Source organism: Bos javanicus, chromosome 4 (assembly GCF_032452875.1).
Source record: "Bos javanicus breed banteng chromosome 4, ARS-OSU_banteng_1.0, whole genome shotgun sequence".
NCBI lineage: Eukaryota > Metazoa > Chordata > Mammalia > Artiodactyla > Bovidae > Bos > Bos javanicus.
In genome coordinates, this window is record NC_083871.1 from 50,998,461 (window position 1) to 51,070,549 (window position 72,089).

Sequence of the window (72,089 nt, forward strand, 5' to 3'; positions counted from 1 at the left end):
AATACCTTGAGTGGAACCCAGGCATCCAAATTTAAAGACTCTAGAGACCAATCAGTGTATGCGTGCTCAGTCATGTCCAACTCTGTGACCCCATGGATTGTAACTTGCCAGGCTGTCTGTCCATGGGATTTTCCTGGCAAGAACACTGGAGTGGGTTGCCATTTTCTCCTCCAGGGGATCTTCCCAACCCAGGGATCAAACTCACATCTTCTGCATCAGCAGGCGAATTCTTTACCAGTAAGCCACATAATGGAGGGTCTATACGTCAATAGTCATGTAGGAAAGACAGAAAAGCCAGAAAACCAACCATAAGTTAGAGGAATCAGAGAGGAAGCAGTAGTAGAGAGTGTGAGTGAGAGACTCAGATGACTCAAAAATGGAATTAACCATGGAATGAATATTTCGGGTAGACTAACCAGCATGTATGAAGGTCTTGAGACTGGAGAAAACTTGATCATTTAAGGGATTAGGAAAGAGCTAGCAGGGGTTTGGATCATAGTAAGTGAATGGTAGAATTGTCAAGTTGTAGTTGCAAAAGTAAACAGTAATATAGAGACTTGCAAGTCAAAACCAAGCTTTTAGGGAGACCAAGAAGCCATTGCCTATTCCAATTTGCATTTGAAAGATCATGCTAGCTACTGAAAATAGATTGAAAGGGCATGAGAGGGAAAAGGGAGACTAATTAGGACCTTAAGAGAGTTCATCAAACACAAGGTGATGCTGGCCTGGATGGAGTGGCAATAGAGATGGAGAACTGGTAGATTTTAATTTATGTTAGAGACAGAATTAATAGAACTTGCTAACAAACAGTAGGTGGAGTGTGAGAGACAAAATAAGCAGAATGATTCACGGGTTTCTTGCTTTGGCAGGTGATAAAATGGTGATACCATTTATTAAATGAGAATGGGATAGATTTTAGGGGGGAAATCAGAATTTCTCTTTTAACATATTAAATATGTTTCCTGAGTGATAAAGAAAAGGTCAGTTTTCATTCCAATCCCAAAGAAAGGCAATGCCAATGAATGCTCAAACTACCGCACAATTGCACTCATCTCACAAGCTAGCAAAGTAATGCTCAAAATTCTCCAAGCCAGGCTTCAACAGTACAGGAACCGTGAACTTCCAGATATTCAAGCTCGATTTAGAAAAGGCAGAGGAACCAGAGATCAAACTGCTAAGATCCGTTGGATCATCAAAAAAGTAAGAGAGTTCCAGAAAATATCTACTATGCCAAATCTTTTGACTGTGTGGATCACAATAGACTGTGGAAAATTCTTAGAGATGTGAATACCAGACCACCTTACATGCCTCCTGAGAAATCTGTATGCAGGTCAAGAAGCAACATTTAGAACTGAACATGGAACAACATACTGGTTCTGAATTGGGAAAATAGTACATCAAGGCTGTATATTGTCACCCTGCTCATTTAACTTATATGCAGAGTACATCATGAGAAACACTGGGCTGGAAGAAGCACAAGCTGGAATCAAGATTGTGGGGAGGAATATCAATAACCTCAGATATGCAGATGACACCACCCTTATGGCAGAAAGTGAAGAAGAACTAAAGAGCCTCTTGATGAAAGTGAAAGAGGAGAGTGAAAAAGTTGGCTTAAAACTCAACATTCAGAAAACAAACATCATGGCATCTGGTCCCATCACTTTATGGTAAATAGATGGGAAAACAATGGAAACAGTGACAGACTTTATTTTCTTGGGTTCCAAAGGTAGGGCAGATGGTGACTGCAGCCATGAAATTAAAAGACACTTACTCCTTGGAAGAAAAGTTATGACCAACCTAGACAGCATATTAAAAAGCAGAGACATTACTTTGCCAACAAAGGTCCATCTAGTCAAAGCTATGGTTTTTCCAGTAGTCGTGTATGGATGGGAGAGTTGGACTATAAAGAAAGCTGAGTGCTGAAAAATTGACACTTTTGACCTGTGGTGTTGAAGACTCTTGAGTGTCCCTTGGACTGCAAGGAGATCCAACCAGTCCATCCTAAAGGAAATCAGTCCTGAATATTCATTGGAAGGACTGATCCTGAAGCTGAAACCCCAATACTTTGGCCACCTGATGTGAAGAACTGACTCCTTGGAAAAGACCCTGATGCTGGGAAAGATTGAAGGCAGGAGGAGAAAGAGACAACAGAGGATGAGATGGTTGGATGTCATCACTGACTCGACAAACATGAGTTTGAGCAAGCTCCAAGAGTTGGTGATGGACAGGTAAGCCTGGCATGCTGTAGTCCATGGGGTCGCAAAGAGTCAGACACAACTGAGCGACTGAACTGAGAACTTTCTACCTCTGGGAACTGTCCCCCTTATTTTTCCCATCTGTGCTTTGTACTACTCCACTCTACTGGCATGATAAATGCTCCTTTCAGATCTGCAGTCAAGACCTAACTTTGATCCCAGTTGTATTCAGTTGCTTGACCCTTAAGAAATAAAACTCCACAGATGGCTCCAGTACTCACAGAGCTTTATCACATCCTCACACAAATCCCGTATCCCTGCTATAGTGAAACACTTGCTGTTTTCTTTTTTTTTTTTTTCACTTGCTGTTTTCTAAACATAAATGGAGGTGGACATGAAAGGGATTCCTCCCCACCTCCCCATCCTGCTCCCTGCCACCTCCTAAGATCACTCTCATTTGTCCTTGAGACAAATTCTCTTGGTAGCCTTCCCTTGTCCTCTTACACTCCTTTCAAGTACAGATTCTCCTTTGTACTTCTCTAATATCTTAGCATGTCTATGGCAGCATTTCTTCCACTCTTATAATATTATTTCCCATATCTTCTATTAGACTGTGTACTCTGTGAAAGGATGTACTATGGATTGTCCATGTTTTTACATATGTACTTCCTGGTATATAATCTATATGCAAATATTAAAATAAGAACCATGAATTAAATAGTCAATAATGAAAATTAATGTGGATGTTATGAGACCAAGCTACATAAAATTTTATAATAGGTTTATCATTGAAAGAAAACTTTTCAGTATGTTCTTAGACTAGAATTAACTGCTCAGATACTATAAGTAATTAGTATTGTTCTCCAAGAAAATAAAGGATATAGTTTTATTGAAAACAGATGCCTAGCATGTACAGATAACAAATGTCTTCAGCAGACCCTTCTTGTCTTACAGGTAAAGATCTCAGTGAGACAATCGATGACACTTAAAATCTGTTTCTTACCTGTTTCTCTCAAGAGGCAGGTCAGGTGGTCTGGTATTCCCATCTTTTTCAGAATTTTCCACAGTCTATTGTGATCCACACAGTCAAAAGATTTGGCATAGTCAATAAAGCACAAGTAGATGTTTTTCTGGAACTCTCTTACTTTTTTGATGATCCAACGGATCTTAGCAGTTTGATCTCTGGTTCCTCTGCCTTTTCTAAATCGAGCTTGAATATCTGGAAGTTCACGGTTCCTGTACTGTTGAAGCCTGGCTTGGAGAATTTTGAGCATTACTTTGCTAGCTTGTGAGATGAGTGCAATTGTGCGGTAGTTTGAGCATTCATTGGCATTGCCTTTCTTTGGGATTGGAATGAAAACTGACCTTTTCCAGTCCTGTGGCCACTGTTCAGTTTTCCAAATTTTCTGCCATATTGAGTGCAGCACTTCCACAGCATCATCTTTTAGGATTTGAAATAGCTCAACTGGAATTCCATCACCTCCACTAGCTTTGTTTGTAGTGATGCTTTCTAAGGCCCACTTGACTTCACATTCCAGGATGTCTGGCTCTAGGTGAGTGATCATACCATCGTGATTATCTGGGTGAAGATCTTTTTTGTACAGTGCTTCTGCGTATTCTTGCCATGTCTTAATATCTTCTGCTTCTGTTAGGTCCATACCATTTTGGTCCTTTATTGTGCCCATCTTTGTATGAAATGTTCCCTTGGTATCTCTAATTTTCTTGAAGAGATCTCTAGTCTTTCCCATTCTATTTTCTTATATTTCTTTGCACTGATCACTGAGGAAGGCTTTCTTATTTCACCTTGCTATTCTTTGGAATTCTGCATTCAAATGGGTATACCTTTCCTTTTCTCCTTTGCCTTTAGCTTCTCTTCTATTCACAGCTATTTGTAAGGCCTCCTCAGACAGCCATTTTGCTTTTTTGCATTTCTTTTTCTTGGGGATGGTCTTGATCCCTGTCTCCTATACAATGTCATGAACCTCCATCCATAGTTCTTCAGGCACTCTGTCTATTAGATCTGATCCCTTGAATCTATCTGTCACTTCCACTATATAATCATAAGGGATTTGATTTAGCTCAGTGGCCTAGTGGTTTTGCCTACTTTCTTCAGTTTAAGTCTGAACTTGGCATTAAGAAGTTCATGATCTGAGCCACAGTCAGTTCCTGGACTGGACATTAAACAACAGACTGGTTCCAAATAGGAAAAGGAGTACGTCAAGGCTGTATACTGTCACCCTGCTTTTTTAACTTATATGCAGAGTACATCATGAGAAATGCTGGGTTGGATGAAGCACAAGCTGGAATCAAGATTGTGGGGAGAAGTACCAATAACCTCAGATATGCAGATGACACCACCCTTATGGGAGAAAGTGAAGAGGAACTAAAGAGCCTCTTGATGAAAGTGAAAGAGGAGAGTAAAAAGTTGGCTTGAAGCTCAATATTCAGAAAACGAAGATCATGGCATTTGGTCCCATCACTTCATGCTAAATAGATGGTGAAACAATGGAAACAGTGATAGACTTTATTTTGGGAGGTTCCAAAATCAGTGCAGATGGTGATTGCATCCATGAAATTAAAAGACGCTTACTCCTTGGAAGGAAAGTTATGACCAACCTAAACAGCATATTGAAAAGCAGAGACATTACTTTGCCAACAAAGGTCCATCTAGTCAAAGCTATGGTTTTTCCAGTAGTCATGTATTGATGTGAGAGTTGGACTATAAAGAAAGCTGAGCACTGAAAAATTGATGCTTTTAAACTGTGGTGTTGAAGAGGACTCTTGAGAGTACCTTGGACTGCAAGGAGATCCAACCAGTCCATCCTAAAGGAAATCAGTCCTGAATATTCATTGGAAGGACTGATGCTGAAGCTGATGCTCCAATACTTTGTCTACCTGATGTGAAGAACTGACTCCTTGGAAAAGGCCCTGAATCTGGGAAAGATTGAAAGCGGGAGGAGAAGGGACGACAGAGGATGAGATGGTTGGATGGCATCACCGACTCAATGGACATGAGTTTGAGTAAACTCCAGGAGTTTGTGATGGACAGGGTGGCCTGGCATGCTGTAGTCTGTGGGGTTGCAAAAAGTTGGAAACAACTGAGCGACTGAACTGAACTGAACCTATTTCTCTACTATTTTTCTTGTTACTCTTTCATTTCTTCTGCCTGGACAGCTCTTTCTTCATTCAATTAACACCTGTTTATCCTTCAAGTCCGTGTAGGCATCAACCCTCCCCAGAGATCTTCCTGGGCAACCTGAACTTTGTGATCCCTCTCTGTGCTGTTTGTGAGCTATGCTCATACCCCTACCATAACCCTTATCACAGGGGCCCCCAACTTCTGGGCTGCGGACCAGTACCTCGAGGTGGCATTAGATTAGAAATAAAGTGCACGATAAATGTTATGCACTTGAATCATCCCAAAGCCATCCCCTCTACCCTGGTCCATGGAAAAATTGTCTTCCATGAAACTTGTTCCTTGTGCCAAAAATGTTGGGGAATGCTGCCTTAGCAGACTTGCAATATTAAACCCAATGATAACTCTCAGAGCCAATTTTAGTAATTGTGCTGAAGGAAACATGTAAACTTGATTTCCTAAGCAAAACAGAATATAAGCTATTTTTGTAAGCCTTGTTTCCATGGAAATAACCATCAACATGGCAGGAGGGATTCATTATGACTATATTTGATATAGTTCAACAAACTTGTATTTCTCTCCCATTTCTTTCTCTAAAAAGATTCAGGGTTTACTTAGCAATTGACTCCTTACATGATAATTGATAGAATTATTACTTGAAGTTGATGGAACTAGAAACTATTACTGCCAGTGAATACAATAGCTTTTATTTTCTGCCATGACTCCTAGGCACAACTGCTATTTACTTCAGAGTATAATTTAAGAAAAAATAATTGTAATGTTAATAATGAGGCTCTAATTAGATATTACTTCAATCCCTGCTGCTTAGAACAAAAGAATGTCTTAGATCAGAAAAGGGATGTTTAAGTCTTGTTCCTATTTCCTAATATAAATTGATGCGCTTCATGTCAATAAATCCTCTTGACATTTTGCAGCCATGGCACTAAATCACCAATGCATCCGTGTCAAATGAAAAAGCTGCTGAAAGTAATGCTATTAAATGATGATTTTTAGGTCCTGTCACCAACTTTGAAATGTACTCTTGATAAGGCATTGGATTTATATGTTAATGGGTGTATTTCACCAATCCCACCTAATATATCTGCTACAGCCTATACCATAAATTTATTAAACCTCCAAGGACCCTTTGACTCAGAGAAGTTTTGAAATAAATCAATGAAAATGAGCACAGCCTATTTTCTGAGCATGGCACATCATGGCTGTTTGACAGAATGAGCACAGCGTTTGCTTGTTTTTAATCCAATAATATCCTTTAATTTTTCTTGCACGTTGTGGAAAGCACTCTGATAGACTACAGGAAATCTACTCAGCTATTTCATACACAAAATGAGGCCCAAAGTGCTGAAAGGGGATGAGGAGCATCTTCACGAATAAGTTGTCCTCCTTTCTAGAAAATGAGGCTTCCTTTTTCCTTTTAACACCAAATCTAGATTTCTCCAAGGAGTTTTATGTAACCCCAGTGCCAATTAGTCTAATGTGGCTGTCCTTATATGTATTTGTTCTGTATTATTATTATTATTATTTAACTCATAAATCAAAAAAAGTTTTCAAGGATGAGCATGAATAAGCAGTTACATTTTGTCCCAGTAACTCTGAAGGACTTCTAAAGAATACTAGTAATCCTTTTTTTAAATTTGTTTTTATTTATTTTCAATTGGAGGATAGTTGCTTTAAAGTGTTTTATTGGTTTCTGCTCTACAACAACATGAATCAGACATGTGTCCCCTTCCTCTGGACCCTCCCCCCAGCCTCTCCCTCCCATTACACCCTTCCAGGTTCCAGGTTGTGACAGCCCAGGATGAGTGCCCTGTGTTATATAGCAGCTTCCCACTAGCTGTCTATTTCACACATGATTGTGTATATATGTTAGTGCTACTCTCTCAGTTTGCAATTCTTTATGAAGATACACAATACTGAGACCTAGCTGCGCTAGTGATAAAGAACCTGTCTGCCAATACAGGAGACCTAAGAGACATGGCTTCTATCCTTGGGTCAGGAAGATCTCCTGGAGAAGGGCATGGCAACCCACTCCAGGATTCTTGCCTGGAGAATTCCATGGACAAAGGAGCCTGGCAGGCTACAGTCTACAGGATCACCAAGAGTTGGACACAACTGAAGCGGCTTAGCACACACACAAAGATAGCTGGAGCTGAGTCACCTCCTCTTATGCGCCCACCCCCACCAAGATTGCCCTGCTTGCTCTACTCTTTGCTCCATATCTCTGCTTCAGGAGAGGACAGATTGACCTGGCCTATGACACAACTTCCTCAGCCTCTTGAGAATTATTTTGACATTGAAATGCTTTGTAAAGTCTAAAAGGAAGGGTTTTGAAGTGGGTTTTTTTTCCTGTAGACATTTTAGTGCAAGGTGCAATATACATATTATATATATTGGGACTATCTGTGTGGTTCTTTGCCTGAGAAAGAAAGGGCCTAAACACAAGTGCAGTTTTGTTGTTGTTGCGGTTTTTGACAGGTCTAATGGTACACTTAGACTGTTAGAATTGGACATGGAACAATTCAATGGACATGAGTATGAACAAAGTCCAGGAGTTGGTGATGAACAGGGAGGCCTGGCGTGCTGCAGTCCATGGGGTCACAAAGAGTTGGACACGACTGAGCAACTGAACTGAATTGAATGGTACAACTGGTAAAAATTTTGTAGTTTTTGCTTATTTACCCAGAGACATCCTGCTAGAAGCTCACAGTCTCATCATCATCTGTAAGTCACCTCAAAATGGACAGCAATGTTCCCTTTGATGTCAAGAAGGAGCCCTTCCCCAGATGAGGGGATTATTGTAAACTCAGGGTCAGGATATCCTCACACACAGTAACTCAACTAAACTAATTATTCTTATTCCCCATGGCATGACAGAAAATATACTTAAGTCTTTGCTTACAGTTTACATTGCCCAAGTTCAAAGAATTTCAATGCCATAGGTCAATTTTCAGTTCAAAAGTTGTTTACCCAAGGGTCAGGTATTAAGACATGAAAGAAACCAGTTTAGTAAAAGCATGAACATGATTTGAGGCATAGTTCATGAAAGCAGCTTTGCTGGAGAGCTCTGTTGGGTGTGGGCAGGAGCTGGATACCTGTAAACACGTGGCTGGAAGTTTCCATGGATGATCAATGGATCAGCCAGTGATCACAGTAGGGATAGCCAGTCTGGAAAGGAGGGTGAGCAGCCTCAAGAAGAATGAGGTTTTTCAGGGGAGCCCCAAGTAAAGGCAGGACTCATCAAGCTGTGAAGGAGATTATTTTAAGGGCAAGCAAGACTTGGTTATCTGGAAACAGGCAAAGCCTCTTCAGACTGAAAAGACTGTTACTGTTAAGTCGCTTCAGTCGTGTCTGACTCTGTGCGACCCCATAGACGGCAGCCCACCAGGCTCCCCTGTCCCTGGGATTCTCCAGGCAAGAACACTGGAGTGGGTTGCCATTCCCTTCTCCAATGCATGAAAGTGAAAAGTGAAAGGGAAGTTGCTCAGTTGTGTCCAATTCTTAGCGACCCCATGGACTGCAGCCTAGCAGGCTCCTCTGTCCATGGGATTTTCCAGGCAACAGTACTGGAGGCTTGAGACATCTGTTGCTGGCCCAGGGACATAGCTGTAGCCTCCATCCCGGAAGGTGGAACCTGGTAAGGGTGGGGGCTTTCAGGAGCAATGGTAGGTTGCTGGAGTTCCCTCACCTGGAGTTTCGCAGTCCTCAAGCTCTGAGTTCTAATGTAAAGACTCTAGTTTAGACAGAGAGCAACATGTGAATAAACTCCTGCTAGTAGGTATGACCTGGGGGTCCTGGAGATGACTAGGAAGTCAGGCATCAGGGCCATGCTGTGAGGAGATCCTAAATTCAAAGATAGGGGTTAGGCCCCCCTATGTGGGGTTGATGGATAAAATACAAGACACCCAGTTATATTTGAATTTTAGAGAAACAATAACTTTTAAGTATACATATGCCCCATATATTGGACAGAATATACTTATATCCCTTCAAAGTCCATTGCTTAAAATACAAATTTAATTGGGGTCCTGTACATAATTTTATTAGTGAAATCTGGTAACCGTATCTATATTCCATACTAAGGGAATGGATTTACCTTCACCTGGTAGTGAAGCATTCAGTTCAGTTCAGTTCAGTCGCTCAGTCGTGTCCGACTCTTTGCGACCCCATGAGTTGCAGCACACCAGGCCTCCCTGTCCATCACCAACTCCCGGAGTTTACCCAAACTCATGTCCATCGAGTCAGTGATGCCATCCAGCCATTTCATCCTCTGTCGTCCCCTTCTCCTCCTCCGCACAATCCCTCCCAGCATCGGAGTCTTTTCCAATGAGTCAACTCTTCACATGAGGTGGCCAGAGTATTAGAGTTTCAGCTTTAGCATCATTCCTTCCAAAGAAAACCCAGGGCTGATCTCCTTTAGAATGGACTGGTTGGATCTCCTTGCAGTCCAAGGGACTCTCAAGAGTCTTCTCCAACACCACAGTTCAAAAGAATCAATTCTTCAGCGCTCAGCTTTCTTCACAGTCCAACTCTCACATCCATACATGACTACTGGAAAAACCATAGCCTTGACTAGACGGACCTTTGTTGGCAAAGTAATGTCTCTGCTTTTGAATATGCTATCTAGGTTGGTCATAACTTTCCTTCCAAGGAGTAAGTGTCTTTTAATTTCATGGCTGCAATCACCATCTGCAGTGATTTTGGAGCCCAGAAAAATAAAGTCTGCCACTGTTTCCATTGTTTTCCCATCTATTTCCCATGAAGTGATGGGACCAGATGTCATGATCTTAATCTTCTGCATGTTGAGCTTTAAGCCAACTTTTTTTCTCTCCTCTTTCACTTTCATCAAGAGGCTTTTTAGTTCCTCTTCACTTTCTGCCATAAGGGTGGTGTCATCTGCATATCTGAGATTATCGATATTTCTCCTAGCAATCTTGATTCCTTGTGCATCTTCCAGCCCAGCGTTTCTCATGATGTATTCTGCATATAAGTTAAATAGTGGATCTTAAACATGGGGATGTCATGATGAAATCTGTATCATATCAAAACTGTCTGTCACCAGGGTGGAAGGTGGACATATGTAAATAGAGAGGATCTCGGAGCTGGGGAGAAATCGTGAAGGACTCTGTTACAAAGACGTAAACTAAAACATATGCCATTTTGGGTCAGACCAGTCATCTCTTCAGTCCAACATTCTGTCTGTCAGTAGCACCAGCAATGACAGTTTGTAAAATAGAATGACATGATAAGAAAAGCATCAGTCTCAAGTCCTGAGACCTAACTCTCGGTCTTTATGAAGGCCACTTGAACTTGTACAAATTACTTAACCTCCAAACATGTGAGAAGCCTCAACACATAAAAGCTTCTATCTACAGGTCTGTGTTGTGTTCTCAGTTATTAGGAACATTTCCCCAAAGCCCCTAACACATTAAGCTTTTGTAGCCTAAGTGCACAAATGCTATAAAGCTAGAAAAACGTTATTTGTCTTCACCCTCAGAATCCTCTTTGTCTCTCAAATCAGATCGCTCCTTCTCTCTTCTTTCCTTTTGTTCTGACTCTGCACCCAGTGTCTGTGTCTCCTCCTCTCCCTCTCTGCTTCGTAGCTGATTCCCTCCTCCTTGCTCCTGTCTGTGCAGTCCATTTTCTCTTTACTTCTTATAACTTAAGACTCTGCGTATGCTTTTTCCCTACTGAAATGCCATTTTACTCCAGCCTCTCCAGTAAGGCTGCTTAGTCTCTTTGTCCTGCTTAAAGCTCAGTTTTGCAGGAAGTGTGTTTTCAGCTTTCGCACCTGGTTGTGATACTGATCTGTTCACATACTGCTCTCAGAGTGTGAAGCCCCTTACCCAGCATTTAACTGTGGCTCCCTCTAGGTGGCTGTATTCTTTAGCCGTTATTATTTGTGTCTTTCTATATCTTTGTCTCTTATAGACCAAATGCTCCTCCTCTCAGCCGCAAGGTGTAATTTTAATTTCAAATTCAAGGAATTAAACAAACAAATGATGTTAGTATACTTTTTAAAGTGATACATTTAGATTTTTTTCTCTGGCCCTGAATAATATATCTGGATGAAAGGAGAAAAAAAGTCACTACATTGTTTGGGTTTTTCTGAATATCCAGAATGTCTGCTGTGATCCAGTCAGGAAGACAGAAACCACTTTGAATATTTAGAATGTGTGCTTAGTCACTCAGTGGTGTCTGACCCTGCGACCACATGGATTGTAGCCTGCCAGTCTCCTCTGTCCATGGAGATTCACCAGAATATTTAGAATAGATGAAATTAAATACAGGGAATCAGTTACAGAGGATAAGACTGAAAGGGACCGGTGAGGCAACCCAGAGGTTAATGACCTCAGGAAGGGACTGTCACCCTTAGGCTGAAGAGACAAAGGGAAATCAAGGTGTTAGCAGAGCTCAGGGGCTGGCGCCACCCACAGGACGCTGGAGCCATGGGGGTAGGGGAGGCACCTGTCCAGTGGGAACCGGAGCCATGAAACCCAAATGGCCTCGGTCTGGCCTGTACTCCAAGCAGAGTGGGATGGGTAGGAAAGTGCTCTGGCCTCTTCCTTCCTCTTGCCCTCCAGCCTCTGTCAGATTCTGCCATTGCCCTCACCCAGCTGTAAATCAGAGGACACAGAAGCCTAACTAGTGTGCACATATCTGGGACACAGTGCTGAGCAGGAAATGCTGGAAACTGATCTGAGAACAAGCAGGTCTTGAACTGACTACAGATTTCTTGTGTAGATAGTCTCTCTTGATTCATGACTACTTGTTTATTTATTTACTTGATTTCTCATTTCTCAGGGGATTAGAGACAGAATCATCAACTATTACTTTTCCCCTATTTCCATGTGGCATCACAGAGACATGCCTTAAAATCATAAAAGGGAATAAAGAAAAAGAAATACAGTCATTTATAGGTAAAGCACAATGACCTTGAAGGCAACGCTTTCTCTGCATAAAGGAAGCTTCAGCATGTGTTAGCTTGAGTATAGGTACTCACTTCCATTTGAAGATATACCTGTAGATACTTTATCCTCCAGCTGTTTCTATATAGAATGTTTAATTTCTCTGAGTTTGTGTGATTGCATATATGTCAGGAGAGGGGCATTGGGGGGTGGCAATGCATCTGGCTTTCAAGAACAATGGAAAAATGAACTTCTGGGGAGAGATGAGCAGTCTGATATGTGTGCCTTTGTTGATGATAAGATTTTTTTATGTTGTTTTCATTAACCAGTAAAACGTGAAGCCCCCAGGGAAAACCCGCTGCTGCTGCTGCTAAGTCACTTCAGTCGTGTCCGACTCTGTGCGACCCCATAGATGGCAGCCCACCAGGCTTCCCCATCCCTGGGATTCCCATTTCCTTCTCCAATGCATGAAAGTGAAAAGTGAAAGTGAAGTCGCTCAGTCGTGTCCGACTCTGGTGACCCCATGGACTGCAGCCTACCAGGCTCCTCCGTCCATGGGATTTTCCAGGCAAGAGTACTGGAGTGGAGTGCCATTGCCTTCTCTGAGAGAAAACCTAGTTAGGTACATTTCCACTTTACACCAGAGAATAACAAGCCTATTGTGTGTCAGACTTGAGACTTCACATAAGAGAGGCAGCCTCTGTTACTAGGGCATACAAAGATCTGTTCACATTGTGGTTTATAATGGTACCTTTAACTGTCCTGCACAGATTATTAGAAAAAGTCATTTTTCCAAATGTGGATGCGGTATTGAGCAGGAAACCTCTCTAAGTGCCACGGGAGTTGATTCCCAGTGTCCAAGACTAGCATACAGTGGGGAGGAGAGAGAACAGAGCAGGAGCTAAAGCCAAATTTTAATCACTTGTTGGACCCATTTTTGAGATAAATTCCACATTTAAAATATTCATTTATTCCTAAGATGTAAAAGTGGACACTACTGGTGAAAAATATTCTGCAAGAACTAAAACATTTTTTAATGCACAGTAGCTACTCAACAAATGGGTGCTGATTAATATTGCAGAGGGAGATCAGGAATAATAAGAACGAATAGTATAGCACTAAATGTATTGATGAGGACACCAAACATTTCACCAGTGTGGGTAGGGAGGAGGAACAGGCTGCAATCTAAGATTTCAAGGAGGGAACAGATGGTAAGATGATAGACAGCTACTGGAGGCCATTTGTTCTAAAACAGATAGAACACTTGTAGGTAAGGAAGGAGAAAACAGAACAATAGTTAAATGCTAGCAGCAGGATCAGGAGATGTTTTTATTTTCCTTTTAGCCTGGGAAACCAGTGCATATTTGAAGGCAGAGCTTAAAGATCCTATAGGAAAAGGGAGGATGAGAGAGTGAATAACTGAGAGATCAAAACCTTGGGTAAGCTAAAAGAGGGGGGATCAGAGAGGATTAAAGACATAGGTTTCAAGGATTCTTAGAGCTAGGCTTGGAAAGATGTGAAAGCACTTTTTTTTTCTTTCGATAGTGATGAAAAGGAAAAAGAAATGAGCTTATAGCAGATACTGTTTCAGAACAGAGCTCATCACTTTGGTGAGACTTGTCCTCATCAAGAGATTGGAGATTAGACATAATGATCAGGGGATGGCAGGACTGTGGGTCAGAACTAGGTACAGATAGAGAGATGAAATCTACACAGGACAGGAGAGCATGGTACCCATCAGCATGACAAGAAGCTGATGGTCTAGCTACTTCTACATGGCTACTATAAGGGATGTAGCAAGGGAGAGAAGATTGGAATTCACATATAAAGAGAACACTAGAAGAGAGTCTGGGGGCAGGTACTTGCAGCACTGGGGCTTCTAGTCAAGGTTTTAGCAATGGGATGGTGGTTTAGACAGAACTTTAATAATCAAGACTAGTAGGGAGAAGTGATTTCTGAGTAAGATGGTGTCCACCGTGAACAAGAGAACAAAGCAGAAGCTCCATTAGTAACACTAGCCATAGAGTCAGAGTGGAATCAACAAACAGCACATTCACTTATCTTGGTACAATGTTGCTTGAGCTATTGCTCTAACTTGAAGCAAGATCTATTCTGAAGTCTCAGATAGTGAGCTGGGATCATGTGACTCTTCATGAACATACTGGGGGAAGCAGAGTCAGAAGAAGCAAGAGTTGAAGGCTTTCCTCTGGTCAGAAGAGCCAAGAGTAAGTGCTGGTTGTCAAGACCTGGAGAAGTAGAGATTCAGGTTTGAGACCAGGGAAAATTGTTCTTTTGGCCAGAAAGCACAGTCTTCAAGAGAGGCTTGAAAGGATTGTCAAATAGCAGAGACAGCCTAGTTGACATAAGATGCATGAATTCATAGTGGGCCAAATTCACCCTCCTTTCATGTAAGAAAACAAAGATTTCATTCTCATAAAGCTTCCTCTCATAATATTTTTAAGAAATTTATCAGCTTCACTTTAAACCCTTTAGTTAGCTTTGCATCTACTTTGATTCAATATTAAGAAGTATTTCAGTCCTTGAATGATTCTTCTAATATTCTTGGAACAATGCATTATATTACTGAACAACAGAAACTGAACCGTTGAGATTTTCATTTTGTATACAAGTGAAATGTATCCTTATTTCCAAGTATTCAGTTTTTCAACCTAAAATAGGCTTTCTTTTTTTCTTTCAAAAACTAAATTTCATTTGGGAAAGGGCAAGAGCATGATGCCTAAAAAACAAAGCATAAAGAACAATGTGCTGACTTCGAAACTGAGCGGAAACAAATTAGTGAGAAAGAAATCAGATGTTAAATAAAAGAATGCTGAGTCCTCACAGCCTCACAGTTTGAGATAGTTGGCTGGAGAGTGTCTTCTAACTGATTGATTTGAATGTCACAGGAATGGAATTAAAATATTTGCAGGCTCAATGGCTCATCACTCAGTTGTAGCAAGAAATAAAATTGGTTGGGTATGAATTCCTCTCAAAGTTGTGCCAGTTATTGCAATAGGACATGGTCTTATGATCATTTTCTTTCCAGCAGATGATCGAATTGTGCTCAGCCAGTTTGGTCCTCATAGAAATCAAGCAATGTAATTTGATCTTATTATTTTAGTTAATTGATGACAAAAACTGCTGACTGCTATGTCACTAATTGGGTAATATTTATTAAAAACAAAACTGAAGCAGACAGGAAAATAGCTAAGTCAGTCATGTTGAATGTTATATACATCCATCTTACATCTTAATTTCCTTGTCATTAAATAAGTGAATTGACACTTTGTCAAAACATCAGTGAAGTCCTTTAAAGTCTTTTTATAAAAGCCTATATAAAAATACCAAAAAATATTGTTAGGAGAAACCCACAATTTTGACTCTCATTCGGGGTTTTCAATAACAACACTTTGTACTTAGGTCAAAATTTTCTTTTATGGGAATTGAAAAGCTAATGAATAACAATTTGCCTATTTCACAGAGCACATGAAATTACTTCTAATTTCTCCCATCAACCCAATTAATTAAATTTATTGTTTGAGAAATAACTCAAGGGAATATTAAGAATAAAGATCATTATTAAATTGAATTTAGGCTCTCATTCTGTGGTAGATGTCAGCAAGTCCCTTTAAGGGATATCAACAGACAGATAATAGAAGCCAGTATGTCACCAAAGGCCATTTTGTCCCGCTCATTAAATGCTCTAAAGATATGTATTTTCCAGGTTTCAAGTTTTAGTGGTTAATATGTTTATACTAAAATAGGTCTATTTTGATGCAGAAATAATTTATTGTATACATTACAGAAAGACTGAATATGTGAGTAGGAAACATTAACTTGAATATAATTCTGACAGTTTTAAGTTGGTTTTGGTATTGCTCCCATCTCTGGCATCTCTGAAAGGAAACTGTATTCTATTTTTTTTTTTTCATGTGGTATGAACATTCTGTTTCAGTACTTAAATACCTCTATGGTTTCCTCTTACCAATCAGACAAAGGCTAAAAATATTTAACTTCAGATTCTTTGTGGTGTGTCTACTACCTACCAGTTTAGCACAGATTCATACCACTCCCTTCCACAGACAGTGGTTGTTTCCAATACCCATTCTCCCCTTCTCCATTAGAAATAGAACCGTGAGGTCTAGCTGGCACCACCAGTTTTCCAATTATAGTAACTAAACCTGTATCTTAATTAATACAGACATCACATTTTTAAGAGAGAGGAGGAAGTGTACTTGGAGGAAAAAAAAATAAAAAACCCTAAGTCTTTAACCCTGAACTTACCCACACCCTCTTTGCTACATTAACCTAGGATCACATCCTGCTCTTGTTTCTTTTCCATCAAAACTCAAAAAGCCATTAGACTTCTTATTATAAAAATACATGGACAGTACTTCAAAATAAAGTGATTCATGAGTGTAAGCAGTTGCAAGTTAATTCATCTTGAGCTCATACACAATATATGAAGTAACAAAAGCAACAGAACACCAAGAACTTTGACTTTTAGTTGTTGCTGTTCAGTCACTGAGTCGTGTCTGACTCTCTGCGATGCTGTGGACTGTACCAAGCCAAGATACTCTGTCCTCCACAATCTCCCAGAGTTTGCTCAACTTCATGATTGATTCAGTGATGCTGCCTAACCATCTCATCCCCTGCCACCCCCTTCTCCTTTCGCCTTCAATCTTTCCCAGCATCAGGGTCTTTTCCAACAAGTCGGCTCTTCGTATCAGGTAGCCAAAGTATCAGCTTCGGCATCAGTCCTTCCAACGAGTATTCAGGGTTGATTTCTTTTAGGATTGACTGGTTTGATCTCCTTGCAGTCCACGGAACTCTATCAAGAGTGTTCTTCAGCACCAAAATTTGAAAACATCAATTCTTCAGTGTTTAGTCTTCTTTATGGACCAATTCTAACATCTGTACATGACTACTGAAAAACCATAGCTTTGACTATATGGACTTTTGTTAGCAAAGTGATGTCTCTGCTTTTTAATACACTGTCTAGGTTTGTCATTCATAGCTTTCCTTCAAAGGAGCAAGCATCTTTTAATTTCATGACTGCTATCACCATCTACAGTGATTTTGGAGCCCAAGAAAATTAAATCTGTCACTGCTTCCACTTATGCCCCCCCTTTTTATTAATTTTTAAAGTTTTGTTGAAATATAGTTGATTTATAACGTGTTAATTTATGCTGTACAGCAAAGTGATTCAGATACTTACATATAAATATATTATTCTTTTAATATTCTTTTCCACTATGTTCTGTCACAGAATATTGAATATAGTTTGCTGTGCTACACAGCTGTTGTTGTTTAGTTGCTAAGTCATGTCTGACTGTTTGCAATCCCATGGACTGTAGCCCGCTTGGTACCTCTCTCTGTATATGGGGTTCTCCTGGCGTGAATACTGGAATGGGTAGACATTTCCTTCTCCACAATCTCTCCCCTTTTATTTCCCATAAAGTGAGGGGACCAGTGCCATGCTTAATTTTTTTAATGTTGAGTTTCAAGCCAGTATGTTCACTCTTCTCTTTCACCTTCATCAAGAGGCTCTTTAGTTCCTCTCCTCTGTCTGCCATTAGAGTGGTATCATCTGAGTATCTGAATTGTTGATACTTGTCCCAGCATCTTGATTTCAGCTTGTGATTCATCCAGTCCAGCATGTCACATGATGTACTCTGCATGTAAGTTAAATAAGCAGGGAGACAATATACAGCCTTGATGTACTCCTTTCACAATTTTGAATCAGTTCATTGTTCCATGTCTGGTTCTAACTGATGCTTCTTGACCAGCATACAGATTTTTCAGGAGACAGGTAAGGTGGTCTGGTACTCCCATCTCTTTAGGAATTTCCCACAGATTGTTGTGATCCACACAGTCAAAGGCTTCAGTATGGTCAATGAAGGAGAAGTAGATGTTTTCCTAGAATTCCTTTGCTTTCTCTGTGATCCAACATATGTTGGCAATCTGATCTCTGGCTCCTCTGCCTTTTCTAAGTCCAGCTTGTACATCTAGAAGTTCTCAGTTCATGTACTGTTGAAGCCTAGCTTGAAGAATTTTTGCCTAACCGTGCTAGCATGTGAAATGAGCACAACTGTATGGTAGTTTGAACATCCTTTGGCATTAGAATGAAAACTGACCTTTTTAGGCCATGGCTGAGTTTTCCAAATTTGCTGGCGTATTGAATGCAGCACTTTAATAGTATCATCTTTTAGAATTTTAAATAGCTCAGCTGGAATCCTGTCACTTCCATTGCTTTGTTCCTAGTAATTCTTCCTAAGGCCCACTTGTCTTCACACTCCAGAATGTCTAGTTCTAGGGAGTGACCACACCATCATGGTTCTCCATGTCATTGCAACCTTTCTTATATAGTTCTGCTGTATATTTTTGCCATGTTTTCTTAATCTCTTCTGCATCTGTTAGGTCCTTACTCTTTCTGTTCTTTAGCATGCCCATCCTTGCATTACTTTGTTAACAAAGGTCCGTCTAGTCAAGGCTATGGTTTTTCCAGTGGTCATGTATGGATGTGAGAGTTGGACTATAAAGAAAGCTGAGTGAAGAAGAATTGATGCTTTTGAACTGTGGTGTTGGAAAAGACTCTTGAGAGTCCCTTGGACTGCAAGGAGATCCAACCAGTCCATCCTAATGGAGATCAGTCCTGGGTGTTCATTGGAAGGACTGATGTTGGAGCTGAAACTCCAATATTTTGGCCACCTGATGTGAAGAGCTGACTCACCGGAAAAGACCCTGATACTGGGAAAGATCTCCTCCTGAGGGCAGGAGGAGAAGGAGACAACAGAGGATGAGATTGTTGGATGGCATCACCGATTCAATGGACATGGGTTTAGGTGGACTCTGGGAGTCGGTGATGGACAGGGAGGCCTGGCGTGCTGCGGTTCATGCAGTTGCAAAGAGTCAGACATGACTGAGAGACTGAATTGAATTGAATTGAATTGAATCCTTGCATGAAATGTTCCCTTGATATCTCCAAGTTTCTTGAAGGGATCTCTAGTCTTTCCAGTTCTATTTTTTCCTCTATTTCTTTGCATTGTTCATTTAAGGACTTCTTATCTCTCCTTGCTATTCGCTGGAACTCTGCATTCAGTTGGGTGTATATCATTCCCTTTCTCCCTTGCCTTGCACTTCTATTTGTTTCTTAGCTATTTGTACAAACAACCATTTCACCTTCTTTCATTTCCTTTTCTTGAGGATGGTTTTGGTCATTGCCTCCTGTACAGCGTTACAAACCTCTGTCCATAGTTCTTCAGGTACTCTGTCTACCAGATCCAATCCTTTGAATCTATTTGTCATCCCCAGTGTATAATCATAAGAAATTTGATTTAAGTCATACTTGAATGGCCTAGTGGTTTTCCCTACTTTGCTCAATTTAAGCCTGAATCTTGCAATAAGGAGCTCATGATCTGGGTCACAGTCAGCTCCAGGTCTTATTTTTGCTGACTGCATAGAGCTTCTCCATCTTCAGCTGCAAAGAACATAATCAATCTGATTTCGGTTTGACTATCTGGTGATGTCCATGTGTAGAGTCATTTCTTGGGTTGTTGGAAAAGGGTATTTGCTACACGCAACATGTTCTCTTAAAAAAACTGTTAGTCTTCGCCCTGCTTCGTCATTTTGTACTCCAAGGTCAAATTTGCTGGTTATTCCAGGTATTCTTGACTGCCTACTTTTGCATTCCTGTCCCCTATGATGAAAAGGAAAACTTTTTCTTGCTGTTAGTTCTAGAAGGTGTTGGTCTTCCCTGGTGGCTCAAACAGTATAGAATCTGTCTGCATTGCAGAAGATCCAGGTTTGAACCCTGGGTCAGGAAGATCTCCTGGAGAAGGGAATGGCAACCCACTCCAGTATTCTTGCCTAGAGAGTTCTATGGGCAGAGAAGCCTGGCAGGGTACAGTACATGGGGGTCACAAAGAATCAGACATGACTGAGTGGCTTTCACTTTCACTAAAAGATGTTATAGGTTTTCATAGAACAAGTCAACTTCAGTTTCTTTGACATCAGTGGTTGCGGCATAGATGGGTTACTGTGATGTTGAATAATTTGCCTTGGAAATGAAACAAGATCATTCTGTTGTTTTTGAGATGGCACCCAAGTACTGCATTTTGGGCTTTTGTTGACTATGAGGGGCTACTCCATTTCTTCTAAGGGATTCTTGTCCACTTATAATAGATATAATGGTCATCTGAGTTAAATTCGCCCATTCCCATCCATTTTTGTTCACTGATTTCTAAGATGTAAGTGTCCAATCTTGCCATCTCCTAATCATGTCTGATATACCTTGATTCATGGACCTAACATTCCAGGTTCCTATTCAATTTTGTTCCTTAGAGCGTCGGACTTTACTTTCACCATCAGACATATCACTTTGGCCCAGCCTCTTCATTCTTACTGGAGATATTAGTAACTGTCCTCCACTCTACAAATCCTCAGAAACTACAATATCCAGTAATGTGGATCAGCACTACTAAAAAGGAAAGATCAGTGGATACCACAGAATCATCATTACAACTAAAGACTCTGCCAGCTGCTCCTAGCAAAAATTCAGCAATACCATATCTCTATGGGGTTATATTCTAGCTTCTTTTTGCATATTTTTCTGGGTTTTGTACATATGGTTATATTTAAGGTAGACATTTAGAAAAATTTTTATACATCTTAACCAACCTTCTTATATTTATCAAATCTAGAGTTGAAAGACCCATCCCCCTCAAATAGATGCCATTAACAAAATGTATCTGGTAGTCTCCCAAAGCAATAGAAATAAAAACAAAAGTAAACAAATGGACTTAATCAAACGAATAAGCATTTGCATGGCAAAAGAAACCATAAACAATGAAAGACAGCCTACAGAATGGGAGAAAATATTTACAAATGATGTGACTAACAAGGGATTAATTTCCAAACTATATAAATAGCTCATGCAACTTAACAACAAAAAGCTGAACAACCCAATAGAAAAGTGGGCAGAAAACCTAAATAGACTTTTCTCCAAGGAAGACACAATACAGATGACCAATAGGCATATGAAAAGATGTTCCACATCACTAATTATTAGAGAAATGCAAATCAAAACTACAAGGAGGTACCAGCACACACCGGTCAGAATGGCCATCATTAATAAGTCTACAAATTACAAATGCTGGAGAGGATGAGGAGAAATGGGAACCCACCAACACTGTTGGTGAGAGTATAAATTTTTTCAGCCATTATGGAAAATGGTATGGAGATTCCTTTTAAATCTAGAGTAGCCATATGATCAAGCAATCCCACTCCTGGGCATATATCTGAAGAAAACTCCAATTCTAAAAGATACATGCATGCTAGTGTTCATAGCAGCACTATTTACAACAGCCAAAATATGGAAGCGACTTAAATGCCTGACAGATGATTGGATAAAGAAGATGTGGTGTATATACACAATTGAATACTACTCAGCCATAGGGGGAAAAAAATGAAACAATGACATTTGCAGCAGTGTCCATGGACCTAGAGATTATCATACTGAGTGAATAAGCCAGATAGGGAAAGACAAATATCATATGATATCATTTATATGTGGAATATTAAACAATGATAAAAATGAACTTACGTGAAGACAAATATTTAAAAGGTAATGATAGAGCACTTTTCACAATTGAAAACTTACCACCTTTAACTTGTGTAAACCTAATGAGTTCAACATCCAGCAAATAAAAAGAAATTCCATTTCAAAACATATCACAGGGAAATCCAAAGAGAAAATGAAACATGAGCAGAGAGAAAAGACATGCTAGCTAAAAGGAAGGAATAATTAATCTAATGGCCTGCCTTCTCAATGGCAAAAATGGAAGGCAGAAGACAAGAGAATTAGTAGCCTCAATCTTCTGAGAGACAAATAACTCTCAATGTAGAATTGTATACTCAAAATAAACACTCAAAAAGGAGAGTTAAAGAAGCACATCTTTAGAAAAACAAAAATTGAGCATTTACTACCAACAGATTCTGTGTTCAGCAAAAATATAAAGGATAGATCTTATAAAGATAAAAATATTTTACCAAAAAGAAGTTCTCAGATTCAAGTTCTAATAAATAAAATATTTTAAAAGAGAATAAATCAAAACAAATATTGAACAAATAAAAACATTTATTCTCAACATGGAGACTAAAAATAATTGAAAGTTGCAACAAACTATAAGCTAATTAATAAAACAGCATGAAATCTAAAAGTGTGGTAATGTGCGCTATAAAATCCTAGAGGAAAACACAGGAGGAACACTGTGACACAAATCGCAGCGATATCTTTTCTGATTTGTCTCCCAGAATGATGGAAATAAAAACAAAAAAAAGCAAATGGGAATTACTTAAACTCAAAAGCTTTTGCACAGCAAAGGAAAGAGTAAACTAAACGTAAAGACAACCCACAGGGTTTCTCTGGCAGCTCAGTAGTAAAGAATCTTCCTGCCAATGCAGGAGACATGGGTTCTATCCCTGATGTGGGAAGATTCCACATGCCATGGAGCAACTAAGCCCATGTGCCATAACTATTAAGCCTGTGCTCTAGAGCCCAGGATTGGCAACTACTGAAGCCCACCCACCTAGAGCCAGGGCTCCATGACAAGAGAAGCCACCACAATGAGAACCTCGTGCACCACAGCTAGAGAGTAGCCCCCATTCACCACAACTAGAGAGAAAAGCCCGTGCAGCAACGAAGATCCAGAACAGCCAAAAATAAATGAAAAGAACTGATGATAGTAAGTCTACCAGCTTAAAGAATACAAGAGGAAAAGCAGGACAAAGAAAAAGCTCAAATTGCTGGTAGAGATTAACCAAAATATATGCAAGTGAACTGATTCTTCTCCTGTTAAAATACATCGATGTCAGACTGGATTTAAGAAAATAGTCCAGCTCTAGCTGTGTATAACGGAAAAGGCAATGGCACCCCACTCCAGTACTCTTGCCTGGAAAATCCCATGGGCAGAGGAGCCTGGTAGACTGCAGTCCATGGGGTCGCTAAGAGCTGGACACAACTGAGCGACTTTCATGCATTGAAGAAGGAAATGGCAACCCACTCCAGTGTTCTTGCCTGGAGAATCCCAGGGACGGGGAGCCTGGTGGGCTGCCGTCTATGGGGTTGCACAGAGTCGGACACGACTGAAGTGACTTAGCAACTGTGTATAAAAGCCATACTTGAAACATAAAGACACAGACAAGTGGGAAAGGATGAAAAAAAATGATATACCTGAAAAGTGTTAATTAAATGAAAGCTGGTGATGTTAATTTATACTGCACAAATCTAAGTTAAGGCAAAAAGCATTACTAGAAATAGAGTAGGGCCTTCCCAGGTGGCGCTAGTGGTAAAGAATTCACCTGCCAATTCAGGAGACAAGAGACACAGTTTCGATCCCTGCGTGGAGGAGATCTCCTGGAGTAGGAAATGGCAAGCCACTCCAGTATTCTTGACTGGTAAATTCCATGGGCAAACGAGCCTGGTGGGCTACAGTTCCTGGGGCTGCAAAGAGTCAAACACAGCTGAACACACACACATGAATACAGAAGTTCACTGAATAATAATCAAACATACTTTCAGTTCAACAGAAGGATATAACAATCCTAAGCTTTTAGACACTAATAATAACATAACTTGAATTCTGTTATGCTAGTAAAATAATTATACCAATAATAAAATTTTAAAAATAACTTGTCACTGGAAAAAATCAATAGATTAATATCCATATGCAAAGCTGTTCCTTAATGCCGTTTTACAGGTTATTATCTGTTTTGATTCTCAACGCTATTTAGCCTCATCAGGTAGGTTGTGGACTGTTCCCTATTTTTCTATGCCAGGATTAGAATCACCTCCCTCAAATGTTCACCAGAATTTATCTCTAAAACCCTCTGTGCATAGCATCTTCCTTCTATGAAGATTTTTTAAAACTGTTTACTGGTTTTAATACATACAGATTGACTCACAATTTCTATTTTGTCTTGAGTCAATTTCATTTATTATTTTATGAAAAGAACCATTTCTTCAGAGTTTTCAAAAACTGGGGCATCAGAACATTTTAAAAAATCTCTGCTGTAGCTGCAAACTTTCATCCTTTAAAGTGTTGCTTTGAACCTTATCTTTTGTTTTAGTGATCAGACTGTCCAGAATTGTCAATTTTTTGATCTCTTGGAAAACCAGTTTTTAACTTTGATGTCCTTTTCTAGCTCATTATCTTCTGCATTTATTTTCACTTTCTTCTTCTACTTTCTTTGAGTTTATTTGTTCGTTCTTTACCAGCATTTTAAGATAAATACCTAGCTCATTAATCTTTCTCATAAAGTGTTTCACTCTAAAAATTTCCCACTACATAGCATTCACCAACATTTCCAAAGTTTTGAGTTTAAACTTTTTCTTTATTCTGTAATTCTAAGTAATTTTTAGTTTCCAATTTGTTTTTTTCTTTAACTCATGCACTATTAAAATGTTTTTAATTTCCAAAATTATCTTTGTTTTGTTCTGTATGTATATACATGAGTGTGAATTTTATTTTTATTTTTTAATATTAATTCAATTATGGTCAGAGATGGAATTCCATGTGAAATCAATTCTTTGGAAATTACTCTAACTTCCTATATGGCCAAAGCATTGTTGTATTTTGGTTGATGTTCCATGTAACTTGAAAAGAACTGGGTCCAGGGTTTTTATTAATTCATAAGGTCAGTATTTACCAAACTTTCTATATGATAAGAGTCATTTGAGGCTCTTTTTAAAAATACAGCTTCTGAATCTCTCTTCTGGAAATTCTCATTCAATAAGCCAGATCAGAGAAGTTTGGGAAATCCTGCAGTGAGCTAAGCAATTTTGTTGTTCCATTTAGATTTTCCTTATTTGTACTGATCTATGTCAATCTGATTTATCACTTATTGAGATAACTGTGTTCAATTATTTCAGTAAGCACGTAGATTTTTAAATTTTTGCTTTTAATTTTGTCAGCTTTAAATATATGCATTACACACACACACACACACACACACACACACACACACACACACACTCACCCACCTATCCATTTGGTAGGTCTATTAAATTCTCTTCAGCTTCAGTTCAGTTCAGTTCAGTTGCTCAGTCGTGTCCGACTCTTTGCGACCCCATGAACCGCAGCACGCCAGGCCTCCCTGTCCATCATCAACTACCAGAGCCTACCCAAACTCATGTCCATTGAGTCGGTGATGCCATCCAACAATCTCATCCTCTGTCGTTCCCTTCTCTTCCTGCCCTCAATCTTTTCCAGCATCAGGGTCTTTTCCAGTGAGTCAGCTCTTCGCATCAGGTGGCCAAAGTGTTGGAGTTTCAGCTTCAACATCAGTCCTTCCAATGAACACCCAGGACTGATCTCCTTTAGGATGGACTGGTTGGATCTCCTTGCAGTCCAAGGGACTCTCAAGAGTCTTTTCCAACACCACAGTTCAAAAGCATCCATTCTTCTGCATTCAGCTTTCTTTGTAGTCCAACTCTCACATCCATACATGACCACTGGAAAAACCATAGCCTTGACTAGACAGACCTTTGTTGACAAAGTAATGCCTCTGCTTTTTAATATGCTGTCTAGGTTGGTCATAACTTTCCTTCCAACAAGTAAGAGTCTTTTAATTTCATGGCTGCAATCACCAACTACAGTGATTTTGGAGCCCCTCAAAATAAAGTCAGCCACTGTTACCACTGTTTTCCCATCTATTTGCCATGAAGTGATGGGACCGGATACCACGATCTTAGTTTTCTGAATGTTGAACTTTAAGCCAACTTTTCTACTCTCCTCTTTTACTTTCATCAAGAGGCTCTTTAGTTCTTCTTCACTTTCTACCATAATGGTGCTTATATGCCATCAAAATATGGCCAAACCTGGAGGCCTTAATGCCAGTATCAAAACCCTCTACTGGAAAAGACAATCCATAGAGCTGATACATAAAATATTGGTATCATTCAAAGGGATAGAAATGAAGCATCTCCCTTAATTCAGTGGTATATTAATACAAAGAGCATTCAATTCAGTTTAGTCGCTCAGTCATGTCTGACTCTTGGCGACCCCATGAATCGCAGCATGCCAGGCCTCCCTGTCCATCACCAACTCCCAGAGTTCACTCAGACTCACGTCCATCGAGTCAGTGATGCCATCCAGCCATCTCATCCTCTGTCGTCCCCTTCTCCTCCTGCCCCCAATCCCTCCCAGCATCAGAGTCTTTTCCAATGAGTCAACTCTTCGCATGAGGTGGCCAAAGTACTGGAGTTTCAGCTTTAGCATCATTCCTTCCAAAGAAATCCCAGGGCTGATCTCCTTCAGAATGGACTGGTTGGATCTCCTTGCAGTCCAAGGGACTCTCAAGAGTCTTCTCCAACACCACAGTTCAAAAGCATCAATTCTTCAGCGCTCAGCTTTCTTCACAGTCCAACTCTCACATCCATACATGACCACTGGAAAAACCATAACCTTGACAATACAAAGAGAAAGATTAAGCATTTTACAGGATTTATGAGTTTTCTGCTTCCATAGGTATTGTTTCTAGATTCATAGAAGAGTTCTTTGCATTGAAGACTTATTTATGGCTCTGTATTCAGCCAAAATATTGTATAGTAATTAGACTTCATTTAAAATAAATAAATTAAAAAAAAAGAAATGGCTTATTTTCAGAATAGTATCTTGTTTGCACTAATGTGTCTACTTAGAAAGAGGAGGAAAGCTTGTGTGTGTCACTAGGGTCTACATTATTCTGGCAATTTCTCTAAATGTGTTCTTGGAGGACCATGCAGCCTGCTTCTCTTATTCCACATCTGAGATACTCCCCTCTGAAACATCCTGTTGGTGATTATGTAGACCCAGCTGTGGAGAGTGGTTTACTGGAAATGTTTGTAAAACAATTAAAACTTTCATCATGCCTCCTAACCTCCTGTCTTCTTAACATTAAAACCACCCTTTGTAATTTCCTTGTTTTTCTCACATTGACTGGATCTGCAGGGAACATTTATTTATGCCGTAGCAAACACAGTTTAACTGGTAGTTTGGCTGACAGAACAGCTTTGTTTCAATGCTTGTGTAACCCCCACTTCTGACAGCAGAAGTTGAGAAACAAGTCTTCTTAGCAAACTGCCTTTGCAATGCCAGAAGACAGAGCCATCTTGTTATTTCAGGAATATAAAATTGGTGGAGGGTTACTTCATTTTTCATTTATTGACTTAAGGACGAATAACCCAATGTAATATTACTTCAGAAATCAATAGATGTAACACTGTAGTTAACTTTCAAACAATAAAAATAAAGTTAAAAAAACAACAACTGTTCTTTCATCTGGTAGCAGTGGCTTTAGGGCACTATAAATTGTCCTGCAGGACCTTCATAGGGCCCACAAAGACTGAGAAGAGTAATGAGGCATGTCTATCCAGAGAGAGGCTAGATAAACATGGTTTAAGATTAAATTGCTTCCCAGCAAAGCAAGAGTTATTAGATCACCTTTTGCAGAATCAGTCATTTTTATAAATACAGATACAGAACAAGTAAATCATTGGACATTCTTCTTCAACTAGAAACAGGGTGGCTTGCAATTGCTATTGCAGGGGGTCTTGGTTTATAAAAGAAACAAAAAATTAAAACCCAGCAACCAAATGAAAACTGTGAAGGCTCTTCTCCTCTTAGATAATTCTGCTTCAGATACTTCTGGACTTTTAAGGGTAAACAATGTTCTGTTGTGAAAATCCATTTTTGGGCTATTTTTCATCTTGTTTTTAACTCCCTCGTAGCATTGTTCAAACCACTGTCCCCAGAACAAAAGAGATGTAACACCACTTTTTAAATGACACTGTCTTCCTAGTTCCCTGTTAGGCCCTTAGCAATACACATCATTCTCTGTATTCTGTATTTTGAGCAGGAAATTATTAAAAAGGAGTTCATGATCTTTGTACCATCCACTGAATGTAAATCTTAAGTGGCACTTGAAGCCAGTATCAACCCCTTTGGTAGCAGTCATCTTTGTAAGCTGTACCATCCTGGTGAAATGTAGGAGGAAGAGGAAACTGAGAGGAAGCCTCTGGGTCTTTCTAAAGAATGAGTGGACCTTACAGCCAGAGAGCCAAGCTACGGGTTAATTTAGTCCTTCTGTTTCCTACAAGTACACCGCAAGCTTGTTTTTACATTTTTCATGTGCTTGATGAGTATCTGTCTTTATACCAGAGGCCCTTAATAGGTTTCTACAGGAAGACAAGTGACTTAGGAGATGGATTACATTAATTTAGGAGTGTGCAAGCTTGGCCCTGTCCTGCTCTATCCCTGTGTGATCTTGAGCCTTGAGTTCTCCAAAGATAGGGAAACTAATCCTTACCAGCTGCCTTTGGGGAGGGGGAGATCAAAAGTATAAAGTAACTGAGCTCCTCATTAACAAAAATCATCTATCAATGTGTATTACTCATTATGGAAAAGAATTAGCCTGTCCACAATTTGGTTTCATTTTGCTTTTGATTAATTGTATCATGTATTGTCAACCAGGACTCCACAAGGAAATGCAATTAGCATCATCAATGTTAATGATGACTGAGAGTTGACAGGAGCCAGATGTCTATACAGAATTCAGGGGAAATAAACTTATGTTCTAGTTTAAAGGAAGTAGCAATTGCTCAATTTCCCTGAAATGTTAAACTTTAAAGAGCTGACTTATAAAGAAGTCAAAAACAAGAAGTCAAGATGACAAAGAAGTGAAAAAAAAATGTATACACAAAGAAAAATTAAAGAAATAAAGTATTTGAAAGGAAAAATAGAGAACTGAGATTGAAAAGTAATAATGGTTTGCAATCCTATAAGGACTCCATGTTTTGGGGCCAAGTTAAGCAATTCTGGGCTTGTTTTCTCTTGTTTCTCTCTCCCATGTTTACTCTTTTGAACAGGCCCAAGCCACGCCTTTCATTTCTTCATTTATGTACTTCTTTAATATATTTGTATTATCTGCTGTATATAAAATCTATGCCATGTGTGTGAGTGATAGAAAAATACACATGACGTAGTCACCTGTTCTCAAAGGATACAAAGTCTCAGTAAGAAGAAAAAGACATGAACACAAACCACTCCTACTTAAGGAAGTGTGAGAAAAACAAATACAAGAGAGACAGGAAAGGAAAGGAGTTTATTTCCTTTCCAGCCAGACTTCAAAGGAAGTCTTTGAAAAAAGTTGTTTCCATCTGACTCATGCTTATTTCCCATCACTACTGAAAAACTCATTAATTCTTATCCAGATAAATTGAGTAATGTTGAAATTAAGATAAATTGGTATAACAGCACTAAGTTTCAGATTATCTCCATTTCTTCCAAGCAGAAAAAACATTGCGTGCTCTTGGCTGGTCTCTCTTTTGAGAAGTCACTCTTCAGCTCCCCTAGACATGTCCTACTAAACAAGTGTCACTTCTTGTGCACTGGCTTGGGTTGCAATCCTTATAAACCTCGATACTTTAATGACTTCCTGCACTCCATACTGGATCTTGTTTGGGAAATAACACTAAAGATTAATGTTACTTGCCATCTGCATTGATCACTTCTCAAAGTTGTGTTGGAAGCCTAAATGATCAAGTCAGGTTATGCCCATGGTGATATGAGGAACAAAGGAAATTTAGTCACTAAGCCTCTGCATGAGAGCAGGACTTGATAAAACGAAGATACCTCCTCCCAAAAGGATGGGGACATAGACTGCATGTCAAGTATTTAGGGATTACAAATTTTTTCCCTTTCATAAAAGTCTTTCTTACTCCTTTTTGACAGGAAGAAATGGCAAGAGAAATAAATCAGTACAGTTGTTTTTCCAGAATAACAATAACATGCTTTCTTTGGACTTTGTTCATAACCTCACTGAACACTCACATCAATAAACTGAGAGACAAAGTCTTCTCATAGAAAAAATACACAGTGTGCCCAGAAATAAACCCACGCATATGTAGTCAACTAATCTTTGTCAAGAGCACTAAGAATGCACAAAGAAAAGATAATTTCTTCAATAAAGATAGTTTCCTTTTTTCAGCAGGAAAAACTGAATATCCACATGCAAGAGAATGAAATTGAACACTTATCTTACATTATACACAAAAACCAACTCAAAATGGATTAAACCGTAAGTGTAAGACCTGAAGAAAAACATAAGACTCCTAGAAGAAAACATAAGGAAAAATCTGCTTGATAATGATTGTCTTGGCTATGATTTTCTTTTTGGGGGGATATGCAAAAGTACAGAAAACAAAAACAAAAATAAACAAGTGGGACTACATCAAACTAAAAAGCATCTTTACAGCAAGTAAACAATCAGAAAAATGAAAAGATGACCTAGAAAGCAGGAGAAAGTGTCTGCGTACTCTATCTGATAAGGGGGTAATATCTAAATATATAAGAAACTTATATAGCTCAATAGCAAAAAACAAAACAAAACTGATTTTAAAGTGAGAAGAGGACCTAAACAGACATTTTTGCAAAGAAGATAAACAAATGGAAGATATACAAAATATCTATATTTCAATAGATGTATGAAAAGGTGCTCAACATTGCTACTCATCAGGGAAATGCAAACCTAAACCACAGTGATAAATCTCCATATACCTGTTAAGATAGCTGTCATCATAAGATAAGACAAATGCTGGTGATAATGAGGCAGAAAGGAGAAACATGTATGCTGTTGCTGAGAATATAAATTGGTACAGGCATTATGAAAAATAGTCTGAAGACACGGCAAAAAATTAAAAATAGTACTATCACATGATCCAGCAATTTCACTTCTGGGTGTGTGTCTGAAAAAATAAAATCACTGTCCCAAAGGGCTCTCTGCACTCCTACATTCATTGCAGCATTATTCACAATAGCCAAGACACGGTCACAACCTAAATGTCCATCAGCAGAGGAATGGATAAAGAAAATGTGGTATATGTATACAGTGGAATAATACTGAGCCATAACAAAGAAGAAAATCTTGCCATTTGTGACAACATGGATGAACTTGGAGGGTATTATGATAGATGAAACAAACCAGACACAAAAGGGCACATACTGTATTATTTTACTTATATGTGGAGTCTAAGAAGTTGAGCTCATAGGATGAGAAGGTGGTAACCAAGGCTGGGGGTGGGGAAAATAGAGAGAGATTGATCAAAGGGAATAAACTTTCAGTTATAAGATGAATGTGTTCTAAAGATCTAATGTACAGCATGGTGACTATAGTTAATAATCATCAAGTTTTACATCTTAGAGCATATTGTACAACCTAACTATATATAATTTTTATTTGCCAATCATACTTCAATAGAGCTGAAAATAAGAAGAAAAACATACAATGTCATGTGAAAGGTGCTATAAAAAAGCCAGAAAGGCAGAGAAAATCATGAAATAAGGCAAATCATTCTCTTTGGGAGGGTTTTCTTCCATGAAAGAGTCATTCTTCTCCTTTGTGAAGTTGATACTTCTTCTCTTTGAATTAAATAAGAAATTTTTGTGTGTTGAAGCTAAAGCATTATTATTTGTTGAGTGCCTATTTCACGGTAAGCATTTATATGCTTTATTTAATCCTTATATCTACTGTGCAATATTACCCTCATTTCACTGGAGAGAAAATAGAGGTTCCGTGAATATCTTGATTCAGGGTGTCAGATTAGTAAGTGCTGGAGGCACAATACATACTCAGGACTGTCTCACTTGAAATTTGTACATGTTCCTGTAGGTCATAAAGCCACAAGTCATAATGCCTTCAGGATAATGGCTTTACCTTAATCCTTGGGAGTTAGTTGTGGTCACAGTGGAAGGCAATTTAAAAATCGAGGAAAATCATACAGTTCTCCAAAAGTGGACATAAAATGAAGAGGATGGCTTGCTAGCATACAATTAAAATTTGATGCTTATTAATACATCATGCATCAATTTTCTAAACTCTATTGAAAATGTTGAAGTGTGGAGCTCATGTCTTTCTATATTCTTTTCTGGCCTTGTATATTTGTTCTGGAGTGCTTCCAGGAACAGTCACTGAAAGGACTCTGGTGTTTGTGATGTTTCTGAGGAGTTTGGCAAGGCTCAAGTTCATGAGCTGTCTGTATTTTGGCTATCGTTGTTCTGCTGACCTGCTCTCCTTGGCTTTTGACTTTCCTGCCTGGAGTTCCATTCTCTCCATGACATTATACTTGACTTTACACAAATCACTTAACCTTTTACAATTTCTGCTTCAAAAGAAACAGGATGGAAATCATCTTCAGAGTTCCTGTAGCCCTAAAATTTCATAAACTAAAAGTTAACATTCTCTTTTTATTTTTATAGAACAGATTTTTATGGATTAATTTTGGTTGGCTAAACAGTTATTTTTAGAATTTTCAGTGAAATTCCAGCAACCCTGGAACAAGTGTGAAGATTTTCAAGTTGGTTATTCATCTATTGTGAAAAAATAGATTATTCAATGTTTGTAAATTCAGTTTATTAATTTAAAATTAACTTGCATAACCATTAAATATGTAATATCAGGTTAAAAATAAGCCCCTGTTTAAGTCCATAGAGATTTAGTTGAACACAAATCTATTTTTTGAGGATTAAAGAGCACACTCTAAACTGTAATATTATGTAGTCTAAATATAAAACTAAGCAATTAAGATAAGGTGAAAAACTCTTTATGATCTTCAAGTAAGGTTTTATTTCTTTTTTTTTCCCTTTTTAAAAAAATATTTTGCTTGTCCTCACTGAAAAAAATATTAAGAACATCTTACCTGTATAGTCTTTCAGTTCAGTTCAGCTTAGTTGCTCAAAAGTGTCTGACTCTTTGCGACCCCATGAATTACAGCATGCCAGGCCTCCCTGTCCATCACCAGCTCCCGGAGTCCACCCAAACCCATGTCCATTGAGTCGGTGATGCCATCCAATCATCTCATCCTCTGTCGTCCCCTCCTCCTCCTACCCTCAATCTTTCCCAGCATCAGGGTCTTTTCCAGTGAGTCAGCTCTTCACATCAGGTGGCCAAAGTATTGGAGTTTCAGCTTCAACATCAGTCCTTTCAATGAACACCCAGGACTGATCTCCTTTAGGGTGGACTGGTTGGATCTCCTTGCAGTCCAAAGGCATCTCAAGAGTCTTCTCCAACACCACAGTTCAAAAGCATCAATTCTTCAGCACTTGGCTTTCTTTATAGTTCAACTCTGACATCCATACATGACCACTGGAAAAAACCATAGGCTTGACTAGATGGACCTTTGCTGACAAAGTAATGTCTCTGCTTTTGAATATGCTATCTAGGTTGGTCATAACTTTCCTTCCAAGGAGTAAGCGTCTTTTAATTTCATGGCTGCAGTCACCATCTGCAGTGATTTTGGAGCCCAGAAAAATAAAGTCAGCCACTGTTTCCACTCTTTTCTCATCTATTTCCCATGAAGTGATGGAACTGGATGCCATGATCTTCGTTTTCTGAATGTTGAGTTTTAAGCCAACTTTTTCTCTCTCCACTTTCACTTTCATCAAGAGGCTCTTTCATTCTTCTTCACTTTCTGCCATAAGGGTGGTGTCATCTGCATATCTGAGGTTATTGATATTTCTCCCAACAATCTTGATTCCAGCTTGTGCTTCCTCCAGCCCAGCGTTTCTCACAATGTACTCTGCATAAAAGTTAAATAAGCAGGGTGACAATATACAGCCTTGACATACTCCTTTTCCTATTTGGAACCAGTCTGTTGTTCCATGTCCGGTTCTAACTGGTGCTTCCTGACCTGCATACAGGTTTCTCAAGAGGCAGCTCAAGTGGTCTGGTATTCCCATCTCTTTCAGAATTTTCCACAGTTTATGGTGATCCACACAGTCAAAGGCTTTGGCATAGTCAATAAAGCAGAAATAGATGTTTTTCTGGACCTCTCTTGTTTTTTCAATGATCCAGCTGATATTGGCAATTTGATCTCTGGTTCCTCTGCCTTTTCTAAAACCAGCTTGAACATCTGAAAGTTCACAGTTCATGTATTGTTGAAGCCTGGCTTGGAGAATTTTGAGCATTACTTTACTAGTGCGTGAGATGAGTGCAATTGTGTGGTAGTTTGAGCATTCTTTGGCATTGCCTTTCTTTGGGATTGGAATGTATAGTCTTTATGGTTTGCAAAACACTTCCATATGTAGCAGAGCCACATCTTATTGGGAATTATGTCCTAAAGTCATTTCATAAAGTGAAAAATTACATATGGATAAAATTACCCATGAAAATATTAACCCATGAAGGATGGCATGCATGATTTTATACATTTAAAATATATAATACATATGTATGAAGGTAATATCTGAGTATAAATTATGCAGTTAAAAATAGTATACACAATTCATTTCTAAATTGTATAAAAGAGGCACATAGTTACGTATTTTAATTTGTAGGAGAATGCATATTATTTGTAAGCATAAATGTAAAATGATGCCACTCCACTGTATGGATTTCACATCTGTAGCCCATAGGTGAGCTGCTGCTGCTACTGCTAAGTCACTTCAGTCAGGTCCGACTCTGTGTGACCCCATAGACGTCAGCCCACCAGGCTCTCCTGCCCCTGGGATTCTCCAGGCAATAACACTGGAGTGGGTTGCCATTTCTTTCTCCAATGCATGAAAGTGAAAAATGAAAGGGAAGTCATTCAGTCGTGTCTGACTCTTAGTGATCCCATGGACTGCAGCCTACCAGGCTTCTCCATCCATGGGATTTTCCAGGCAAAAGTACTGGAGCGGGGTGCCATTGCCTTCTTCGACAGGTGAGCTGCAGATTACTATATCTACATACCTATGTAAAGAAAAATGTGGCTTGGAGTAGTGTTAAAACTTTTCTAAAGCCTCAAAGCTAGTAAGCTGCAAAGCTACAATTCAGATCTTTAAAACTTCAGGGGCTATTGTCTTTCTACTACCTCATATTTGGCTCTTTATTTATTTCACTTTCTGTTTGAAGTATACAAACTTATTTTTCAACTTCACTGAATTTTTCAGGTTTTTTTTTTTCACTACAATTTTTTTTTCTCAAATAAATTTCTTCTCCATGTCATCCATTTCACTGATAATTCAGAATGAGAAAAGTGCTATTATATTTGATAAGAAAAATCTATTAATTAGAATGAATTTGACTCACCCATGGACTCACATTCTAAATTTCCTATTATGCTACTTTAAATGTGTGAGACATTTTTGGGGAAACTTTTTGATTACTTATAGTTCCACTTCTGAAACAAGAGTAGGTGAAGTAGGTATTTAACTGCAGGTAAAAAAGGTCACTATTTCCTCAAGTCTGGCCCAAAACTAGTTTTAAAATTTCTAAGCAAATGTGGGTCAGTCTATGTGAATAACATCTTGATTCTTATCTATTGATATATCAAGACTCATTTCAAGAGAAACTTTGTGTTTAACCCCACGCAATGCCTTTTGCTTTCTTGGTCATTTGTTTACTTCTATTGTTCTCTTAGAAATAATAGCAGTTTGTATGCTTTGGAGGTGCACATTGTACTTAAAGAGATGGCTTATGAGAAAACCAATTTTGGTCTGCCCCAAGACCAAGACATAGAGTTATAAACCTTGACCACAATTCATATCAATTAAGAGTCTGGATTTACAGACTAGGTAGAATCACACCCTAACCTCCTTAGCCATTATTTTCCCCCTAGGAAGTAGCATAGCAGCAGATTTGAAATGTAGATTAAATAAATAATGCAGTTGTAAATGTATTAAGGTGAAAGTTATAAATATATTAATTGACTAAGTGTTGGAAATCAAGAAATTGTGTTTATGGGATTTTTCTTATTCCAACAGCTTGTATGTTGCTTTTCCAAAGCAGAGCACACATACTATCATTTTAACTCTTTCTCTTTTTATCTTCCTATACATTGAACCACACAGACATTTCTAAACTTAATAACTGTCTCAACCTATTATTTTTCAGAAGAGAAGTTGAGTTCTCCCAGTGGCAAATAATCTCCCTGGAAACATCCAGAGTGGGGCTAGAGTGAAATTTTTATTAATTATTGATTCATGAAGAGGTAATGAGAACCTGCTGTGTGTCAGGAATTTTTGGTCTTTTTTTTTTTTTAACCACATTGCTCCTAGGACAACTGGTATGATTGCAGTTTTATTAGAAATGTGAAATAATAAGTGAATGGTACAAGACTTTGAGGCTTCCTCCATGACTCAGTGGTAAAGAATTTGTCTGCCAATGCAGGAGACACAGAAGATGCAGGTTCAATCCCTGGGTCAGGAAGGTCCCCTGGAGGAGGGCATGGCAACCCACTCCAATATTCTTGCCTAGAAATATTGAACAGAAGAGCTTAGCAAGCTACAGCCCATAGGCTTATAAACATTCAGAAATGACTGAACACACACACACATATGAGAGATTTCAGGTCTTGGTTAATGCGAGAGACTTGCTGATGATAATTCCCGGGAAGAGAATTCCCAGGAGTTGCCTTTCTTGCTGCCAGACTGAAGATAGGCAAGAATAGATGGTAAAAAGGAAATCTGGGGCAAGTAAAACTTTACTCTCTCACTATGTGTTTTCTTTGGAAGAAAAAAACATTCCATGGCCCCAAAAGTTGGCAATTAATGAAAAAAGAGAAAAAACATACAAGGAAGCACAGGAATTGTAGATTGTGTCCTCTTAGGGCCAGCTTCTTGGGCATGAGATCTATACAGCCTCTCAGAACCACATTTAAAAGGTTCCCTGTGCCTAATTTCATGCTGTGCAGGTGCCATCTTGGAATTCTCAATAAATTTTCAACAGGGGGTCCCAGATTTCAACTTTTCACTGGGCCAAAAAAATTAGGTAGCCATCCCTGCTCTTCTCTTTGCAGGGTCTCTTCTGCCTAGCTTGTACACAATTCTGACTTTCCTCACCCTCTCCTGCTCTCTTTGAAGTGGGCCCCACTGCCAGGACCTGCTTCTTTCATCCAAACACATCCTTAAGGTAGATTAGGTTTGCATAATAAATTCTCCTTCTGGAATTCAGCTTTAGATAGACTCATTTGGGAAAATGGAATACTGATTGATATACAACTGGATTTTTCTATTTAGTAATATTTTGACAAGGCTCTCAAGAGTTCCTTGGACTGCAAAGAGATCCAACCAGTCCATTCTAAAGGAAATCCATCCTGAATATTCATTGGAAAGATGCTGAAGCTGAAACTCCAATACTTTGGCTACCTGATGCAAAGAACTGACTCGTTGGAAAAGACCCTGATTCTGGGAAAGATTGAAGGCAAGAGGAGAAGGGGATGACAGAGGATAGGATGGTTGGATGCCATCACTGACTCAATGGACATGAATTTGAGTATACTAGCTCTGGGAATTGGTAATGAACAGGGAAACCTGTCATGCTGCAGTCCATGGGGTCGCAAAGAGTCGGACATGACTGAGTGACTGAACTGAACTGAATATTTTGAAAATCTACTTTTGTAGCAGTGAATATCTGCCTTGTTCTTTTTTAAACCAGTAAAATCCATATATAACCCAGACGATAAGCCCATTGTGAACTCCCTAACTCCTAGAAATCTGGTCAAATTTGGTCCAAACCCCAATTTCAGCATCCTGTGAGAGAAATTTCATGGTTTCCTCTAGGTCCTGTGCATATCTTTAGGATCTTCATTTGGCTATGTCTTTGTGCTGTGTTAGTTCAGGACAAAGGTCTGCCTGCTTCATCAGTTTCACAAAATGTCTGATAATATACATTTTGTGATTTGTGTGTGTATTTTACTAAAGATTTGAGGAGACTAGGGCTGGAGGGAGAAGTTCTTGAAAGGGAATAAACAGTTCTCTGCAATATAGCTGATCTTTGTTCTCCATCTCTCCCATCTCCCTTCTTTCTCCAAAGTAACAAGTGCACATTTGCTCTTGTTTTACAATAAAAATGTTCATCAGTATCAATATTCTACCCAAAGCACTTCCCCCCATCAAACATTGTTTCCATCCTAAGAGAAATGTTTGTTAAAAGCATTTTTATAACAACAGCCCGAATAGTTAGCAGTAGTTTTCCCAGAAAGGTGGAAATGCAGAGACATTTTCCTTATAACTTACTTTTTATGTTTTTTGGAATGTTTATACAAAATTATCATCCAAAGACTTGCCTTTTTCAAACTGGGCTTGAATATGTATTTCAGATATTACTGCAGTGTATTTTTGTTGAATTATAGTTGCTTTACAATGTTGTGTTAGTTTCTGCTGTACAGCGAAGTGAATTAACCATATGTATACATATATCTCCTCTTCCTTGGGTTTCCTTCCCATTTAGGTCACTGCAGAGCATTGAGTAGAATTCCCTGTACTATACAGTAGGTTCTCATCAGTTGTCTATTTTATACATAGTAACGTATTTATGACAATCCCAATCTCCCAGTCCATCTCACCCTTCTCTTCCCCACTTGGTATCCATACATTTGTTCTCTACATCTGCGTCTCTGTTTCTGCTTTGCAAAGAAGCTCATCCATACCATTTTTCTAGATTCCACATATATATATTAATATACAGTATTTGTTTTTATGACTTCAGTCTGTATGACAGTCTCGAGGTCCATCCATGTCTCTGCTAATGGCATAATTTCATCCTTCTTTATGTCTGAGTAATATTCCACACATATATATATATATGTATACACACCATCTTCCCTGGTGGCTCAGACGGTAAAGCGTCTGCCTACAATGCGGGAGACCTGGGTTCAATCCCTGGGTCAGGAAGATCTCCTGGAGGAGGAAATGGCAACCCACTCCAGTATTCTTGCCTGAAACATCCCATGGACGGAGGAACCTGGTTAGGCTATAGTCCATGGGGTCACAAAGAGTCCGACACGACTGAACGACTTCACTCATATACACACCATATCTTCTTTATCCATTCCTCTCTTGATGTATATTTAGACTGCTTCCATGTCTTGGCTATTGCAAATAGTGCTGCAACGAATATTGGGGTGCATTTATCTTTTCGAATTATAGTTTTATCTGGGTATATTCCTAGGGATGGGATTTGGGGCCATATGATAACTCTATTTTTAGTTTTTTAAGGAGCCCCGTACTGTTCTCCACAGTGTCTGTATCACTCTACATTCCCACCAACAGTTTAAAAGGGTTCCCTTTTCTCCACACCCTCTCCAGTTTTTATTGTTTATAGATTTTTTGATGATGGCCATTCTGACTGGTATGAGGTAATACTTCATTGTGGTTTTGATTTGCATTTCTCTAATAATTAGTGATGTTGAGCATCTTTTCATGTGTTTGTTGGTCATCTCTATGTCTTTGGAGAAATGTCTATTTACTAATAGACTTTCTTCCCATTTTTTGATTGGTTTGTTTTTTGATATTGAGCTATATGAGCTGTTTGTATATTTTGGAGATTAATCCCTTGTCAGTTGCTTCATTTGCAAATATTTTCTCCCATTGTGAAGGTTTTCATCTTATTTATTATTACTGCCTTATTCTGAAGTTCTTTGTAATCTTTTTTTTCTTTCTCTTCTAAAAATATTTGTTTGTTATGAAAGAAGCTGCTTTTCTGTGGGTCACAGAGAAACTTATTTTTTATTTCATCTTAAGAAAAGAGTGAATGAATTTCTGCACCTTTCAATTGTAGAAGTTTTGTGGGAAAATATATTATAGTGAAAGCAATATTAGAAAACCCTTAAACCATCAGTTCCCACTACAATGTGTACTCATTTAATATTTTTCATAAATATCGTATTTTGAAGGGATGCTTACATGAGCTGGTGATGTATTTTCAATTCATTGATCACCTTTGTACTGATTTATTTCGACTCCATTGATATGTGCTACTTAATTACAAATATGCATAGAATAATGTATGGGTTTCATCTCGTTATACAAATAACTTTCCCAAAGAGCATTGTTTATGAGAGTCAAGCACTCTGTTTAGAGTCAGAAAGAGTGATTTATATACTGTTCTGCACTAACCAGTACTTCATGCATGGATGGTCATTTCTCTCTCTTAATTGAAAACTAGCCAATTAGCCTACATATAATTAGTTTGCACATCAAGCAGATGAGCTATTGAAGAAAAACAGCATCTAATGTAGTATCAATTAAGGGTCAATCTGCTGAAGTAAACAAGCTCATACAGGCTTCTCTGCTCCAAAGAAAAAGGAGAAATAGTTTTTAAAATACAGTTACAAATTCATAATAACCTTATACCATATCTAAAAACTAACTTAAATCATAGGCTTAAAATTACCAAGCTTAAAAAAAAATAAGAGAAAAATCTTTGTGAACATAAGTGAGTCAAAAAATTTTAGAGATACAACACCAAACATAATCCATAAATGAATATATTAAAAAATTGGGATTTGTCAAAAATTTTAAAACTCTTCTCTTTGAATGACATTAAGACAATGAAAAGATAAGTCATAGGTTAGGAGAAAATATTTGCAAATCATGTAGTTAATTGTAGCATCTAGAATGTATAAAGAATCTAAAATCCCAACAATAAGGAAACAATAACCCAAATTTTAAATAATGGGCAGAATATTTGAGCAGATACTTCACCAAAAAAAAAATTTAAAAAAGCATATGGAATGCAAATAAGCATATGAAAAGATGTTCAGCCTCCTGAGTCACTGTCATCGCAGTCGCATCTAAATCTGCAACCCTGTGGACTTTGCAAACCCACAGACTAACCCGCCAGGTCCCTCTGTCCATGGGATTCTCCAGGCAAGAATATTGGAGTTCCTTGCTACTTCCTCCTCCAAGGGGTTTTTCCCAGCCCAGGGATCTAACCAAGTCTCCTGTGTCTCCTGCATTAGCAGGCAGATTCTTTATCATTGAGCCACTAGGGAATTCTTCCTGAGTCATTGCTGCTGCTGCTGCTAAGTCGCTTCAGTTGTGTCCGACTCTGTGCGACCCCATGGACTTCAGCCCACCAGGCTCCTCCGTCCACGGGATTTTTCAGGCAAGAGTACTGGAGTAGGTTGCCATTGCCTTCTCCGCCTGAGTCATTCAGTTCAGTCGCTCAGTCGTGTCCTACTCTTTGCGACCCCATGAGTCGCAGCATGCCAGGCCACCCTGTCCATCACCAACTCCCGGAGTTCACTCAGACTCATGTCCATCGAGTCAGTGATGCCATCCAGCCATCTCATCTTCTGTCATCCCCTTCTCCTCCTGCCCCCAATCCCTCCCAGCATCAGAGTCTTTTCCAACCAGTCAACTCTTCGCCTGAGGTGGCCAAAGTACTAGAGTTTCAGCTTCAGCATCATTCCCTCCAAAGGAATCCCAGGGTTGATCTCCTTCAGAATAGACTGGTTGGATCTCCTTGCAGTCCAAGGGACTCTCAAGAGTCTTCTCCAACACCACAGTTCAAAAGCATCAATTCTTCGGCGCTCAGCCTTCTTCGCAGCCCAACTCTCACATCCATACATGACCACAGGAAAAACCATAGCCTTGACTAGACAGATCTTTGTTGGCAAAGTAATGTCTCTGCTTTTGAATATGCTATCTAGGTTGGTCATAACTTTCCTTTCAAGGCGTAAGCATCTTTTAATTTCATGGCTGCAGTCACCATCTGCAGTGATTTTGGAGCCCCCCAAAATAAAGTCTGACACTGTTTCCACTGTTTCCCCATCTATTTCCCATGAAGTGATGGGACCATAATCTTCTTTTTCTGAATGTTGAGCTTCAACAAGGAGATGTAAATAAAACCACAAAGAGCTACTACTATACACTATAAGAATGGCTATGTCTCTTATCTATGGTCAAAGCAAAAATTATCAAGATAATTATAACTGGTGCTATACTACAAGGAGAAACATCTGAAATTTTTCTACCCACATTAAATAAAGCCTGCAAACCTCTAACCGAGAGTTTTTAACTAGAAATCTAAGTACCTCTAGAGGCTGAATGACTGGACTTTCAGAGGCCTATAAAATTCCTTAAGTTAGAAATAAAATTGTATGTGCGTGCCTATATATGCATTTTGAGGGTAAAGGAAACAAAGATATCATTGTTTTCAGTGAGGTCATTTAAACAAAAACAGCAACCAACAACCAAAAAGTTTAAGAACTCACCCTAACTGATAGCCTCATTGACCCAAACAACAGAGGAAGCTGAATGAGGCAACCGTGAAACTGCTGAAGAGGAAGAGACATTGATAAAAGTAAGGTCCTTTGGAAGATAAACTCACAATTGAAAATTATAAATCACACCAAAAAAATCCTTGCCATGTCAAAAGATTCATACCTTGGAAAGATTCACAAGTGCTAAAATTTAAGATAGCATTCTGCATTTTAAGTATGTTCAGATTTCTCAGAGAGATATAGAAGTGAATAACATCCTGGAAATAAGACTATAAAATTAACAAATCAGAGCACAAATATATGAAAAGAGACCAAGTGTAAATAATAGAAATGAAAAAAATGGTTCTTAAACATAAAATAGGACCTTAGATAAAATAAAGAGTAAGCTAGACATAGGAAAATAAAAGTAGTCCCTAGAACAACTCATTCAAAATACAATATAGGAGTAGAAGGAGGTGGAGAATATGAAAGTGCCATGAAAGAAAACAAAGGATAGATTGAGAAGTTCCAAAATATAAGAAATAATTCAAGAGTAGAGATAATGGAATGAGAAAATATTTGCAAAAATGGTATCTGAAATTTTTTCAAGAATTGAGGAAAGACATGAATCCTCAGATTCAGAAAAATCTTGCCAACTGAACAAGGTAAATAAATAAAAAAGAAATATACTACTAGACATATAATGGTGAAATGTCAAACTATCAAGTATAAAATGCAAATATGAAAAGCTACTAGAGAGAAATTATAGATTACCTATAAAGCAATGACACTAGATTGAACATGGGCTTCCTCTTAGCAAAAACAAATAAATGTCCAAAGATAATTAAATAATATATTCAAAGTGCTAAGGGAGACTAATTCTTGTTCAAGACAAAGTGCAAAACAAATACATTTTCAGGCACATAAAGACTAAGACTTCTCACTACAAGATTTAGTAGCAAAACTGCCAACAACAGCAAAAAAATTCAAAAAGAAAATACAGGGGCAACAGTGGACAAAGAAATTGTTTAAAGATGTAAATTCATAAGTATTGACCAGGAAAAAATATCCTGACAATAATTTATGGGGGCTGAAAATGGGCCTGAACTACAATTCATGCCAGCTGTAAGGAGGCAGTTTTATTGTTTTGGAGAAGGGTAAAAATACCTATTCAATTTTAACTATTATCTTGTTTTAATAAAACAAGGGAGTAGCTCACATTACACTCAGGTATTTTGTGAAGAAGATTTCTTGTACAATCATTTCTAAAAATGCCTTAATTTTTTCCTTTAGAAATTAGTAATCTCTTTCCAAGTGAAAGAAACAGTTGATCTATGGAAAATGAGATATTAATTGAGAACATATCATTTTAACTATCTTCTGGATTTTCCAAGAACACAGGATGGTATGAATTTCAATATTTATTAAATGAACTGTCTCCTAGCATTAAATAATTACTTAATCAGAATACATATGGATTAATCACAAAACTGCTAATAAAAATAATTTCCAAATTAAAAAAATTAGTTATAATGGCATATTTACATAAGTAGGAAGCAGTAAATAATTCTGCATGGAAGGAAGTTCTGCATTGTAAAGTATCACCACGACCTAAGGTCAGACTTGCTAGCTATATAAAGAATGCTATGTCAGCATAGCCCTGGAGGACAGGATTGGGGATATTCCTGGATCTGAGGACATCTGAATCTGATGTTAAACCATAAAAGAAAGCAGAAGCCAGGCCTGGAGAAAGGGAAGCTGTTTTGGGAAAGAGGAAAAGCATATCACAATAGGCTTAAGTGGAAACTCCCAGGGCATTACTGAGGAGAGGCAACAACTGTCTTCCATCGTTTTACTCTTAATTGAAGAGAATGTATTTTTAGAACTTGCATGTTGGGAAAGTATTACTAATCTTTTACTTTTAACTTCACTTTGTTCCAAATGGCTTCCTGCTCTCCTACCCTTACCCCTACCTAAAGCAACTTGTAATTTATAACTGACATCTCACAATTTGCCTGTTATATGTAGAGCATTGGATTAATTAACTCATTAGGGGAAGAAAGAAAAAAATAAAATCACAACTGCAATCCCTAGTATAATTTCTAGAAAAGAAAAACAAACAACAAAAAAACAAAGCTATCTGCCATTGTTTTGTATTGATTATCTATCAGAGATTGTTTGACCAGAGTTTAGAATTGTATATCTGAGAACTTTGTACCTTTTATACCATATACACTGTGCCTAGATTTCATTGGTTGCAGTAAAGAGGATTTTTCATGAAACTGAATCATAAACATGATTCTCCCTTAACCTTCTTTGGACAGAATGGGCAACATCTCAGGTTTAAAAGAGGATAATTTAAAAATAAAAGCAAAAAACAGGATAATCTTAGTAATTAAAAAGTGAAAAATCAAATCTTTATGTGAATAAAAGAGAACAATAATAAAATCCCTAGTCTATTTTGGAATCCAATAAGAAATGTAACACTTTTTTCCATGTTCAGATACTAGGAGATAAATCATTAAGCTAATGGTTGGATACCACTCAAAATGAACTTTGGTTTCTGTAGGATGACAAGACTGGCATCTAGTTGATGCTGTTCAGTCATTAAGTTGTATCCAACTCATTGCAACCCCATGGACTGCAGCCCATCAAGCTCCTCTGTCCTCTACTATCTCCTGGAGTCCACCCAAACCCATGTCCATTGAGTCGGTGATGCCATCCAACCATCTCATCCTCTGTCGTCCCCTTCTCCTCCTACCCTCAATCTTTCCCAGCATCAGGGTCTTTTCCAACGAGTCAGCTCTTCCCATCAGATGGCCGAAGTATTGGAGCTTCAGCTTCAACATCAGTCCTACCAATGAACACCCAGGACTGATCTCCTTTAGGATGGACTGGTTGGATCTCCTTGCAGTCCAAAGGAATCTCAAGAGTCTTCTCCAACACCACAGTTCAAAAGTATCAATTCTTCGGTGCTCAGCTTTCTTTATAGTCCAACTCTGACATCCATACATGACCACAGGAAAAACCATAGCCTCGACTAGACTGACCTTTGTTGGCAAAGTAATATCTCTGATTTTTAATATGCTGTCTAGGTTGGTCATAACTTTCCTTCCAAGGAGTAAGCATCTTTTAATTTCATGGCTGCAATCACCATCTGCAGTGATTTTGGATCCCAGAAAAATAAAGTCAGCTGATGTTTCCACTGCTTCCCCATCTATTTCCCATGAAGTGATGGGACCAGATGCCATGATCTTAGTTTTCTGAATGTTGAGCTTTAAGCCAACTTTTTCACTCTCCTCTTTCACTTTCATCAAGAGGCTCTTTAGTTCGTCTTCACTTTCTGCCATAAGGGTGGTGTCATCTGCATATCTGAGGTTATTGATATTTCTCCCAACAATCTTGATTCCAGCTTGTGCTTCATCCAGCCCAGCATTTCTCATGATGTACTCTGCATATAAGTTAAATAAGCGGGGTGACAATATACAGCCTTGATATACTCCTTTTCCTATTTGCAACCAGTCTGCTGTTCCATGTCCAGTTCTAACTGTTGCTTCCTGACCTGCATATAGGTTTCTCAAGAGGCAGGTCAGGTAGTCTGGTATTCCCGTCTCTTTTAGAATTTTCCACAGTTTATGGTGATCCACACAGTCAAAGGCTTTGACATAGTCAAAAAAGTAGAAATAGATGTTTTTCTGGACCTCTCTTGCTTTTTTGATGATCCAGCAGATGTTGGCAATTTAATCTGTGGTTCCTCTGCCTTTTTTATTTTTTTTATTTTTTATTTTTTTTTAATTTTTTCTAATTTTATTTTATTTTTAAACTTTACATAATTGTATTAGTTTTGCCAAATATCAAAATGAATCCGCCACAGGTATACATGTGTTCTCCATCCTGAACCCTCTGCCTTTTTTAAAACCAGCTTGAACATCTGGAAGTTCATGGTTCACGTATTGCTGAAGCCTGGCTTGGAGAATTTTGAGCATTACTTTGCTAGCTGTTAGATGAGTGCAATTGTGCGGTAGTTTGAGCACTCTTTGGCATTGGAATGAAAATTGACCTTTTCCAATCCTATGGCCACTGTTCAGTTTTCCAAATTTGCTGGCATATTGAGTGCAGCACTTTCACAGCATCATCTTCCACGATTTGAAATAGCTCAACTGGAATTCCATCACCTCCACTAGCTTTGTTCATAGTGATGCTTCCTAAGGCCCACTTGACTTCACACTCCAGGATGTCTGGCTCTAGGTGAGTGATCACACCATCATAATTATCTGGGTGGCGAAGATCTTTTTTGTGCAGGTCTTCTGTGTATTCTTGCCACCTCTTATTAATATCTTCTGCTTCTATTAGATCCCTACCATTTCTGTCCTTTATTGAGCTCATCTTTGCATGAAATGTTCCCTTGGTATCTCTGATTTTCTTGAAAAGACCTCTAGTCTTTCCCATTCTGTTGTTTTCCTCTATTTCATTACATTGATCACTGAGGAAGGCTTTCTTATCTCTCCTTGTTATTTTTTAGAACTCTGCATTCAAATGGGTATATCTTTCCTTTTCTCCTTTGCTTTTAGCTTCCCTTCTTTTCATAGCTATTTGTAAGGCCTCCTCAGACAACTATTTTGCTTTTTTGCATTTCTTTTTCTTGGAGATGGTCTTGATCCCTGTCTCCTGTACAATGTCATGAACCTCCATCCATAGTTCATCAGGCACTCTGTCTATCAGATCTAGTCCCTTAAATCTATTTCTCACTTCCACTGTATAGTCATAAGGGATTTGATTTAGGTCATACCTGAATGGTCTAGTGGTTTTCCCTACTTTCTTCAATAAGTCTGAATTTGGCAATAAGGAGTTCATGATCTGAGCCACAGTCTACTTCCAGTCTTATTTATGCTGACTGTATAGAGCTTCTCCATCTTTGGCTGCAAAGAATATAATCAGTCTGATTTCAGTGTTGACCATCTGGTGATGTCCATGTGTACAGTCTTCTCTTGTGTTGCTGGAAGAGGATTTTTGCTATGACCAGTGCATTCTCTTGGCAGAACTCTATTAGCCTTTGCCCTGCTTCATTCTGTACTCCAAGGCCAAATTTACCTGTTACTCCAGGTGTTTCTTGACTTTCTAATTTTGTATTCCAGTCCCCTATAATGAAAAGGACATCTTTTTTGGGTGTTAGTTCTAGAAGGTCTTGTAGGTCTTCATAGAACTGTTCAACTTCAGCTTCTTCAGCATTACTGGTCAGGGCATAAACTTGGATTATTGTGATATTGAATGGTTTGCCTTGGAAACTAACAGAGATCATTCTGTCGTTTTTGAGATTGCATCCAAGTACTGCATTTTGGACTCTTTTGTTGAACATGATGGCTACTCCATTTCTTCTAAGGGATTCTTGCCCACATGATATAATGATCATCTGAGTTAAATTCACCCATTCCAGTCCATCTTAGTTCGCTGATTCCTAGAATGTCGATGTTTACTCTTGCCATCTCCTGTTTGACCACTTCCAATTTGCCTTGATTCATGGACCTAACATTCCAGGTTCTATGCAATCTTGCTCTTTACAGCATCGAACCTTGCTTCTATCACCAGTCCCCTCCACAACTGGGTGTTCTATTTGCTTTGGCTGCATCCCTTCATTCTTTCTGGAGTTATTTCTCCACTGATCTCCAGGAGCATATTGAGCGCCTACCAGGCTGGGGAGTTCATCTTTCAGTGTCCTGTCTTTTTGCCTTTTCATGCTGTTTATGGGGTTCTCAAGGCAAGAATACTGAAGTGGTTTGCCATTCCCTTCTCCAGTGGACCACATTCTGTCAGACCTCTCCACCATGACCCATCCATCTTGGGTGGCCCCACACAGCATGGCTTGGTTTCATTGAGCCCTTTCCTTTGATGAGCCTCAATTTTGTGGGGAACAAGGGCAGAACAAGAAAAGGAATGAAGTTTTGAATAGAGAGCTTAATCATAAACTCAGTAGAGGAAATCAGTTTTCAGTAGACTCAGATTCAACACCTTCTTCCCAATCTAGAGTAGTATGCCCAAATTAAATGCATTCATATTTCTGCTAAGAAATGTAGAGATGATTCACAGTGAGTGGAATAAGTTAAGACTATAAACAACTTTGTATCCATTTACATGGTTTTTGTGCCAAGAGTTCAGATCAGATATTGTCACCAATATGAAAAACTTTTGGGTTTCAAAATTATAGATAAAGTATTGTGATCTTGTATTACCTTCAGGAGAGCAGGGTGGTGAATAAAGTTTACACTTTCTTCAGTTGAGAAAAATTGGTCATTGAAATTCCTATCATAGAATAGTCACTTCTTATCCTAAATAAGCCCTCAGTGTATTCTGAATGGGCTTTCGTGGAAGTCTAGAAGTTAAATAGGTTAATAATGTAAGTTTTTGTCTACTTTAGTATTATTATTATTGTTAAGCCACGAAGCACATATTAGTTCTATTCTTATTGGCTTTTAATAAATAAAATAGAACAGAATTAAATTAAATGTTAGTATCTATCTGCCTTTTTCACTAGGCTACAGACACTGTTGCTGCTGTTTTTCAGTTGATCACATTATTTGTGTGTGCTCTTCTGGCCTGTTTCCCATCTGGTTTTCCTCTCTTAGATGAGGGAAAGAACACCAAAGAGCACGTCCCATCCCAGCCAGACTCCACTGACTCCTCATCACGTTCTTCTCTGGACACAACAAAGTGTCAGGCAGAACAGCCATAGCATACTATGCTCAAGTCTCCACTCACGGTTTATAAGGCAGGTGAGTACCAGCCACACCTGCCTCTCTCCAGTCCTACCTGCAGTAGAGGGATCTTCCATCAGCCAAGCTTTGCTCTCAAGCATAAGTTCAAGTGGGTCCTTTCCACAGGATAAATTTTGAGTCACCTCTGTGGCCCTTGTTAATCCTAGATAAATTTGAGCCACCTTTTACTTAAGCTTCCTTAAGTAAAACTTAAGGAAACTTAAGTTTACTCAGCACCCTTAAATTCTACAACTTATAGCAGGGAAAGTACATCTCTTCCAGCTAGGCACTGTACTAACAGAGGGGAGTCACCATGAGGTATGCACAATAACATAAATTTATTTTTATCATGAACTTTTTTTTTATCATATTACCTTTGTATATATTTCTTGCCTTTGCTGGTTGACAGCCTTAGAGTAAAAGTAAGAGGGTTAAGAGTTGTTAGGTCAGGACAACTCCCCCTACAAAGAATTATGAATGTTTTAAATACCAGATATATTTAAAAGGATTATCCTCATGTTTCAGTTTTTCTTGGTAAAATATTTATAAGATAATTGAGGCCTTTATTGTATTAAGTCTTACAGGAAATGACACATAAAAGAATAAAACATTGTTACGTCTCTCGGGGACAGTTTGATCTAGAACGGGCAAAGGACACATTAGTAAGTTATTAGAATGTTCCTCGGAGAAGGCAGTGGCACCCCACTCCAGTACTCTCGCCTGGAAAATCCCATGGACAGAGGAGCCTGGTGGGCTGCAGTCCATGGGGTTGTGAAGAGTTGGACACGACTGAAGCGACTTAGCAGCAGCAGCAGAATGTTCCTACTTAAGGATTAGAAGGAGGAAACATAGTCCCCAGATATAGAAGGCCAGGAAGAGAAGTAGAAAGAGCACGGCCAAAGCAGAGTAAAGTGCTGCAGGACATCAGGTGTGGCTAGAACAGGAGTGTTGGAAGGTTGCAGATGAACTTGGAGCTGCAGATGAAGAATAAACGAGTCAATAAAATAGGCATATAGAGTCACTCCCAGGAGTCCGAAGTAAAGTAGTGCTATTAGGAATCAGCAACTTCACAGCAAATATCTTTCAGATGCACAAATGAGAAAAAAAAAAAGCAAAACCTGATTAAGGTGCTTTGGGTTGAGCCAAGCATTTTTAGTGATCTTTGTAAACAAATAAGCACAAGATTAACCAAGGCTGGGAAGTAGGGAACATGTGCAGCGTATGACTCTAACTGATAACAATAGCACCAAGGCTGTGGCCATGGACTCCTGAGCCAGGCTGCTCAAGCTCAAGCCCTGGGCCCCAGTACTTGCTGTGTGACCCAAGATATTGATTTAATTTTTTTTGCACATCAGCCTGTTCATCTATAAAATGAGGATAGCAAATACACCTTTTGTAGGGTTGTTCTGAGGATACATTAGTTAAGACGTGTAAAGTTCTTAGCACTACACCTGGTACATAGCAAGCATGAGAGAGGGAAAGGGAGGAGAAAAGGGAGGAAGAAAAACCATTGACTTAGGAGAAAAATTAAACACTCCCTTCGAGTGATCAGATACTTGGGCCTAAGGCGTCATTTCTTTTTCCAAGTAATACCTGAATTATGACTGTTACGATGACAGAATCCAGGCTTCCCGTAGATGGTGCAGCCAGCCAGCAGAAGCCAATTAATCTCCACCACCGCAGGCAAAAAGCTCGGGCTGCTCACTGAGACCTGCTTCCATCTCCTGAAGCATCTGCCCTGCCTGTGTTTGCGGGGGGTCAGGATTTCAGTGAGCCTATGCCTTCCCCAGTGATGTTGCTATTTTGGGAATTTTATAGATTGGCATTAAAAAGAAAAGAACTGTGCAGGCCCACAGTGGTTGGTGTGTTTGTTTTTGTCTTGTTTTAGAGCTGGAAGAAACCTTGAAGCCCCAGGAGCCAAATGCCTCTCATTTAACACTAGGAGATCCTGGGGTGAGAGGGCTTTGGTGTCCCTGACCTCAGCAGTAAGGAGACTCAGAAATGCGTCTTTCCTGAATGTTTCTCCTCCTTTTTATGTCAGTGTTTTATTGATTCAAACAGAAAGTTAAGCTTTTATGACCTTGGGGCAAGCCATTGTTCTAATATTTGATGCTGTTAAGTCACTTAAGATGAAAAGGAAGTGGAAAAAGCATATTAACATGAAAATATGATACCATTTTTTTCTTGGCTTGGGTAATCTTGAACTGTTTCTCTTCTGGAGTCAGTGTGATACTGTTGTATGAACATGATACTTAGGGTCAGAAATCAGGGTTTGATTCCAGAAGTTACCAATTATTAATCTGGCCTTGTCCAGGCTACTAAGCTTCTTAATTAATAGGTGTAATGATATCTACCTCCTAGAATTTTGAGAAGATTAATCAGCTAATTAGAAGAAATAATAAGTGTTAAATCTATAAAACACAATAGAAATTCAGGAAAGGTAAGTCTCTACCCAAGTCTGTCCTTTCCTAAGAGACAAAGTTTTAATGAGGACACCACTTAATTTTAACATGAATATAATCACTTCTTTGTTAATCATTTCCTCCTAGATCGAAAACTGACACAGAGCTCATTTTTCTTCTCTCCATCTGCTTGCTAATTTATAAAGTGAGGAGATTGGATTGGATTTCACCTCCAATGTCCTTCCAGAATCTTCTTTCTAGCTTTTCTTTAGCCTAGCAAAATCTAGTTTATCCCAGCTATCAAATTCTCCTCTTTGCTGAAAGAGAGTGAGTTAAATACTGTGTGTGACCAGAAATAAAAATGTCTCACAATTTCTCCTCTATAAAAGCACATTTTTCCATTTTTGTTAACTGTAGAGCACATGGTAATGGTAGTGTTAGTTGTTCAGTTGGGTCTGACTCTTTGTGACCCCATGGACTGTAGCCTGCCAGGCTCCTCTGTCCATGGAAATCTCCAGGAAGGAACACTGGAATAGGTGGCTATTTTCTTCTCCAGGGGATCTTCCTGACCCAGGGATTGAACCTGGGTTTCCTGCAAAGCAGGCAGATTCTTTCCCATCTGAGCCACCAGAGAAGCCTCTGGTGAGCTCTATACAATCCCACAATTTATTACTTATATAATATTATGGTTTTTGCCACTCTCTCTGTTCTACTTCCTTCCTCTCTCACAATCTGATAAGAGAAGTAAAGAGTTCATTAATAAAAAAAATATGTAATGAGTTCCATCCAAAAAAAAAAACCAATATAGTGATCATAGTTTATGTTCCAGATCATAGTTTATGTCCCAATACACCTCCATTCAGCGTTATGCGACTCAGTCTCTTCTGACTGGAGCTGTACCATTGAAGGCTCGTGCCATGTATGTGGTCAGAAATTCTGGGTGCTGTTACTACCACCAGTACAGATTTGGGAACTTCTTCTGAACTCCTGACTGATGGGAAGAACTCAGTACCTAGGCGTGGACTAGACTGAACAAGAGAAGAATCTGGCTCCCCCGGTGGTCACCTGAAGTGGCTGAATGACTCAGCTAAGAATCATGGAGAGGTTGTCAGCTTATGGGGCAGAATTTTGCCAGTGGGAGAGAAGATGGAGCCAGGGCACAAAGTGTTCTTGTCTATCTTGCCTTATCCCTGGTTCTGGAATGTAGTCACTTTATCAGTCTCTGGAGATGACTCATGAAATTTGAGCAACCAGACACATTTGGTAACCGATGTATTCACCTTGGTAATACACTCTTTGTATCTCCTGTCTGTCACTGATTGAGTTCTCTGAGAAGCAGTCTCTAGGACAAAGTCTGGTGAGCTGTATTTGGGACTACTCTTCAATCACTGGAAAAGACCCCAATGCTGTGAAAGATTGAAGGCAGAAGAAGGGGATGACAGATGATATGGTTGGATGGCATCACCAACTTGATGGACTTGAGTTTGAGCAAGCTCTGAGAGTTGGTGATGGACAGGGAAGCCTGGTGTGCTGCAGTCCATGAAGTCGCAAAGAACTGGACATGACCAAGAAACTGAATTGAGCTGACTTCAATCAGTGCCTATAGAAGAGAAGAAGAAGCAGTTTGAGCAGAGGAAGAAGTTGAGTTGTGGTATAGGCTCAAGAAAGACATCAGCCACACCTACAGATGGCTCTGAAGCTTTGATGGCCCTCCAGAATTTTCCCAAGTAGACCCAAGGGAACTGGGCACTTTTCCTCCTATATCAAGTAGTCACTGGATGTGGGCAGTCCTGGGAAAACAGCGTGACCTTGCGAGAGGCAAATACTGAAGAGGGTGGACAGTTGAGTAATAAAAATGTAGCTTGGTCTCTCAGATTTAGTTTTCAGTCTGATACAGTTGACACAGTAATGTCTGATTTTTCCAGCCCCATAATGATGTCAAGAGGCTGAAAGAATATACAGGCCAACCTGGAAGATATTGCAAGTTTGGGTTCAGACCACCAAAATAAAGCAAGCCACACAAATTTTTAGTTTTACAGTTCTTATAAGGGCTTCTGTGGTGTCTCAGGTGGTAAAGAATCTGCCTGCAATGCCGGAGGCCCAGGTTCAGTCCCTGGGTCAGGAAGATCACTGGAGAAGGGAATGGCAACCTACTCCAGTATTCTTGCCTGGAAAATTCCACGGACAGATGAGCCTGGTAGGCTGCACTCTTCGTAGGGATGACAGAGTCAGACATGACTGAGCATGCACGCGCAGTTCATATATTTACAGTATGCTGTAGTCTATTGTGTGCGCAATAGCATTATGTCTACAAGAACAATGTATATATGTTAGTTTAAAAATAGTTTATTGTTAAAAATGCTAACCATCATCTGAGCCTTCAGTGAGTCATCTTATTCCAGTAGTAACAATGAAGATCACTGATCACCAAAACAAATATAATGAAGATTTTAAAAAGTTGAAATATTGCAAGAATTACCAAAATGCAATATAAAGACATGAAGTGAGAAAATGGTGATGGAAAACCTGCACCAATAGACTTGCTTGATGTAGGGTTGCCACAAACCTTTAATTTGTAAGAAATGTATTATCTGCTAAGAACAATAAAACAAAGCACAATAAAGCAAGGTATGCCTGTGATGCATGTCAAGACTTTCTACTTAATCACAAGATCCCTGGTAGCAAATTCTTGTTCTTCCCCATCATATTCTTTAGAGAATGTGCAGAGCAATGCAGCAGTGATGCCATCCCTTGAGGTTCATTGCCAGGGCCGTACGGTATCCTTACAAATGCAGTGACACTAGAACACTAGGAAGTTAAAAGTTCAAATGTCTCTCTTGCCATCCCCCCACCACCACCCCCAGGTTTCCTGATTCTTCACCACTGGAAAGTGAGGTTCTGCTGCTGTAAAGGTTTTAGATCTTTCAGTAAAAGCAACAAGACCATAGTATTGCCCAACCCCAGGTACCATTGTTAATTGGACTCTAAATGGGGCCTCCTGGGGTTATGCTGTGTCATAGCCTTATTGATAGGTGCCTGAGAGCAAGAAAGGCACCTTCTATGTAGTAAGAAGACAAGCATGGAAGGGAAGACATTGGGAGTCAGGGCAGTGAAAGGGAGAACTGAGATAAAAGGTCAAAAGGAAAAGAGCTCTTCTACTTCTTGTTTCCAATAGGTTTAGCCTTAGTTAATTATATTGTCTAGGTCTCCCCAAGAAATATAAGAGTAACACACTGCACACCATAGAATAGCTAACATCAGAGCAGTATCACTCCTACCTGTGACCTATTGCTTTGCTACTTTCCCTTCCATCTTCTTCCTTCTGAAACAGAGGCAACTTCCTTCAGTGGGATTTATACAAGTTTCTCTTTTGACCTATGTTTGAGAAAGTGATGTTCATAATTATTAGAATAAAAGTCTTATTCCCTTAAGTCCTACAATTAAAAAGACCTTCATTCTGACTAAGAATGGAAAATTAGAACATGACCCACTCTTACTTAATTAGCCCCCACTTTTTCTGCCAAGATTTAATTCTCCAAGTCTTTTGAAATGCAGCATGTTAGAAATGAAATAACACAGAATCCTCAAGCACTCTCAGGGGAGGGATGAGTAAAAGTCTATTTTAAAAAGGCAAAAAGTAATGGGAAAATAATTAAAGGAAACATCTCTGACATGTTAAAACTAAAACAAACCATATGCTGTGGCACTAAATTATTTCCTGTAGCCCTAGATGAGGGCTGAGTAGGGTGATCTTCCTTTCCCTTTAGAAGACTATGCTTTGGCTAGCTCTTCTAGGCATCACATGGTCTGATTCCCTCTGACCTCAGGGCTCTGGGTGACTGTCCTGCCCCTACTATCTGCCACTGAGACTGCCACAGAGCCAGCAGCAATTACTGCAATGTTGGGCAATGACCTACTTTCTAGTTTTGTGAACCAGTAAAACTAATTTAGTGCTCTCTTTTTAAAAGCACAGACTTCATTGATTTTTTTTTTCAACAGATCAAGGCAGCCACCCTAGACCAAGGCAACACTGAACAGCCCCTAATAAAGTATCCTGTGATGAACTGAATTGCATAGACAACTAAATATGTGTGTCTACAGTGTATTCTTTATCAGATCTGTGCATTCAGTCTGAAATAAAATATTTGTAGGTTAATCAACAGAGTGCCATTTCTAATTCATCAATTGAAAGGAAATGGTAAGTTGCAAGGAACCAAGTCTAGGGATTGTCAATGCTGGTCCAGTAGGTGGTCACAAATTTGAGGTAATTTGAAGAACATCCAAATGTTAATTCTGCATAAAATAAAGAATCATAACATGTCATGAATGGAAGGGCCATAGAAATTATCTAGTTCATTGATCTTTAACTGCTGGGTAGGCTGTGGAGTTGCAGATGGGGAGGTTGATTGGAATCGCTGGGAAATTTTCAAAGTATACACTCAGATTGTATAGAACCTTCCAACTCAGCCTGAGTGTACACCAGTCTAAGAGGATAGTGAGGTGGTCTCAAAATATTTTAGAATTCTGATGAATGACTCCCTATCTTCCTAGAGAACCCACTGCTTTACAAAACGAAAACAAAAACTGAGTCCCAGAGAGGTGTGCTTTAACGAAAACCACAAGGTAATGAAACATAGAACTTGGACTACTGAGATATTCTGGTTCCAAATTCAAACACTAGAAATTTATTTCATTCTTCTTAGAATATGATCAAATCACTTATGAAATTTAGAGACGACATCAGTGCCTAGCTGAACTACTTACAGGTGATGTGAATTGATTGTTAATTTGAAAACAGATTATGAAGTTTCTTCAAATGTTAAGGTTTTTAAAAATGTTTACTATTTATTTGATTGTGTTGGATCTTAGTTGTGGTGTGCAGGCTTAATTGCCCCGTGGCACGTGGGATCTTAGTTCCCTAACAGGGATACAATCCGAGTCCTCTGCATTGGAAGGTGGGTTCTTAATCACTGGGCCACCAGGGTAGTCCCTCAAATGTTAAGATTTTATACACACGAATCATCAGTGGCTTTCCTCAGTGGGTTTTGTTCTAGTATGTCTTTTTACCTAAAATAAGCGTTCCATATATGCAAGTGGGTTTCTTAAAAATAGCATATAGTTGGGTCTTCTTTTAAATGTAACCTGCCCTCTACCTTATAGTTGAAGTGATTAGACTATTTACATTTTATCAATAATCAATATTGTTGCACTACCTAGTTTGTTTCTTTTTCCCCTCTTTCTGTCTTTTTGAGGGAACAAGGAGATTAGTGGAGTAATTGATGTGTAATTCTGTTTTTCTACATTATTATTTTTATTAGCTGTGTCTCTGTCGACATTGTTGCTATTGCTTTTTAGAAGTTACTCTAGGGCTTCTGGGCTTCCCTGGTAGCTCAGTCAGTAAAGAATCTGCCTGTAGTGCAGGAGACCTGGGTTTAATTCCTGGATTGGGAAGATTCCCTGGAGAAGGAAATGGCAACCCACTCCAGTATTCTTGCCTGGAAAATCCTATGGACAGAGAAGCCTGGCAGGTTACAGCCCATGGAGCGCAAGAGTCAGACATGACTTAGCAACTAAACCACCACATGGGGGTCATATATGTTGACCCATAGCTAAGGCTAACAGTAGACATTGTTTTTATTTTGGTTTAGACAGTCAAACACTGCAAGCCAGAAGCCAACGGGATGACATCTTTGAATCATTGAAAAAACAAACTATCCCTCTAGAATTCTACACTTAGAAAATTTCTTTCAGAAAATGAAGTGAAATAAAGACTTTTGATATTTAAAGCTGAAAAACCATGATAGTGCAGGTACTGACCCAGCTGTAAAATTCCATGACAATGGGTGCAGGAACAGTACCATTATAAGTGCAGTGATTATAAAGAACTTAGATTTTACACATGGCCCAGTGCCCATGGGATACATATCTGAGGCCAGTGATAAAGACACAGACCTGGCTGCAATTAAAAATGGAAAGATATGCTTTTCTAAAAGCTGATATGAGACTTTGGAGAGTAATCAAGACTATGTGGGCTTCCCAGGTGGCTCAGTGGTAAAGAATCCACCTGCAATGCAGGAGACACAGGAGAAGTGGGTTCAATCCCTGGATCAGGAAGATCCCCTGGAGGAGAAAATGGCAACCCACTCCAGTATTCTTGCCTGGGATATCTCATAGACAGAGGAGCCTGGCAGACTATAGTCTATGGTGTTGCAAAAGAGTTGGACACAACTTCACGACTAAACAACTGCAATAAGACTGTGATGGTACTTTTTTAACAGAATATGGTATCAGAAATGTTGAGAGATACTTTGTCCAAATATTCCCCCATTTGGTAGTGATTTAGATTATTTTATGACTTCATCTGGAAGTCTCACAAAATATTTTTTTGATGTTGAAAAGTCATTTTATTTTTTTTTAATTTATTTATTTTAATTGGAGGCTAATTACTTTACAATATTGTATTGGTTTTGCCATACATCAACATGAATCTGCCACGGGTGTACATGTGTTCCCCATCCTGAACCCCCCTCTCACCTCCCTCCCCATACCATCCCTCTGGGTCATCCCAGTGCACCAGCCCCAAGTATCCTGTATCCTGCATCAAAACTGGACTGGCGATTCGTTTCTTATATGATATTATACATGTTTCAATGCCATTCTCCCAAATCATCCCACCCTCTCCCTCTCCCACAGAGTCCAAAAGACTGTTCTATACATCTGTGTCTTTTTTGCTGTCTCGCATACAGGGTAAAGGTGTCTTTGGTGGGGGCTGAAATCCTGCATTAGCTGAGGGGAAAGAACAAGTAAAAATATTAATTTGTTATGAACTTTTGTCATGGATGTGACCAGTATTTAATTCTCTCTCTAGTATTTGAGTATTTTCCTTATTGTGTCCCACCTCCCTAGGGTAGAAGTCAGAAACTCTTTCCTAGCCTTTCTTGAAGCTAGTGTAAAAATAGATATATTACATGAGATTTTGAATTGGAAAGACGTCAACATGATGAAGAAAGGAAACCTTTGGGAAACCATTGCCTGGAAAGGATAATCAGAGAGACAACTTGTTTAAAGAGAAGCAGTGATGTAAGTTCTAGAACTGAGTGCCAAGCAGCGTGGTAAGTTGTATATCTGTGCTGAGTAACAACAGGAGCAAGGACTCAGCTGGATGTATGTATGGTTTGGGCATTGTTCTTGGTTCCGTAGCTTCTAAGGCCCATTCTTTGAACACCTAGAGAATTTGCGAGCTGCCTGATTTCCTTTAATACATTCTTTTACTGTGTAAACCAGTATGATAGGGTTCTATTCTTTTCACTCAAGAATGCTAGCTGGTACATTTCCTATTGTTAACCTGATTTTTACTGCCATAATCCTAAATGTACCTCCCCAAAACATTTTAGCACTCTGTCATTCCCCAAAGTGCTAAATTTTCAGAATTCTGACTTTCTGTTTTCATGCAGTCAGTTGTTGGATAAAATGTTTTTCATAGTGTTTCTGACACAACTTCAAAGAGCCTTGTAAATCCCACAAGACCTCAACTTGGCAAAAATTGAACATCTTTTGAGTAGCACCAGAGGAATGTTGAATAAAGGTATATTTGTAAGAGTCAGATAGTTCTATTTTCTTTCCTTATTGGGAAGAGAACATTTGGGAGGAATTACATAATCCTCTTATACACTCAGGATGCCTGGTCAAAACCCACATGGTTCAACATGAAGACTGCCAAAGGTACCTGGAAGAACATTGAAGTTTTGGTCATCTAGGCAACCACTCTTATTTCAACAATGTACACTTCACAAAAACAGAATAATTTATAAAGAAATCAACTCAGAGTCTTTGCTGCATGAACAGAAAGGAATTTTGACTAACCAAGAAACTATGTTGAAAGAAATTAGCTATTTAAGTGTGTGATACCACTTAAATTTCTCCTCTGTTTTAAGAAATAGAACAAGCAGTCTTGAAATGCAAGTTTTCCCTAAAATGTTTAAACTCAGTTTGTAATTGATCAAAAATTCATATATGTAGTCAGTATAATTGGTTTACATAATTTCATCTTTATAGAAAATGTTATTGGAGTATTATTGATTTATAATGTAGTGTTAGTTTTAGGTGTACAGCAAAGTGATTCAATATACATATACATATATTCATTCTTTTTCAGAGTCTTTTCCCATATAGATTATTACAGAATATGGAGTAGTGTTCCCTGCGCTATACAGTAGGTCCTTGTTGGTTATCTATTTTATACTAATATATAGTAGTGTGGTTTTATTAATCCCAAGCTCCTAATTTATCCCCCCCTTCATTTCCCCTTTGATAACCATGAGTTTATTTTCAAAACCTGAGTCTGTTTATGTTTTGTAAGTAAGCTTGCTTTGATCAAAACATCAAAACATGTGATTTCATCTTTTAATAGACTTAATCTCCTAATGCCTCCAGGATAGTATTTCAGTGTCCTTTTTCCCCTCCAGGGGCCCCCTTGTTCTATTCACCTTTATAGCATTCGTGCATCTTATGTCCTTCACCACATTCATCCTACCAGGAGAGGAGCAGATATGTGTGTGCATACATATGTGATTGATAATGCTTAACTATTAACTCTTTGACGAGTGTTTGCTTTTCAACTTTAAGCCTAAGGATGGATTGATATGAGAGTCTGCCTCTAGCTTTCATGTCACATGTACATTTATATCCCTTGTGAAGCTATCAACACCAGTCACAGCCAGCATATAAGGCAGTAACATAGATTGGCATTGCCTGTTTTTATCTCAGAGCTGGGTGTACATTTACAAGTATTTCTCAGCAGAGAAGAGCTGAAAGTCAGTCTCTGAGGCCTTCTTGCTAAGCAATACTATGCAAGAAATATCAGAGATTTTAAAAATAAAAATACAAAAGTGAGTCTGAGAATTCATTATAACACATATATGACATGTCATTCTTATAAAAAGCCAGGATGCTCATCACAGTGATGTTATCTGCCTCCTATAAGAACAGGGCATCCTCCTCCTCCTCCATAAGCATCCTAGTAGCTTCCACCAACTAGGTCAGTGGAACACTCCGTGGTCAAATGGCTCACCAAAGAGCTCAAGAACACAGCCACTTCATCCATCCTGACTCCAGATTTGGAATAACTGTTATTTATCTTTGTTACACTACATGATAATTTAAAAACAATTTCATCTCCAACTTTTTCGGGAGGACAGCAGGAGAGGAACTGTTCCTACCTGGTAGGTGGGTCTCAGAGTTAAGAGAGGTACTCAGGTGACACATCTAGGAACGCTGGAGAAGGGACTCAGATGGATGACCAGTCTAGCACTCTTTCTACTACACCCCTCCTCCTGTCATGCATCTCCTCTGGAGGGGACACACACACACACACACACACACACACTATAAGATATGATGAATACTGACTGAACTAGCCCTTGTACAAAGAATACATTCATAAGGAGCTGCAGAAGCATCATGATGGGTTAGAAAGACAACAAAACTCTTTCACTAGGTAGGGAAGGATCGATACCTACTATGTCCTAGGCACTGAACTGGGCTGGGCTACAACAATGCATAGGGTTGACAGGGTCCTATCCAGGGTCCTCCTGGAGCTAACCTAACCATTAAGAGAGTGAGAACACTTGAGCATTTTAGCAGCTAAGGTTTAGGCTCATGGCTGCTTATGACTGGAACTGTTTCCCCCATTACTTTCTGCCTTATGCTATAATTTTCTTTTGAAAAGTCTCTTCTGTAGCTGGCTATAAATCTAGAGGGCAAAGATCACACATTTTTATAACCACCATGTCACATTTCAAGGGAGGAGTAGGGAGGACAACGTGTGAAAAATTCCAGACATAACTCTGTAAAGGGAGTTGATAGCCATCTGCTGCATTGTTAGTTTTGACCTCCCTAAATCACTCCACCAGTTCCCACTAGAGTCATGTTTTCTTTATATAAAACAATTTACCCACAAAAAAATGTTGGGGAGGTTGTACCTGTAAAATGTGTTTGGGTCTATCAAAATTGTGCAAACAAAATATTTGAGATACTCATCCTGTGTAGGCAAAAACATGGTACCTGGCAACTACTACCTAAAGATACCTGTGTCCTAGACACTGAACTGGGCTGTGCTGTGCCACATGTGGTATAAACACTGCTTGTGCAGTGTAGCTTTTATTTCTCTGAAAGCAGGTGAGAGCAAACAGCCTCCAGATGCCCAGAGTGAGGAAGGAAGAGCTGACCTTCTGCATCTTTTTCTCCTTCCTGTTTCAGCATCTACCATATCCATGCCCTACAGTGCAGCAGATATGTATAGGAGTATTGTACACTTTAGTATTTAAATTCAGCAAACCTTCATGCATATCTACTCTGTGTCAGCAGTCATAACACTGATTATGTTTCACAAAGATTTTCATAAAGAGCTTCTAATCTATAAGAGAGATATGATACCTACATAGAAAGGTAGAGTTTCTAAAGTCAAAGTCACTCAGTCATGTCCGACTCTTTGTGACCCCATGGACTATACAGTCCATGGAATTCTCCAGGCCAGAATACTGAAGTGGTTAGCCCTTCCCTTCTCCAGGGATCTTCCCAGCCCGGGGATTGAACCCAGGTCTCCTGCATTGCTGGTGGATTCTTTACCAGCTGAGTCACCAGGGAAGCCCAAGAATACCAGAGTGGGTAGCCTATCCCTTCTCCAGTGGATCTTCCTGACCCAGGAATTATAGCAGGGTCTCCTGCTTTGCAGGCAGATTCTTTACCAGCTGAGCTACCAGGGAAACCCTATAGTTTCTAAGTTACTAACAAAGTGGCATAGAGCCACATAGGAAATGGATAAAAAAGAATGTTAGAGGCAAGTGACTTAGCACACACACACATAAATTGGAATGGTGACCCAGAGGGGACAATGCTACCATTTCCTTGGATCAGTAGGAAAGGCTTGGATGAATAGTCAATTTTTAAGCTGAGCCTTGAAGCATGGGAGGGAAATGACAAATTATTAACTCAAATAATTAAGAGATAATTTATTTGTTCAACCAATATAGATGTATCCTATATTTTAGTACTTTGGTAGTTGTTGGAGATACAGAAGAAAATAAAACAAGTCCTTATCCTGATGAAATTTAAGTTCTAGTGGGAGAAATAGGCACTCAGTCAATAAAATACCTTATTTCCCAGCCACCCCTCACATGTTCTCTATGTTGCATCCTTCCTGAACTACCAGCTGCTCTATATTTGAGCCATTTTCATTCATATCTCTCAGGTGTTTTTTTTTTAACTTACAAAAATTTTCTCCAATTTCCAGCCTGATTTGTAATTTCCCTCCTGTTGCTCAAGGCTCAGCTTAAAAATTGAGTCTCCATCCAAGCCTTTCCTACTGATCCAAGGAAATGGTAGCACTGTCCCCTCTGGGTCACCATTCCACTCTATATGTGTGTGTGCTAAGTCACTGCAATCACGTCCAGCTGTTTGCAACCCTATGGAGTATAGCCCGCCAGGCTCCTCTGTCCATTGGATTCTCTAGGCAAGAATACTGGAGTGGGTTGCCATGCCCTCCTCCAGGGGATTTTCCCAATCCCTCCAGGGATTGAAGCCACATCTCTTCCATCTCCTGCAGCAACAGTTGGGTTCTTTACCACCAGTGCCTCCTGAGACCCCATAACACTCTACACATGGGCTTACATTTCTACAGGTGTAAAAGTGAAGTACAGTGTTCATATATTTTAAATATTTATATGGCTTTTCTCCCATTAGACAAGGAATTTTTCAAAAAAGGGGCCATGGCTGATTCCTTCCATGCCCTTTACCTAGGAGAAGAACCATACATGGAGCTATAATAGTATTATCAACCACAATTATAACAATAACACAATCTACCAACAATGTGCCAGGCACTCTAAATGAGTGAGTTGCAAGCAATCCTTTGTCTTCTGTATTTTATTATTATCTCCATTTTATAAATGAAAAAACTGAGACTGATAGAATTTACATGATTTACACAAAGAAATCTAGTAAGGAATACATATCTGATGAATAAATAAATAAATAGATTTTAATTTTATTTTAACAAAGAACTCTCTGAACACAGACTCATCCTTAAAAATTAGATATCCATAAGGCTTAAGCATCTGTTCAAAATGTTTTGAAAATTGAGAAATAGTGATCATTATCATCATCATAAATCATCAGCAAAATCTGGTTACATATCAAGTTTCATGGTACTGAATGATGCACTGTATATGATTTTAAAACTAAAGCGTAAATGATCTGCATGAAGGAACTCTTGCATACAGTTCCCAGAGGAACATTTGAAAGCCTCAGCCTTTATTTTCTCTTGGACACATATTGTCTCCAATTTTAAAGACAGCTGTTAGAAGGAAATGAGGCAAGGGATTTAGGGGGCAGTCATGAGACTTAAAAATAGAAAATGGCATTTTTTTTTCTTCATGCAGTGTCTCCTTTCCTTCCACAGTACAGTATACCACATCTATGACCACACAGCTGACACCCATCAGCTCTTGGAAAATCGTTATGGACACAGTAGCTCATTTTCAGAGTTAAGACAGAAAAGTTGGACCCAAAGAATTCACCTTTGGATGACTTAACCAATTTGTGTGCATTGCAAAATCACAGGATTCACCGGATTCTTATGTATTCTTTTGCTTATTGAGCTTGAATGAGGAACGACAAAAATCTGAACATGTCAATTCCTATTGTCTGCAGCACTATGGTACTAAATTTACCTGTAAAATCTTTGAATTTCTTCTAGTAAAGGTATCGCCAAAAGGTAAAACACTGCTGCTTTTCTGTTTAACACAGCCTTCCTGGTATTTATTTCTTTCAATAAAATTCTCTCTCTTGATATAGAAACAGGAAATAAAGCAGATTTTGACCATTCTATCTAAGGTCATTTTCATCAGCCTACTGCCTTAGCCTTCATGATGCCAATAGCGTTCGTTTTGAAAAGTTCCTTTCGGTCATTCTGAATAAATGAGCCATTAGAAATCCAATCAATGATGATGAGCTTGGGTATTATAAACAGTCATGCTTTGAATCTTGATATTTTGAAAAACATCCATATTATCAGGCTAGGAAAATGTTACTTATTAGCAATATTAAGGTGGTTATAATTAAAGTCCATATAATTTTGCCTGTCACCTAAACACATAGAGATAGGTACTCAGCCATTTCCCTGCATAGAAGGGGGCTGGCCAGAAACTCACTACCTGTAGTCAACCTTAAAATTAGTAAGAAAGCCTTTAGAGAAGAAAAGATTAATAGAAGAGGTATGTAGTGAGCCCCTTCCTTGAGTAAATTAAAACCCTGGAGAATCTGATTTCTTGTTTCAGAAAGAGCTAAGAACTGTAAGTCAAGGACCATGACTGTTAGAACTGTGCAGCCGTCTGAAATGTTTGTAAAATCTCTATGTTGGTTTATTTGTTACCCCTTTTTTTTAATTTATTTTAATTGGAGGATGATTACCATACTGTGATGGCTTTTGCCATACCTTGATAAGAATCAGCCGTAGGTATACATGTGTCCCCTCCGTCCTGAACTCCCCTCCTGCCTCCCTCTCCACCCTGGCCCTCCAGGTTGTCATGGAGCACTGGCTGTGGGTGCCCTGCTTCATACATCGAACTCACTGCTCATCTATTTCACATATGGTAATATATGTGTTTCAATGCTATTCTCCTGAATCATCCCACCCTCTCCTTCTCCCACTGAGTGCAAAAGTCTGTTCTTTACATCTGTGTCTCCTTTGCTACCCCGTGCATAGGATCATTGGTACTATTTTTCTAGATTCCATAGATATTTGTTAATATATGGTATTTGTCTCTTTCTGACTTACTTCATTCTGTATAATAGACTCTAGGTTCATCTACCTCATTAGAACTGACCCAAGTACATTCCTTTTTATGAGTTGAGTAATACTCCATTGTGTATATGTACCACAGCTTCCTTATGCATTGGTCTACTGATGGACACATAGGTTGCTTCCATGTCCTAGCTATTGTAAATAGTGCTGTAATGAACATTGGGGTACATGCATCTTTTTCACTTCTGGTTTCCTTGGGGCATATGCCCTGTAGTGGGATTGCTGGGTTGTATGGTAGTTTTCTTCCTAGTTTTTTAAGGAATCTCCATACTGTTTTCCATAGTGGTTGTATCAGTTTGCATTCCTAGCAACAGAGTAAGAGGGTGCCCTTTCCTCCACACCCTGTCCAGCATTTATTGTTTGTAGACTTTTTAATGATGGCCATTCTGACTGGTGTGGGATGATACCTCATCATGGTTTTGATTTGCATTTCTCTAATAATGAGTGATGCTGAGCATCTTTTCTTGTGTATGTTAGCCATCTGTATGTCTTCTTTGGAGAAATGCCTGTTTAGGTCTTCTGCTCACTTTTTAATTGGGTTGTTTGTTTATTATGAGTTGTATTAAAAGCCTTAAAACTAGATGGGAAGCATAAAGAAAAAGTGGTGGGTTATAGATGAACCTTAAAGAGGAAGCAAGAGAAGGCAGCTACTATGATAGTGCATGTGTGTGTGTGCGTGTCTGACTCTTTGCAACCCCATAGACTGTAGCTCACCAGACTCCTCTGTCCATGGGACTCTCCAGGCAAGAATACTGGAGTATTCTCATACTCCATGCCCTCCTCCAGGAGATTTTCCAGATGCAGGGATTGGAACCATGTCTCTTGCTTCTCCTGCACTGGGAGGCAGATTCTTTACCATTGCACCACCAAAGGTGGTGGTTATGATGGTGAGCAGGGAACAGAAATTCCATAAGGCAGGCTATTAAGAAAGGTAGAATGAAAACTCTTAAGGAGGGACTGACACTGCTTCCACAGGCAGAATATCTTCTTCTTCAGGGAAGCTTCAATTCTGCTCTTAAGGCGACTGGTTAGATGAGATAATCTCCTTTATTTAATGTCAACTGATTGTACATGTTAATCACATCTACAAAAACCCACAAGGGTTTTGAAACCATTGTATAAACAGAAACATGGCCAGCTTAGACCAAAGGAGATGGAGATAGGGTAAGGTAAAAGTGGGCTGTTGGATTTTCAAAATTCTATACTTAGAAAGTGAGCTGATAGAGCTCCTTATTTGCAAGCATGTGCTACCCTTGAAGAAAAAACAGTGGCTCCAAGGATAGAGGCAAGATTGCAGAGGCCAAGGGCTCAGAGGCAGAGGCAAGAGCTGCAGGCAGAGGTGTCTGGAGCTGAAGTGGGCCCAGAGCTGCGTTGAGCTGCAGACACTGAATGGAATTTGCTCTGCTGGATTTCAAGCTTGTTTAGGGTGTTTTTTTGTTTTTATTCCTTCCCTTTTCTCCTTTTTGGAATGTGACTATCTATTCTATGTGTCCCACTACTGTTTTGTAGAAACTGAAAACTTGTGTCCTAGTCTCTTAGGCCTACAGATGGAGCAGAGTTTTGTCTCATATCAGTAATACCAGAGTCTCACCTGTACCTGACTGGGTTGATTTAGATCATAAGATTTGGAACTTTATAAACTGATGATAATTGGATGAAATTGTAAACTTAGACTTAATGCTGTAACTGGTTGAGGCATTTGGGGGTATGGGGATGGAGTGAATGTATTTCACACACACGGAGTGAATTTGGCGGGGGCAGAGAGTGGACTGTAGTGCGTTGAATAGTGGTTCCCTGAAAAGATATGCTCACATCCTAATATCTGGAACCTGTGAGTGTTACTTTCTTTGGAAAAAGTGTCTTTTTAGATGTAATTAAGTATTTTGTTATGACTAACCTAGATAGCATATTAAAAAAGTAGAGACATTACTTTGTCAATAAAGGTCTGTCTAGTCAAGGCTATGGTTTTTCCAGTGGTCATGTATGGATGTGAGAGTTGGACTGTGAAGAAAGCTGAGCACCGAAGAATTGGTGCTTTTGAACTGTGGTGTTGGAGAAGACTCTTGAGAGTCCCTTGGACTGCAAGGAGATCCAACCAGTCCACCCTAAAGGAGATCAGTCCTGGGTGTTCATTGGAAAGACTGATGCTAAAGCCAAAACTCCAACACTTTGGCCACCTCATGCGAAGAGCTGACTCATTGGAAAAGACTGTGATGCTGGGAGGGATTGGGGGCAGGAGGAGAAGGGGATGACAGAGGATGAGATAGATGGCTGGATGGCATCACTGACTCGATGGACATGAGTTTGAGTGAACTCTGGGAGCTGGTGATGGACAGGGAGGCCTGGCATTCTGCGATTTGTGGGGTTGCAGAGAGTCGGACACGACTGAGCAACTGAACTGAACTGAACTGAGCTAAAGGATTTTGAGATTAAATCATCCTGGATTATCCTCAATTCAGTGCAAATATCCTTATAAAATACACACATAGCAGAGACACACAGAAAAGAGGAGAAAGGCATGTGAAGATGGAGACAGAGTGGTACAGTCACAAGGCCATTAATGCTCATTGCCACTGGAATCATGGAAAGCCAAGAAATGGAATTTTCCCTAGAGCCTCTAGAGGGATGAGAGCCCTGCTGATGCTTTGATTTTAGAACTCTACAACTGTGAAAGAATACATTTTTTGTTGTCTTAAGCCTCCAAGTCTGTGTTAATTTGCTACAGCCTTCTTAGGAAATGAATACAGTCACCAGTTCAGTTCAGATCAGGTGCTCAGTGCTAGCTGACTCTTTGCGACCCCATGGACTGCAGACACCAGGCTTCCCTGTCCATCACCAACTCCCGGAGCTTACTCAAACTCATGTCCATTGAGTTGGTGATGCCATCCAACCATCTCATCCTCTGTTGTCCCCTTTTGCTCCAACCTTCAATCATTCCCAGCATCAGGGTCTTTTCAAATGTGTCAGTTCTTTGTATCAGGTGGCCAAAGTATTGGAGTTTCAGCTCCAGCATCAGTCCTTCCAATGAATATTCAGGACTGATTTCCTTTAGGATGGACTGGTTTGATCTCCTTGCAGTCCAAGGGACTCTCAAGAGTCTTCTCCAACACCACAGTTCAAAAGCATCAGTTCTTTGGCACTCAGCTTTCTTTATAGTCCAGCTCTCACATCCATACATGAGTACTGGAAAAACCAAAGCGTTGACTAGACAGATTTGGTTTGGCAAAGTAATAGCTCTGCTTTTTAATATGCTTTCTAGATTGGTCATAACTTTTCTTCCAAGGAGCAAGTGTCTTTTAATTTTGGCTGAAGTCACCATCTGCAGTGATTTTGGAGCCCCTAAAAATAAAGTCTGACACTGTTTCCACTGTTTCCCCATCTATTGCCCATAAAGTGATGGGACCAGATGCTATGATCTTAGTTTTCTGAATGTTGAGCTTTAAGCCAACTTTTTCACTCTCCTCTTTCACTTTCACCAAGAGGCTCTTTAGTTCTTCTTCACTTTCTGCCATAGGGTGGTGTCATCTGCATATCTGAGGTTATTGATATTTCTCACAGCAATCTTGATTCCAGCTTGTGCTTCTTCCAGCCTAGCGTTTCTCATGATGTGCTCTGCATGTAAGTTAAATAAGCAGGGTGACAGTATACAGCCTTGATGTACTCCTTTTCCTCTTTGGAACAGGTCTGTTGTTCCAGGTCCAGTTCTAACTGTTGCTTCTTGACCTGCATACAGATTTCTCAGGAGGCAGGTCAGGTGGTCTGGTATTCCCATCTCTTTCAGAATTTTCCACAGTGTCTTGTGGTCCACACGGTCAAAGACTTTGGCATAGTAAATAAAGCAGAAGAAGATGTTTTTCTGGAATTCTCTTGCTTTATCAATGATTCAATGGATGTTGGTAATTTGATCTCTGGTTCAAATTGTCCCTAAGTGATACAAAGTGTACATGGGTTTCCCTGATGCAGTTTTTCAATAATGTGCCAGAGCATGCTCAAAAGAGTGATGTCCTCTTCTGAAAAATCACCTTGGATCTCAGAAACATTATGCTAAGTAACAGAATCCATGTTCACTCATGACATACTATGTAATTCCATTCATATTCCATTATAATTTACCCTATAGAAAGCTGACAAAACTGTAATGCCAGAAGGTTGATCAGTGGTTGTCAGGAACTTAGAGGATTCTCCAGTAGGGTATGGGGAGGTATTCAGGATGGTGGATGTAATCAATATCTTGATTACTTTGGTAGTTACACACCTGTATAAGTTTCTCAACACTTAAATTATATACCTTAACAGCATATATTTTACTGTATGTAATGACCTTGACTTCTGGTGCTGTAGGTTTATATAGCTCTGCTTTAATATGTTTGGAGCAAGTATTTTGAAATGATGTGAATACCAGTCTCACACTGATACGTATGCACAGCTGTGACTCACTTGATTTTCCTTGAATTTTTATCTGTATTCTGATATCCATTCATTCTCAAAGAACAGTTATTTTTCCACCATCGAAGATATTCAAAACAAACCACTACATGTTCTGCCTTAGTTTCTAAATAGTTGAAAAATTATTTTGCTTATTGAAGTAAGTATATAGTATCTAAAAGTGCCACTTTGTTTAGTTTTAATTTAATGAATATCTAGTCGACTCTTGGCGACCCCGTGGACTGCAGCCTACCAGGCTCCTCCATCCATGGGATTTTCCAGGCAAGAGTACTGAAGTGGGGTGCCACTGCCTTCTCCATCTAATATGGAAGACATATGCTAAGTGCAGGGCTGGAACTAAGAGTGGTTACAGGGATAATTAAGAAACAATTCGTCTATAGTTAGAAGTATAAAATAGGAAGCAAATAAGTTTAATACAAAACAGATTCAAACCAAAAGCTTTGGGGTCTTAGAAGAGGAAGAAGTTATATCCAAATGGGAGGATCTCTTTTAAGTAGATGAGATGGAACTGAAACTAGAAAATGGATGATTGTAGATTTCAATAAAAAGAGGGCAAAAGGGCATGCTGTGGATTAAATGTGTCCCTACCCCTGCCCCTAATTCATATATTGAGGCCAACTCCTCAGTGTGATGATATTTGAAGAAAGGGCACTTGGAAAATTGTTAGGTCATGAGGGTAGAACCCTCATGAATGGAATTATTGCCCTTATAAGAGAAGGAGACAAGAGATTTCCTTCTCTGCTCCCCACTATATGAGACTACAACGAGAGGACCACTACCTTTCAACCAGGAAGTTGTCTTACCAGACACCTGGGTCTCCTGTCCCTTGGACTTAGACTTCCCAGCCTTCAAAAATATGACAAATAAATGTTTGCTTTATAAGCCACCAGTCTGATAATTTTCTGTAGCAGCCTAAACTGAGTAAGACAGTACAGAAATAAGAACATACTCAGGAAACAGTCAGTAGTCTCTTTGACTAGTAGAATACATGCAAAGGAGTGGGAGAAAAACTAGAAAGGGGATTTAGGATAGTTTCCTGTATATCTCAAATCCCAGTTGGGAGATTTGTGCTTAATTCAGGGGTCAGTGGGGAGTTGTTAATGCAGTGCTTGAGAATTTTTAGAATCTTGTGAAAATGACAGATGCATTGCTCCAGAAAAGTACACAGGTGTACAAAGTGTATGCTGTATACTGTTTCAGGAGTTTCACAAACACCTAGAGCTCCTCCAGGGCCTTCCTTCCCTGGGAACCCTGCATTAAAGAAGTTTTGAGAAAGAGCCTTACTCAAGGGAATTATCATTTCATGTTATTTTAGTTAATTCCTCCATATATGATTAGAATGGAGAATTACATTGATACAATTTATGAACTAAAAGTTGGTTTTCTTAAAGTGTGGCCTATGTTAGAATCGCCTACAGGGCTTATCAAACATCCATATTCCTAATTCCTACCCAGATATACTCAGAGTCTCTAATGGTAAGACCAGGTGAGATGCCTTTTTTAAATTGGAGTGTAGTTGATTTACAATATTGTGTTAATTTCTGGTGTACAGCAAAGTGAATCGGTTATACATATATTATCCACTATTTTTTTTTTAAGATTCTTTTCCCATATGGGTCATTACAGGGTATTGAGTAGAGTTCCCTGTGTGATACAATAAGTCCTTATTAGTTACCTATTTTATATATGGTAGCATGTATGTGTCAATCCCAATCTCCAAATTTATCCCTCCCCCACTGTTTTAAACCAGCACCAAGCTGATGCAGACATGACTGAAGCGTCTTAGCAGCAGCAGCAGCAGCAAGCTGATGCTGGTGCCCACTTCACTTAGAGATCAGCTTCACAAGTAATGAAGAGGGTACAGTCATTTCTCAGTATCAGTGGTGCTGGGGGAATTGGCTTGGGGTCCCTGAGGATACCAAAATACACAGATGCTCAAGTCCCTTATGTAAAATGACACAATGCAGTTGGCCCTCCATGTCCCTCCATATCCATATCCCTGGATGCAGAGAGCTAGAGAGCCATCTGTATTGTGGTGGACATTTGCTTTCGACTTACCAATAAAGCATGAAAGAGACAGAAATAATTCAAGGGGAAAAATATAAAGGATTTTTTTTCAACTCCACCAATTCTCAAGACACCCTCTGCAGTCAGTACCAATTTAAACTAAGCATAGAAACATCTTCAGCTTCAGTGTGATAGGAAGCATGTATCCTGGGGAAAACTGGCTCCTTTACATTAGCCAGAACGTGTAAGAGGAACATTAGCATCACATAGTCATAGTGTTGGAAGCTACTGATGGGTCCCAGTGGATGAAGATAAATAGTCATCATCCTTAACCTTAAAATCACCTGCTAGAGCAGCCAAAGTAGT